Here is a 72,089-nt window from a genome sequence, read left to right as displayed (position 1 = left end):
AGGGCTGGGCTAGGCTTATCTCACCTGGGACTCTGATGCAGTCATGGTCTGGAGGTCAGCCAGGGCGGCAGTCCTCTGGGGGCTCAGCTGGCCGAGATGTCCCAGAGGGTAACTCACGTAGCTGTGCTGGAGACTGGCTGTTGGCTGGGAATGGAGCTGGGGCTCTGTCTCTGGATGCTCCCCAAGATGCCCCTCCAATGTGTGTTGTCTCAGTGTAGCAGGACCTCTTCCATGATCTGACTTCCCTCAAAAAGAGCACCTGGAAAAAGAATGAGGCAGAAGGCGCAACCTTTTATGATGTGGCTCGGGAAATCATAGCACCTCCTCTACTATACTCTATTCGTTAAAGCAGTCGCAAGCTCTTTCCAATGTCAGGAGTGTTAAATAATTTGTGGCCTTTTATTTTTAACCACTACTGTCTCTAAGGTCACTTTTCCCCTCTGATTTCATTAAAGAGAATTTTTTTTTAATTTTTATTGAAATATAGTTGACATACAACCCTCTGATTTAATTTGAGCTAAATATCTCTCACATAAGTTTATGATAAATTTTCTAATAAAAACAAAAAAACCCACTAATCCAATTCATTCCTTTAGAGGTAAGATAAATTCTAGGTGATTTTTATCAACTAATTTTAAGGTAAGAGACCTGCTTAATTTGCTTTTACGTTCAATGTTTTATGTTCTTAATTTTGATTAAGAGGAGGACATTCTAAAATCAGTCAGGTCTACAAAGACTAACTACAGAAGAAAGTGATAATTTCAAAAAGAAGAAGAAAACAGATCACAAAGCTTCTGCTCTTAGTAACTCCTATTGCTCTGTGGTCAGCTCAGGGCTTTTTTGTGAGGGAAACATGACCTCTGCATAAATGACAAAAAGGATAATGGAGTAAACATCTGTGAAGTTTATATAATCGTTATCAGTTTTTTCTTGATGACAGTTCAGTACCTTTTTCTAAAACCGAGTAGAAAGAAAGTAGCTCACCTAGTTGGATTTAAAGCATTCCCTCTAACTAATGGTGCTATGCAGTGAATGATAATATTGCCTATCTCAGGATGCTCTGTAGCTGGTTCAACATCTTTCAGACAATGGTACCCACACACGACAGGCCACTCCATGTATCAATTATTTCTTCAACTCAGTTGAATGCTTAGAAATGATAGGTGGGAAAAGCCATTGCAATTACATTTAAGATAATAATTTTATCCTATGCAACAGTTTACATCTATGTTCTGTGTCAAAGTTTTGAAACGTTTTTGATCAGATTTTGGTAATATGATCCTCACAACAACTTTGGAAGGTAGACAGAATCACCATTTGCAGTCACATTTTAATGCTAACTATATAAGGTTGGTTAATTTGCACACAAACTCCTAAAGGTAGATGGAGAGAGGACTAGAACTGGGGCCTGATTCCCCCAGTACTCTTTCCATCAAATTACTAACAGAGGAGAAGCCACCATGACAATGGGGAAGGGGAGTCTGCTGGGTTTGTTATTTGGCCAGAATAGGTCTGAGCTATTTCAAAAGCCCAGGTTATCTGGAAAACCCAAGGTATTTCAGGAAAGAAAACATGTAGTGGTTTAAAAAAAAGGGGGGGAGGGGAGCATCAGTCTAAGAATTGAAGAACATGCAAATCATATCTTTTCTGTTATTCTCAAGTTTAGAAGATAATTTGCTGCATTAACATTCATGGGCTTTGAGAAAGAAATGGAACCGTCAACAAGATGTGACTGCAAATATGTGAAATCATGCAAGTGAAAGATAATATGAAAATATAGTTATCGTTGTGGTAGTTAGTACCCTTGGGAGATATTCTGTTGCTTTTTAATGTTGTTAATATATGGTATTTTCAACTTAAAAATAAATCTGATTGATTCCTCAAAGTCTAGCTTTTGAGGAAAATGATGATGTGGAAAAGCTGGGAAGGTATAAGACATGCACTGCTTCCTAAATAACTATGTGATTTTTGCTCTACTTGATAATTTTGGTGATCTTTTACAAGCAGGTGGTGGAAAAGCGGATTGTATGTGGTTCTAAAGTTGTTTCTACTCAAATGAGGATATGTCTGAATCCACAAACCCCTGTGTCTTAAGTAGTGTTGTTTACTTGAAGACAAAATTAGTCTCTGAGCCCCACTCTGACAGTCTGGTGGCGAATTCCATTTCAATAACTATGGGTGTCCTTCTGTTCCAAGGTCCTCAAAGTTCCTTGGGTGTGTGGAGACTCACCCAGAACTGACCACACGGGGATGCTCCACCGATTCTGGATGCCTCAAACACGTTCATGTTCCAGCCCCACATGGTCCCCGAGGGTCAGCTTCCATGCTTCGGAGCCATTCAGCGCCTTTGACAAGGTTGCGGACTCTGCGATTACAGTCGGGTATCTCTGCAGCTCTTTCCTTCGTGCTCAGAGGCGCTGGTCTCCTGCCCTGGTATAAATTTCTCCAGGGGCTCAGGATTCTTGAAAACAAAGGCCAGGCTTTAAAATCTTGCTTCTGCCACTTTGTTTGGGAAAGTTATTTAACTTCTACAAGCTTCAGTTTCCTCATCTGGAAAATGGGGATAATAAAATTGGGTTACTGTGAGGATTAAAGGAGTTAACATGTTAAAAATATTTAGAATGGTCCCCGGGACATGGTAAGTGCTAACTATTGATATTAGCATCATCCTAATAAGATAGTTCCTGGAGTTCGAAGGTCGTGAAGCAGATCCGTAAGTTTTGAAATCTCTCTATGTAGAATGTGTTTATACATAATATTTTCAATACCTAAATGTACACTTTGTTCAATTAAGCTTAGAAGAATAAATAGAAAAAAACAGCAGTTTTTAAAGCAGCTCTGCACTCATGCATGAATTGGGGAGAATCAGAATAGAAGTAACATTTGTAATTGTCCTCCTTACTGCTGGTTAAGATGGTAGCAATGGATCTAGGGATATGTTTCCAGCCTATATTTAAATGGACAGGAAATAATAAGACAGCAAGCAGGTGGCTATTAACCCCTCTTGCCCAGTGAGGTAAGTATCTGATACTGAGTAACAGGAAAGTATTTTAGAGAAAAAAATTTTTTTCCTGAGGAAATCCAATCTTTTGTGCAACAAGATAATTCCTCCTCAAGCCAAGGCTCTATCTAAAACACCTCCTCATCCCAGGAGCAGTAGAGTCACAGAGGTCCTTGTTAGAAAGTCAATCACAGCAAATGTTGTGCAAAAAGGAATCAGATCCTGTGTTTTAACATTAGAGGAAAAAAATTAGAAAACTAGGATTCTGTCCTAAACTAATGCAGCAAAGGCAAAATAGAATACTGCTTTTGTTTTTCGTTGAAGTAAAAAAACATTTAATAGAACTAATGAACTAACACTAATGACATTTTGAAATCCCGCTTGTTAAAGTTCATTGTGTTTTGTCTTTAACATACAAATCACAAAAAATTCTACTCAGTTTATAAGTAAATAGGATCACTGATCAAGTTTTACCAGTTAGATCTTGAGTTACAGTATCAAAACAGATCCATGTCTAAAAACTGTTGACCCTTTAATCACATTCAGTTCTCCAGGAGGATCTAGTGTATTTTTTTTCATTTCATTTTTACCCCAACTATAGAATTTATAATGAGAATGAAGGAAAAAAATGTATTAAACAATATATTGGGAACTCTTATTTCCTTAGCATTCTCTTTTCCCAAACTTCTTGGCTCCCCTGCAGACACCAAGTACAGTCGACTTTTTCTCTTGCACTGTGCTTCACATCTCTTTATTTTTATTACCAGAATAGCCACTCTAGCCTAGACCTTTACCATCAACCTCATGACCAAATTATTGCAAATGCTCTCATTCTTTTCCCATCTCACTCTGTACAGTATATTGCTCATAGACTATACTTTATAAAACTCATCTCTACTAAAACTCTTCAGTACCTTTTCTGTAGGGTTAGATCTAGTTCCTTGAATGACTGGGTCTCATCTCACGTCGTTTCATATTCAAGATCTTACGTCAAGCTGCCTTCCACTATATAATTTCTTCCTGTCCTCGAATTACGGCCTCCATCAAATCAAGTGGGCTTCCTTCCAGCCCTCTGAATATGTGCCGTGGAGACCCCATCTCTGTGCCTTTGCTTGAGTGGTTTTCCCATGCCTAGAACAACTACCTTACTAAAGTCACATTTCTTTCTGTCTCACTAGCATCCTAACTGGTGTGTGAAAATTATTTGCAATGTCTTCTTTTTCTGAATTCCTACAGCATTTCTGGTAACGGTCTGTGTTCATATTAAATAATTCTTTACATTGATTTCTAATTGTTTCATTAAAATAAAATATTCTGTATATTGTGAGAGATGAGTAATTACTCCCAGGATGTATCTATACAGTGAAAATGCAAAGATGATTAGTTCAGATATCTGATGAATTTTAATATTCCTCTACATCCAATTCAGACCTTTCAGAACAAATTGTCCAAGTAGATCAGAGGAGTGGCTGGAGAGGAAAGGAGAAACAAACTGAAAAGCACATCCTTAAGCCCACCTACCTGTACTTAAGCAAATTTCTGCAGGCAGCTCCTGTGGGTGTAGTTTCGGTGCACCTTTGTCTCTCAGAGGTCTTCTGCTGCTGCTTCCATCTCTGCTTTCCCCATTTTCAACAATCATGAATGATCATCAAAGGTACTTTTGCTCTGATAGCAGCAAAAATAGTTCAGTTATAAAAATCAAGCTTTATGTTGGTTATGGTCTATGGTCTTAAACTTAGGAATACCTGAATAGTTTTTCATTAGAGTTTTACATATTTATCTCAGAATGACATGATAGGCTTTTTTTATTTTTTTAATCTGAGATTGATTGAGAGAATCGGAAGCGCATGCAATCATCTCTCAGGGTTGCAGGGGAAATAGGATAGTGAGGGTGACCTCCAGATGACAAGGAAGAACACAAGTATTTTTGACGTAGCTTACCTTCTAGTTATTGCTTCAGTGTTAGTTAAGGAAGGGAACTTTGAAATAAAGTTATGTAGTAGAACGAATTGTGGAATCACAAATGATTAAAATTACAATAATTGTAAAATCTGAAGGATGTGATTTCCCTACCAGATACAAATGTATCAGACAACCATAGAGGAGACACAGGGAACAGTAGCCATTTGAATGAAGGAATTTCAGTGGCACAAAGGTGCCCTGCCACTGGAGAGGCTGATGGTCCATTCTGGTTAATAGACTGAAGAATCAAATCCAAGACTTCTGAATGGTATTTCTTAAGACAACATTTAATAAATGCAACCCAAATAAATGCAACCAAAAGTTTTAATGCATGAATGGTAAGCGTATTCAGGAAAAATATGTGCTTGCTGTACTAATTAAGGAAAGATGAACTTTGCCTGAAACAGGGTTCAAATTAGCTTCCGATAAAATCAATTAAATACAGGGAAATAATTCTTGAATTAAAAATTCCAGGGCTTCCCTGGTGGCGCAGTGGTTAAGAATCCGCCTGTCAATGCAGGGGACACGGGTTCGAGCCCTGGTCCGGGAAGATCCCACATGCCGCAGAGCAACTAAGCCTGTGTGCCACAACTACTGAGCCTGCGCTCTAGAGCCCACGAGCCACAACTACTGAAGCCCGTGCGCCTAGAGCCCGTGCTCCGCAACAAGGGAAGCCACTGCAATGAAAAGCCCAAGCACCGCAAGGAAGAGTAGCCCGGCTCACAGCAACTAGAGAAAGCCCACGCACTGCAACAAAGGGACAACACAGCCAAAAATAAATAAATAAATTTTAAAAAAAATTCCAGAAAGCCAACTTTTAAAAAAGATGTGTTCAGCCACTATGGAGAACAGTATGGAGGTTCCTTAAAAAACTACAAATAGAACTACCATATGACCCAGCAATCCCACTACTGGGCATATACCCTGAGAAAACCAAAATTCAAAAAGAGTCATGTACCAAAATGTTCATTGCAGCTCTATTTACAATAGCCCGGAGATGGAAACAACCTAAGTGCCCATCATCGGATGAATGGATAAAGAAGATGTGGCACATATATACAATGGAATATTACTCAGCCATAAAAAGAAACGAAATTGAGCTATTTGTAATGAGGTGGATAGACCTAGAGTCTGTCATACAGAGTGAAGTAAGTCAGAAAGAAAAAGACAAATACCGTATGCTAACACATATATATGGAATTTAAGAAAAAAAATGTCATGAAGAACCTAGGGGTAAAGCAGGAATAAAGACGCAGACCTCCTAGAGAACGGACTTGAGGTTATGGGGAGGGGGAAGGGTGAGCTGTGACAGGGCGAGAGAGAGTCATGGGCATATACACACTAACAAACGTAGTAAGGTAGATAGCTAGAGGGAAGCAGCCGCATGGCACAGGGATATTGGCTCGGTGCTTTGTGACAGCCTGGAGGGATGGGATAGGGAGGGTGGGAGGGAGGGAGACGCAAGAGGGAAGACATATGGGAACATATGTTTATGTGTGACTGATTCACTTTGTTATAAAGCAGAAACTAACACACCATTGTAAAGCAATTATACCCCAATAAAGATGTTAAAAAAAATAATAATAAAATAAATAAATAAATAAAAAAGATGTGAGATGTAAGATTTTTTAGCTTCCAAGGCTCAGTTGAGAGTAATGAAGGAATTTTATAGAGTATTTTATAGAGTATTTAAGGAAAATAGGAAGGACTAAATTGTTTATTACATTGGCCAATTGAACTGTGGGAGGAAATAGAAAAGCCCTACTGGGCTGTGTAAATTCTTCAACACCTGTGTTAAAAGCCCTAATGAAAACACATTAGCAAGTGAAAGGAAAGCCTGCCTAAAATTTGAATGTCAGATGCTTGGAAGATGAAAGAGGATAGAGAGCATGCAGATTACAAAATCACTAGGAAGGCTACCAAGAGACGGAAGGAGGAATAGCATTGCGGGGGTGGGGGGGGGGGGGTGGGGGGGCGGGAGCAGAAGGCATCACGGCATTGAAATCTTACTGTGGAAAGTATGTACTTGGTGTTAGGCCACCTACTATTTTGTTTAAATGGCAGTGGAACATATGACAGAAAGTTGACAAGGATAAATCATTCTAAGCTAGGAGTATGAGTACTAACAGGGAGAAATGCAAATTTTAAAACACAGTGATTGTTTGTAATGTAAGACTACCCTACTACTCTATTGGTGAAATTTCTCCATTGGGCAAGAATAATTTAGGGAAGGATAAATGGCTACAGCCTTGAATCTGAGCAGTAAACAGAAGTCCTCGCTGGCAGTATTTGTGAATTAAGCCACGATATAATAGGAATCAACGTCTTCTTGGAGAGCAAACACTTGAAAAAAATCTATCACTTGGTTACTCAGCTTTTGGAAACAAACCATGATAAAATACAGGTACTATAAGGCAGAATCAATAATGAGCAGGAAATCTGTACACTGTTTAAAAACACTCCGGAGCAAACCCAGGAAAAGTGTAAGCTATGCATCAGAAAGAACCACCTCCCATCTTTCTTCCTCCTACCCCTTTGCCTAACTCTGACTCTTTTTCTCCCACCAGTTACTGCCCCTCTTTCCCAACTTCTTACACATAGAAACTCACAGATAGCAGTTACCTGGCAAATAATAAGCCAGTACTATCAAAAATATATCTTTTCAAAGATGGTTATTTTTCCAAATGAGAACCAAAATCCCATATATTGTGGCAGATTAGGAACAAACTAGAAATCTCGAAGGCCAGAAATAATTCAAGGTGTACTAATATTATCCCAGTCTCTCAGGATGAACATCTTGGAGTTCTTTTTCATTCTTTTTCTCCTTCATTCCCTATATCTCCCTTTTTAACCTAATTGTCCCAAATCAAGATTGTAATAAGTACAACTTCTGGAGTACTTCCTATAAATCTGTATGAATATATTTCCTCTAATGCTCAAAACAATGGGTAAGGTAGACATTACAGCTCTCTTCCTGGAAGTAAAAGAATTAAGGCCCAAAGACCTACAGTGTTTGCCCAAGGCCGTTTAGTGGGCAAATGCCAAGAGCTGTGTCTTAACCAAAATTCCTTTCATTAACTTGAGTTCCTTTTCTTATAACCCATCCCCGTGGCCCCCAGCAAGGCCTCATCACCTCTTAATTACTGCAAGAGCTTTGTGACTTTTAGATGCGTCTCCCTTTTTCAACCCATCCTTCACAGTAGTTCCCAAGCAAAGCTTTCATATCAGAAATAATTTGTGACATCTGTTTGATCTGTACTTTCAGAAGAATACAGCCAATGGGAAAAGGATCCAAAGGAGGGCAATTAGAGACATCAAGAAGAAGTAGAGACAACAGTGTAGTAACAGACTGACTGAATTACGACTCTGAAAAGTCAAAGGTTAGACGAGATATAACAGATGCCAATAATATAAGAAGAAAGGAAGGGAATGAACACAGATAAGGCAGCAATTCAGAAAAATGCCATGAAGCTCAAAGGAGTGATGAGTGGAGAACTTTTAAAGGTCTAAAAGGAAAAGCAGCTTAATTGGATGAATAATAAACTTCTGAAAATTCTACTCTGTGAGATGCTAAGTATAAAAAACATGAATACCTTCAAGATGGCTTTGGATAAATCTACAGATAATAGTCCTGTAAAGAATCATTAAGGGAAGCTTCTGTAATTTGGAATACATTTTAATTCTTTCGAGGTTAACATCATCTATATTAGTTAATAACTTCCTTTTTTAAAGGATACTCTGTGGCTATGGTTAGAGACAGAATCATAGGCAGAGCAGTTAAGAATCTCATTCCACCTAAGACTCCGCCACCTACTATCTTGGTCAATTCACCTGTTCTTTCTAAGCTTGAGGTTGATATCTGCAAACTGGGGGAAATGATAATTCCTACCTCAGAGTATGATTGTGAAAATGAAAAAGATATCTATATCTATGTCTATATCTATATATCTCCATGCCTAGGACATGGTAAATATTGAAAAATAGTTAGAGATCTATGAACCTTCCCAATAATTTTGAAATAACGATGAGAACCAGGGAGCAGGAAAGGAAGGGGAAGGGAGGGGAAAAAGGGATTGTAAAAATGGAAATAAGCCGGGATATTTCAAATAAATACGTAGTGTAAGGAAAGCCAAACAAACTAAACATCAAAATTTCTCAGTTAACAGGAAAAGTGGAGATAAAAAATTAGTAGAAATGATTGAAACAGACAGTAACCAAATAATCTGACAAGTTAATGAATCCATTAGGTAACCCTCTGCAAGGAAGAAAAGACAAGATACAAAATTGTATGCAGATGTAACTTTTTTCCCCCAAGATAGTCCCCAAATGGTACTAGCGCTGTCACAGATAAAAGCGAAGGGAGCTCACATGCACACTGCTTTGAAGTCCCATCTCAGTGGTCCAGCAGGAAAAGAGAGGACCTCAATTCAAGGTAAATGTGGCCCATGAAGGGAGCATCATGATTGGATTTGTTTAATGTTACTTCCCCATTTCATAGAAATTTGATGTACTGATAGTTTAAATAATTTATTTGAAACAATGATAATTTAAAAGAGAGTGAAAATAATGATAATAAAAGAAAATTGAATATTGTTAAGCCAGTGAAACCTCAGGCCTGACCTTTTGCTATTCGTCCACAAGCATACAGAGTTAATTTAGCAAGTTTTAATGGGAACATTAACTGCTTCGCGGTCAATCAGGCTGTGAAGCTCTTCCCTGTGGCAGCTCTGAAATGCGATGGTGGAAGACCAGCAAAGCTTGAGGCGTTTATTTCTAGCCATTTCCTGTGCCTGACTGAAATTCCTCTTCATCAATCTCTTGATAGACTCTTAAAAAAAGCATTATCCTCTTCTTCTGACCTGGAGGAATTCTCTCCTTCTCTTTCAGACTCTGATTATCAGTCACTCTTTAGTGTTATATCAGACAATTTGATAACCGTTCAGAGCTACAGTCCATATGAAGGGAGAAAAATAATTTTTTCCCTCCGATTCCCATCTAATAAAGTGTTCAAATGACATTTTGTAAATAATTTTATCAACCATGCTAGAGGGCTAGTGTCCTGTGGCCCACAAGCTGGATTCATGGATTTTTGCCATTAGCTCCCTTGGTGTCACTGGTCATCTGAGACTCTCTTGGCCTTTTTAATTTTTTTAAGGAAGGAGAAAATAGTGTGCTCAGATGTGGGAGGGTTAGCATAAAAAACGATGTTATCTTTAAAAGGGTTTTATATTTTTGCATAGGAGAAGATGTCATAAGCAGAAAATTTATTTTTATAATCCTGTTAACCTTTGATTTATGACCTAATATTTATCAGGAAATTCTGTCACTTATAGAGAGCTATCATGTAATTTATATCAACAAGCTCAACTCTTCATCCACTGATGCCAGAGTAGGCTATCCAGTGAAATTCAAAATCGAGTAAAGTGTTATGTATATGAAGGAATTTAATAAATTGCAACACGATTTTCTTTATTTGCTTATTAGAAAATACAAAACAAAACAAAACAAAACTGTGGATTCTTTCCCAAGAACAAGTTCATGTAGTAATCAATAATCATCTGAAAACCCAAAGGAAAGAATAGAATACATTCTCACTAAACCAAACGGCTTCAAGATAAAGTGCTGTGATGAACGAAGAAGAAAACATTTAAAAATGTATCCATTGTTAGACGTGTTTTACAATCGTCCTTGTGCTTCTCTGGGTATAGTACAGAGAGGGGAATGTACCCTTCTTTGTGATTCAGAAACTTTTATTCTGAGAGAACAGCCTTTTGACCATCATTCCCTGTCATGGGAGTAATTACAAGAGAATGAGTTAAATCGATACTTACTCTAAACTAGTCCCCTGACTTTTTTTTTAAAGAAAAAAGTGGAGGTAAACTTTTTATTTTGATATTTGTCTTTTAATAAAAAGCAATGAAATACAGTAAAAAAAAATCACCAATTAATTGCACAAGCTAGGTGATGAGTTCATTAATGTTTTATTTTTATCACCTTCTTTACTTAAAGTCTGAAAAGGTTTTTTTAAAGAATATAAGATTTGAATGAGTTGGAAGAGTGATTGGTAAGTGTTCTTGGCACATCAAAGAATGTGGGAAAAGTCAGAATAATAAAGGAGAAAAGAAGAAACATAGACTTGAAAACAGGTTCAAACACCACTGAGACCAGACTGAAGTTTCTCAACTCTGCTGACAGTAGAAACACCTGGGAAGCTTTTAAAACATAGTGATGCCTGAGCCCCACTCTCAATGGTTCTGACTTAATTGGTCTGACTTTGGACCTGGGCATAGGTATTTTTAAAAGCTTTCCCTTCTTTTAATATGCAGCCAGCGTTGGGCATGCCCTGTACTAGGCCAGCACTTCAGGTGTGGTGCATGGGCCCTGAGGGTTCCTGAGACATTCCCACGTGGTCCATGAAGTCATAACACTTTTCATAATAATATTCAGGCATCATTTGCCTTTTCCACTGTGTTGACACTGGCAATGATGGTGTAAAAGCAACGATGGATAAAACGGCTGCCACACTAGTATGAATCAAGACAGTGGCACCAAACTATGCTAGCTGCCAACCTATTTTTCACAATCACAAGCTTGAGGTTAAAAAAAAAAGCCAGTTTCTCTTAAGAATGTCCTTGATGAGGCAGAAAACAGTATTAATTTATATTAAATGTCAACCCTTGAAAACGTTTTTTTAACGTTCTGTGTGACAAAATGGGGATTACACATAAAGTATGCCAGCTCTGTAGTGAAGTATGATGTTGTCATGAGGAAAACATTGTGATTGTTTGAATTGTAAGCTAAAATTAGCCAATGTTTTTGTAAAAGATGTTTTATTTGAACAAATGATTAATAGGTAAGCTATAGTTATACAGATTTGGGTATTTGGCAGACATTATATTGAAAATGAATAAAGCAAGCCTGGTACATCAAAGGAAAACAACCATCAGTAGGTGTCATCAGTGATAAAATTTGAATTTTTACGTGAAAATTACATTTTGGAATACTTACCTTCACAACAGTGAGATTTAACAGCATCTCACAAGTACCTGACTTTTCTTATGAGATCGGTAGTTATAATAATAAATATTACTTTTTGGTATTGTATAATGAAATCATAACTATTTGTAAGAGCTGCATAAATCAGTTACTCAATATTTTCCAGATGACCAATGCATGATGTTGCAATAGCACACATGGGTAAAAGATGCTTTCAAGTACAAGATAAGCCAATAGATTTCAATGTAATAGAGTAAAAGAAGTTCATTGATATGGTATCAATTTCTATGTTGCACATAGCATTTAAGAAATTATCACTTGTCAAGATTTGGTGTTGTATCAAAGAAGAAAATCCCAAGTTAGCTGATGAGACAATTAAAATACTCTTCCCCTCCCTTTTCCAAGGACACAGCTGTGTGAGGCCACAGTTTCTTCTGGAACTTCAATTAAAAGAACACATTGCAACATGGAATTCAGAAAGAGAAACAAGAATCCAGCACTCTTTCTCTAAGCCAGCCATTAAAGAGCTTTGCAAAAATGTAAAGTGATACATCACTCTTCTCACTAAATGTGTGTTTGTTTCGAAAAATCTAGTTATTTTCACAAAATCTTTTATGTTAACATGTAATGGGTTTATTATTTTTTACTTAATAAATAGATGTTTATAATGTCTCCATTTTAAGTTTTAATATGGTGAATATAGATAGATGTAACACGCACCTATATCGTGGTTCTCAGAAATTTTTAACCGTGTGTAAGTGGTCCTGAGAACAAAATATTTGAGAACTGCTGCCCTAAACCAGAGGCAGGTAACAAAGCCCGGTCAGACGACTGCTCTGACCGATACTAAAATCCCAGAGCAGCCAGGAGAGTGTTGAGGAACCATGTGACATTGTCAAGGGAAAGTGACAGACCAGAGAGATGGCTTTCATGGTAGAGAAAATGACAGCGATTCAGGCACGAGAAGACTGAGACCTGAACCCGAGCTTTGATTCGGATCTGTGGAAAGGAAGATGCAAACATTCTGACTGCTCTAGAAGAAATTATTCTGATTTTTAAGGCAAGGAGTCAGAATTCACTCTAAGAGTTTGTCTTGGGGTGACTGCTACTGATACATACACCCCATGGTTGTTTAAGGGGTTGGGAGGCCTGGAGGAAGAGCATTAGAAATTAAGTCCTGCTTTGCTCTGGTGAGGTTCTTCCTGCCCCCAAATTCTTTGTGATAATTTAAGATAGCCTGTCTCATTTTTAGGATTTTACTCTCTGTATGAGGCTCTCTGAATACATCCATTCAGTTCTATTTATTGTGTCGGTCTTGAATGTGTTATATGATGTATGTTCACGGGTTAGACATCTCTGGGAGCGGCAAAGAGAAACTGGCCATGGAGCTCTTGAGCGGAGTTTGAGGCCCCTCAGCCTGGGGTCTCAGAGCACCACACCATGCTCCAGGAAGGGCAAAGACTTCGGGAGGTGAGCTCAAGATTACCGAGAATAAGACAAGTTTCGACCTTTGGGATACGATCGGTTTTGCAGAAAGCTGAGCGTGTTCCTTTACTCTGGGATTCTTCACTGGGTTTGATACAATACATTTTCAAGAGCTGACTGGCTTGCTGCTTGTTTAACCCTGCTTCCTATGAAGTGCTCCTTGAAAATCAAATTGCCATGTTACACTTGCATTATGTGTTAGGCCTGGAGTGTTGTCCTTTGAAATAGATTGGTCAGGGCTGCTATTCACAGCAGAGCAAAAAGCAACCAGCTTGATATTGACACTGAAACTGTGCTCTCCTGGAGAGAATGCCAAAGTAAGTTATCAGAGACTACTCTTGAAAAATAAAAGAGCTGAGTAGGAAACACACACACAGCCCTCTCTCCTTGACTAAACACGTCTTCATTCAGCGGGAGTACTCACATTCTCAGGCACAGCTGAAGAGTTCTCCTTCTCAGAAGGTTCTCTTCTCAGAACGAAGGCAACATATCCCTGACTTCTCATTTATAGCTTTGCTTCCGACCCTTCTGTGCTAGTCATATTCATGCATCCTCGTCACCTGGCATTGGATGTGTGGAGGCTGCCTTTATGGCCTCTAGGAAAAGGACATTCACTCCAGTTCCTGAGGGACAGATATACAAAGTCAGCTTTCAAGAAATTTGCTAACTGACATGGACTTCTTCATTCTGTAACCCCATTTGGGGGAAAATAATTTCAAACTGGCCTCAGATATTGGAAATATATCGAGTTCCAAGAGGTCAATATTGTCCATCAAATATTTTTCTGAGAAAGGCGACGCTGAAGGCACTATCATGGACCCAAAAAGCTACCAACACTTTAACTTTGTAACATAGCAGGACGTTTAATGAATTTATTACCAGTGGTCTTGAATACCTGAATTAATAGCATTATTGTGACATAATAAAATTTTATGAAACGACCTGATCAAAATAAAGGTTTCTTTTCCAACTTATTCCTTATAAGAGATTTTCTGATCATCAATTAAGACTTTGGAGTTGGTCTCGGGACATGAATCCACCACCTTCTCCTCAGGTTGCCGGCTTCTCTGATTAAAGCACCTTTCCTTTCTACTGACACTTGCTTCTCGAATTATTGGCTTTTGAGTGGCCAGTAGCCAAACCTGAGTTCGGTAACATTTTGATGATATTTGTGTGGAGAAGGGAAGGAGAAGAATCTATCCTTCTCAACGATAAGTGCTTTGGTTTTCTTTAGTCTAAAACATCTTCATTCCTTTAAATAATTTACTTGAGATAGTTCAAGGTTTCAGTTAATAGAAATGTCTCAAGCATTGCGCTGTTGTCATAAATCACTTAAACGGCCAGGTTATATTTTACAGCTCCGGTCGCTTGAATATTTATTGTAAAGCACCAAGTGCAATAATTTCCATTTTTATAATTAACGAAAACATCTGGAAAAATAATTCTAGTTGGTAAGGCAAGAGTGAATGCAGCGTATTCTCAAAATGTTGTCAAAGTTCTTAAGTATCATGCCCTGTCGTGAACACATTTTAATTAGAAGAGCAAAGGGAACGTACTTACTAAAAGCGGAGTCACCGACACTTTAACGTTGTGATGAGCCACCAGTAACAAGATGCTGCTTGGCCATCTTACGAATGCCCTTCTTTTCAATGCACAACTCTCTTTTTTGGTGCATTTTTCTATAATTTTTGAAACACTTCCTCAGTCTTAACTTATTAAATACTTCCTTCATGAGGGCAATTAAGCCTGAATTTGGGTCTCCCAGTACAATTCTGATGACAGTATTTAACAATTATACTGGTCTCCCCAAATCTCTCCTAATCTCCAGCTACCCAGTACTCATATCATAACCTTAGATGTAAGAGAGTCATCCAAGTAGTTCTCAGCCATGGCGCTCAAATAACTCACTTTGGAAATGCCCCATTTTCACATTCTTTATATACACATTATTCTTGAACTTGTTTTCTCATCTGTGGAGTGATCATAATAAAATCTATTTGTATATGTATATTATATCAAATACCATATTGTATACCTCAAATATGTAAAATTTTTATTTGTCAATTATACCTCAATAAAGCTCAGGGGAAATCTTAAAAAAAAAAATCACAATTATACTTGTCTCAGACCTAACCTATCTACATCTTTTATTCTTTAGTTTGACTGTTATCTTCCTGAACTTTTATGTCTATTCATTCTTCATTCTTTAAAGAATGCAGTCTACTTTCTTGTTATACTAGACAGCAGTTTGGCTGTGCTCTTTTTCCTCCAAAATTTCTCCTTTTATGTGGCTCCCAAGGCCCCAGGTAGTTAAGTTATCCTTGACCTGAACCTACCATCTTCCCCTCTGCCTTTTCACCTGTCATGCACCCTTGAACATTTCTAATACATGCCCTTACCAGAGCCTTGCCTATGCTGAGATTCTTATTTATATCTTAATCATTTTCTATATCAAATACTACCTCTACCTCATTTACAGCCCTCTTAAATCTTTAATCTGTGAGTTTCAGAAGATCTAGGATTCTGCTGCTACACTGTTAGCTCTGCATTTTTCAAAGCTCTATATTCTTGACCTTTTCCTATAATCATTAAAGATTATACCTCAAGCCTTTTTCATCCTTTTTTTTTTTAAAAAAAAACTCTCAGTTACCAGCTCACTTGGTTTATTCTTGATATCTTTTAAACTTTCTTATACTCTACTCTTGAAATGGTCCCATAAAAAAAAAAATCGCAATACAATGTACGTAATCTCCATTGTGTTTCTGTGAAGTTTACTCTCACAGTATTATTCAACATATAGCAGTTGAATTCCTATAGTCTGTGCTAGAAAGTGGATGGGAACTGAATATAAAACGTTATGCTGCATATAGGCCATCTGCCATTATGTGTTTACCGAATTGATTCCTCAGTGTCATAATTATGAACCTAGATTCCTATTGGAGGCTGTAATAAAGTGTTGACTTTACAACTGAATGAGACAGTAAGGCCCCTTAACATTTTGAATTCTTGATCTCTGCTTTTTGTGGTTTCCTGCATTTCTCTGTGTCTTCTTGCTTTTATCAGTGTGGATACCAAGAAGCAACCTCTCTCCCTAACTCTTATTTCTGCTTTGGTCTCCCGAAGTCTGGAATAATAGACATTTATAATGAAAATAATGCACAGAGTAAATAGGCTGAGAATCTGATCCTCATTTTTAAGATGGTAGGAGTTCATCCCGAAAATAAGTTGTGGAAATTTAGTGCCTAGACTTGGGGAGCTGCACTTTATCTCCTCAAAAGCATGTTTTGCTTATTCCATGGTGCTCTACTTCTGTATGACTTGGACACACAGGTTCAAAATGCAGATGTCATGAAATCTGTTAGTGAGGTAGCTAAGGGTGTGCTAAACATTTATTCACCTCTAAGATGCGTGTGCCGTGGCCACTCCTTCAGGTGAAGAGAGTAATAACTTAGGGGCAGACAGTAGGCAAGGGAGCAAGAGGAGAGTGGTTGGTGGTCTCCACAAGCCACCCCCCGCGCCCCCCCCCAGTTATCTGCCACGTGTGGTTAGTCCAGGGGAGGACAGGAGAGTCCCTCCCCCACCCCACCCCCCTGCCGGGGAGTTTGAGATAAAGTTGTCCTCCAAGAATAAAATCAGGAAGATTCAAAAAGGTAATGGATGAGATTAGTTATCTGTGGAAATGACATACCTTAAGGAATAGTCAGAAAGATTACGTGGAGAAATTTAGAAACACCCTGAGGAATTTGACAATGGCAGAAACTTGATTGTAACCTTATATTTCCAGCAACAATCGAAACAAAGTAAATGGATGAAGCTGTAACACAATCAAGCAGGAAGCTAATCTGTTATAGTGAATAGATTAAGTGCTCTAATCACAATCAATTGTACCGTAACCCACCTGAAGAACGAAGGTACTAGCGGATGCTGGGGGCTGGAGAGCCCAGGAAGCCAGGATTTGTCTGTGACCAGCTCCCTCCACCAGGAGAAGGGCAGCCTCAGCCTCCACTTCCAAAACTGAACCCGGGGCTGTTTCCATAGCAATTTGTATTTCAAAGGCTTAATTCACATGTAGATTTGCCTATGGGGAGAGCGAGCTTATCAGCCAAGCAGACTTCTCTATCAGTTTGGTGGCCAAAGGATTGCATTCTTAGAATTAAAATAACAGCCAAAGAGCAGTCAGTAAAACTAGTAAAGTAAGAGGATAATGTTAATTCAACAGCCGCTACGGAACGCCTACCAAATTGAAGCCGATGGCCTAGGAGCTGGGAATCCCGTGTTGAATAAGAGAAGACCCGTGCCTGCGTGGAGGGTTACGTGGAGGAAGACAGACATTAAACAATTATCCAGTACATTATTTTGTTACAATTGTGATTATTTCCAGGAAGAAAATACACAGGATTTACTTGAACAGAAAAAAACAAAAAACCCACAGAGGGCCCTGAACTGATCTGAGGTTTAGAGAAAGCTTTTATGAGGACCCCTTTGGTTGATTTACGCTTGTCTGTTACAAAGGGGAAAGGGACGGAGCAAGATGAGAATACACACAAGTTGAGGGAATAAAGTTAGATTAATACTGTGCATATAGTGGTGACAGTAAGTAGCTCAAAAATGACCTGTGACAAAACAATTATCCAGAGAGAGACTATCTAGAAGACCATTGCTAATATTCCTCCAAGAGAGGCTTACAGAGTGATCCACATTCCGGAGATGATGTACTCTTCAGAAGTGAACGCCTTCCAATATATTTAGACCAGACAAGAGCTTTGAAGATTTTCCACCCCTGGAGTTGGCCCGGAATCAGAATTGCCTATGCTCGCTCCCGAAACAAAATGAGTTCTGGAGACGTGTTCTGGACGCACGCAGCCGCTTTGTAGAGCGCTGGACAATCGGCTACAGCGGACAAGGTCAATGTGGGGATGCAAGACCGGAAGACATAAAGGTGGAATGACTGCAAAGTGATGCTGAAATAGAGCATTCTCCTGTAATTTCCTATTCGAGGCAGAGAAGGGTTACTGAAAAGTTTTAGATCAACCAAGCACATGCTCTAAGTGGGTCTCAAGGGCGCTCGAGCAGAAGCCGCGTTACCCAGGAACATGTTAGGAGTGGGGTGCCGGCACATAAAACATGGGGCACCAACATGCTGCGCTGTGTAAGAGAGAGGAGAGAGAGCCCGCATGTGTCAGCTCCGCGGTCAGAGATCACAACAGAAAGCGAGCCGCAGCGGATGAAGCAGCAAATACGTGACTCGAAAAACTGTCCCTCGTTGCAAAAACACAGAGAAAATATCTTGGAGAGATGCTCCAAGGATTGTCAAGAGAACCAGTCTTACCGGGGCTAGGATTACAAGGCATTCAGCTCTGATTCCTTAAGTCTGTATCCCTTAAACTTGTATTGAGAAATTATTTGTTTAGAGTGTGATGCAAAATGTTATTTGTTTAGAGTGTGATGCAAAATGATGCAAAATGTTTACCAAACCCCGCCTTTTAGAAGTTTACAGTTTCCCATATGCAAGATTTGGTGCCAAGGCAGCTCAACAGAAAGGAAATCAGTACAAGAGAAGATGGAAGGAAGGAAGGAAGGGAGGGAGGGAGGGAGGGAGGAAGGAAGGGAGGAAGGAAGGAAGGAAGGAAGGGAGGGAGGAAGGAAGGAAGGAAGGAAGGAAGAGAGGAAGGAAGGGAGGAAGGAAGGGAGGAAGGGAGGGGGAAGGGAGGAAGGGAGGAAGGGAGGGAGGGAGGGAGGGAGGGAGGGAGGGAGGGAGGAAGGGAGGAAGGGAGGGAGGGAGGGAGGAAGGGAGGGGGGAAGGGAGGAAGGGAGGAAGGGAGGAAGGGAGGGAGGGAGGAAGGGAGGGGGGAAGGGAGGAAGGGAGGAAGGGAGGGAGGGAGGAAGGGAGGGAGGGAGGGAGGAAGGGAGGAAGGGAGGAAGGGAGGAAGGGAGGGAGGGAGGAAGGAAGGAAGGGAGGAAGGGAGGAAGGGAGGAAGGGAGGAAGGGAGGAAGGGAGGAAGGGAGGAAGGAAGGGAGGAAGGAAGGAAGGGAGGGAGGGAGGGAGGGAGGGAGGGAGGGAGGGAGGGAGGGAGGAAGGAAGGAAGGAAGGGAGGGAGGAAGGAAGGGAGGGAGGAAGGAAGGGAGGAAGGAAGGGAGGAAGGGAGGGAGGGAGGGAGGAAGGGAGGGAGGGAGGAAGGAAGGGAGGGAGGAAGGGAGGAAGGGAGGGAGGAAGGGAGGGAGGGAGGAAGGAAGGAAGGAAGGGAGGAAGGAAGGGAGGGAGGGAGGGAGGGAGCGAGGGAGGGAGGGAGGGAGGGAGGGAGGAAGGGAGGGAGGGAGGAAGGAAGGGAAATTCTAATGGACTGTGTACAAAGGGAAGGGTTCAGTTTTTTTCTCTAGGTCTCTAGCTTCTGAAATCTTAACTTTAGTGAAACATTGTTTTCTTCTTAGTTCCCATCCCCTGTGAACTGTTCACTTGACATTCAAGACAGAATATTTCACACTCCAAGATAAAGACTATTTGTTTTGTTTTCTTCTAAAAGTCTATTGGGGAGTTTTAATCAAGGAGACTTCATGGGAGTTTTAATATGTATCAAAGTGAGGGGATCCCATTTTAAATAACTGTGTAGGGAACCAATCACTGACCCCATAGCGGGAAGGTAGAAAGAAAAGGAGGTTTAAAAATGATGGACGGGAAACACGGCAGAGAGTGAGGGCTGGACTGCTTTCAAAAGACACAAGAGGAGAAAACAACGGAAGATCACCTGCAAAGAGACTGGCATGCATAAATTATTTAATTATGCAAATACTTAATGTTAAAACCCCTTCAGAACCACAGTATTTTAGACTTGGAAAGGGATTTTAGAAATCTTCCAGTATAACCTCTTCGTTTAATGGCTGAAGACCCCGAGGTCCACGAGAAGTTCAGTATCTTGGCGGAGCGAGACATTATTTAGCGGCAATTATTCTTACCATTTAGAGGCAGGGCTGGAGTTAGAAACTAGGCAGCCTGACTCCCAGTGCATTCACTTTTTTTTTCCAACCTCACATCCCCATTTCACTTCAGATTAATTTACCTGTTAGAGCACACTTAAAAAAAATTGTCACGTGTTTATTCTAGTATATTAGATTAAATGTTTTCTAAAACACATGCAGATACTCTGCTCCAGAACAGTGGTTCACAAACTTGAGCCTGTAGAGAGGTTACCTGGAGAGCTTGTTAAGGCGGGCCTGCCTGGGCCTCCAGCCTGGAGCATTTACCAAGCCCTGAGGCGATGCTGACGTTGCGGGTTCACATTTTTATCAGCACGTTTCCTAGCACTGGCCCTAGGGGACAGACAGTAGTTACAGTAACCATTCTTGGAAATCTGGATGAGAACAATCAACAACTTGCAATGAGTGAACAACGCGGGAGAAAGGACCAGCGCCAGAGTTACTTGGTTAGCTCTAGCCATCGATCAGAGGCGTCATCAAGAGCCTCTTTCCAGGCCGAAGCGCCTTCTACAAACCTTTCTCCCTGCCTACAGCCGCCTCCTGCATGCCACCCGGCACACTCCTCATCCCCAGCCTTGCCTCCTGGTGTCTTTCAGGTTGTCATGGGAGTTCTCTCCCCTAGTTTCTCTTCGAATCCCCTATCTCTGTCACACTGAACTGTGACTGCGATTGAACGCTCACTTCAGCCCTGCCCAGCAACAGGCACAGAAATAACATCTGTTGAATGAATGCTTTTATAAAAGGATAACTCGAGAGAAAACAAATATAAAATACATATGATAGAACTAATTCGCTGCGAGTGAAATTCATGGTTCTTAGTTGTACGTTTATTATCTTTTATTTACCTATGTATCCGTCTATCCATCTACCCATCCATTTTATCCTTAGTAGACCTATAAATAAAATGAAAACTTCTGTCAAAAAACAATAAGCATGTGAACATGTGTAAATGTAATTTCACGGGATATCAAATCTTTAATGCAAGTATTCAGAAAGTACCACCCCGAAGTTTAGCACCATTGATGATAATACATCCATTTATTGCTGTACTATCTCCCCTAGAGATGGGATTTGACAATGTACCTTCTCCTCTAGTGTCTGAGATTACAATGGGGAAGAAAACCTTTGATAGAACCTGAGGTCCTTCTAAGCACATCCAGCCTTGCAGGAAGTCAGGCACTGAATTTAGTTGATGACGTTCCTGGCAGGACCTAAGCACCTTACAGTATACTCATTTCCATTGTAAGAACTCTGAGAATTTTTGGAATTTTGTCTTGTTATTAAATGTATAATCTCATATTTCTCTGGACTTGTATGGAACACACATAATTCTTTTTCCTATCAGCCCCTCAGATTTCTAGATTGTTATCATGGTCTATCCAGCATATTGCCTTTAGTTAAAAAGGGATAGAAAAAAATGAAACTGTGTTTTTTGCATTTTTTAATTTAAGAAAATACTTATCAAGTACATATATTAATTCAAATGCAACTATATATTTACTGTATATATCATCATTCAGATACATGTCTGAATATAATCTCATTCAGAAGGGATATATGGGAATAATAAGCACTCATTAAGAGAACTTTACAAATTGATTTCTGTCTTATCCTATTTCAATTTCCAATTTTACAGGAGCCTTTTGGTCATCGGTAGTATCCTTGCTTCCATATTTCTCATTTATAGAATTATATCCACATGAACATTAGGAGTATTATCAGAAGAAAATTGAAAGTGGCCATCTGCCATCCAGCCTTAGAACCGTCCTTGATTTTATTTCATGGTGACACTCCCGCCCAGTTCAAGACATAGCTGATAGACCTCCCTTCCACTTGAGGTCTCCATGTCTGTTAAAAAATGAGATACTTGAGTTTATGCAGCTGTTCACGAGCTAATTATCTGCAATCACTTCTGATTACTTAATAGGCCGTGATAGGATGTGTGTTTGCTGCTGTGCGGACTTTACACATTAGGTTTTAATGCGCTGATATGGTTAATTGTTGTGCTCACTGCCGCCTGCTAATAGACCATTCCTGAAAGCGAGACCATATCTCAATGGAATTTGCTTGGTTATTTAAATAAGTAATAACTACAAACTCAGATCCTAGATCTAGTGTTTACCATTTTAAGAACACACTTTTTTTTTTTTTTTAGTGCTGGTCATTCCTAATGCATTCAAATTATTCAAGTTTGGAGAAAACGAGTTATTAAACTAATGAGTCCATAACCACCTCAGATAGTTAGATTTAACATTTTTCCTGCTCTGTTCAGTTTCCTAAATTGTTTTCTGTCATTGACAGCAAAATAAATTCTTTTTAAATGGAGCTAAACACTCTGAGTATAATAATATAATGAGAAAGATATATGCATATTAAAAGCAGATGAATATTTATTAATATGTAAACCAAGATGCCAAGGTGAGCGATTGGGAGTGATACAGAGATGTGCACACAGACAGTAGGTGGGGAATTGTTGTAATGAGACTGCTCATTTGCTTTGCAGTTTTGCATTTTATGATAGCATTTAGTCCAAAAGCTAGTGCTTAGTTTTAAAAATTTACAAGGCTGTTCTTTTGTTGACTATCCATATATTTGTGTTTCTGATGGCTAAAAATGGAGGCATAGTGTCCGATAGATGCTTTAGGCATTTCTCTGTCTTTCCCTTTCTGTTCATAAGATCTCTTTTTTTCCTACCATCACTTTTTCATTTCTTCATCTCTTTTAATTTCCTGTGTTTTCCACTCCTTCACTATTCTTTTATTGGAGAAGCAAATAGGATTTGAATAATAAATAGAAAGTATTTCAAGCCCAAAACCCTTGGCCTTTGTTCTGCAACTTCCAAGAACAGTAGAGTTCATCCACTCTCCATGTGTTTGGGGGCCTTGCTCTGCCTTGTCAAGCACTGGATTCATCCCTTTAAAAATAGATTTCAGTGAATGGGACTCTATGCACTGCTGGGGCCCATCACTCTGGGTGAAACTGTGCGACCCCATGACCTGCTTTCCCAGAAACACTATATGCAGTGCTTCCATGTGCTCAAAGCCAGAATCTCTTCCGCAGTCAAAGAAATAGGGAGAGAAGGGGATGCAAGTGATTGTAGTTGATGAAGATTTATACTCGCTGTTGGGATATATGATTTCTATCTAGAAGAATGGATGCCTGGATTCCTATGAACCTACGGCTCTCTCAGTTCTTCACGAAGGAAGGCTTTTCATAGTTCCTTCATGTTTTGTGTTCCTAAGTCTCTGATGTGTCACTGGAAACTTAAAACTGAGTCCACCATCTTCTTCCTAATACCTTCCTTATGAAGTTCCAGGCTCTCCGTTCCCCAAACACGACCACACTTCCTCCTGTCCCCACGCTTTCCTCACATTGCTCCCTTCCATCCCGAGTCCTTCTCTGTCTGGTGAAATCCACACCCTTTTTAAGGCCACTACCAGTGCTACTTCCTCCCTGAAACCTCCCACGATAACCGCTGTAAGGGTACAAGGAGGAGTAGGAACAATGAAGATAAAAAAATGAACTCTTGTGTTTTGACGGCCAGGGATTGTGCTCAGCCCTTTAAACAGATACAGCACTTTATCCTCAAAACAGCGTTGCAGATGGTATCATCGCCACGTAACAGGTGAGGTACCTAAGACTCAGCACAGTATCCCAAACCTAATAAAATATCATGTTCAAGGTCACAGGGTCAAGGTCAGGGTCAGGAGTGGGGCAGGCTTTGAACTAGCGGTCTGACTCCAGAACTCAATGGTTTTCTAGAATCTAAGTAATTAAACACTATACATACCATCTTGCACAGCATTGGCAGAATAATTCCTTTTTTCATTTGTTCAGAAGGCCCACGGGTTGCATCATTAACCCAGCACAGGTCCCGGTGGTGTGCACTGGCTTGCTTCTCTGCCATGGGCTCCCTAAGGGGAAAGAGTGACTTTTTACTTTTATATCCTGGGAACAAAGAACTGGCCCATCCTAGGAACTCCATTGGTAGCAGCGAAATGGAATGAATTCTTCCTTTACAGATTTTCCCCCTGTATTTTCCTTCATATTCCCTATGATCTAGCCAAACAGGACTCTTTGCTATTCGCCACACAGTCCCCGTGCTCTGAGCTTCTTTGCTGATGCTGCACCTACAGCCTGAAATGCCCTTGCACATATGCAAATCTTCACCAAGGTGAAATTCCAGCTGCTGTCTCTCCTGAGGTCCCTCCAGCTCCTGAATCAGGTGTGGGCTCTCCTTCCACACTCTGCGTATAGAGCTGCTATCCCTTATTATCTCTCTCTCATTTAGGCATTGGCAAGATCTACTTTAAAAATACGTATCATTGGGCTTCCCTGGTGGCACAGTGGTTGAGAGTCTGCCTGCCGATGCAGGGGACACGGGTTCGTGCCCTGGTCCGGGAAGATCCCACATGCCACAGAGCGGCTGGGCCCGTGAGCCATGGCCGCTTGGCCTGCGCGTCCAGAGCCTGTGCTCCGCAACGGGAGACGCCACAACAGTGAGAGGCCCGCATACCGCAAAAAAACAAAAACAAACAAAAAAAACCGTATCATTGAATTTTTCACATAGTAGGTGCTCAATAGAGATTACTTGAATTAAACACTAAGAAGTGATTTAAACCAGTTGACTTGGTTTCCTACAAAATGAAGAGGTTCAAACTCATGGGCGTTGCAAGGGGTACTCACATTTTTTTTCATCTATATGTTATGAAACACAGGGTAGCACTAAGGCAGCCTTATGCTTTCTTTCCTTTCCAGTGAATGCATACCCTTTGATCTGAGTAGTTTGGGCCTGTCCGTGAACACTTTCATTTAAATTACCAGAAAGGTTTAACAGCTTTTAGACATCAAGGAATTTCTTTCTCTTTTATAATAAACCAGTGACACTCTTTTCAATGACATTTAAGTGACTTCATGTTTGAATAGTGGTAACAAGGTTAACAATGTTCAAAAGACTGACATGATATTAAACCTTCATCTATTAGATTCATCAAATGTTTACCAAGTTTCTACTGTGTACAAGGCACAATCTTGGGTAAGAGTCTGTGAAGAACAAAGAAGGGTTACATACAACCCCTTAGGTGAACATCAGGAAACGCAGACAGGACAAGTAATACAACACAAGGCAAACACTAGCATAAGCTCCGGAAGAGATATAAGTGCTGGAAAGATATACCAAGAAAAAGGAGGTTAAATTTTTTGGAAACTCATTGGAACATTTGTTCCTTCATCCCACACCCCAACTTGCTAATAATGGCGGTCTAGAATATGCGATGGCAGGTACCTTTAGAAAGTACATGAAAATAACGGATTTTTAAAAAGAATTTTAATAGAAATTAAATAAATAAAAGCAATGGAAAGTAATGGAGATTTCAAATAAATTTATAGAAATTTTAACATGACAAATTTTAGAGAAAAAAGAATGACCACGATCTTATTATCATCCGACAATTATTTTCGTTTGTGTATGTTAGATATCTGTACATATCGACAACATACAATTCTGGGTACAGCCAATTTTCTTTAATACATGGAGAGGGGAGAAGCTTATTCAGAGCATGCAAACTTCATTCAAACCACAGCCTGAGTGACACATATCTCTGAGTTAACGTACAGCAAGCCAGCTTTCTTAAAGTGTAAAATGAGAAATAACAGTAACAGATGTCACAGGGCAGTCAAGAGGGTTAAATGAAAGAATCTAGGGAAAGTGACAGCAGCTGTCACCAAATAGGGGCTCAGAAACAGTGGCTCTTAAAATCACCTTCCTCATTTTTACCCCTCTCTCATTGTTTTCCCCCAATCATGAAAAGCCTTTATATTCATATGATATGGTTTGAAGTACCAAGAAATAGGCAGACAAACTCCAGAGAGATGAATACCAGCAGACCACACAGCAGCTTCCAAAGGTTCAGACAATGATGAACAGATGCAGCTCTGAAGGCTGCCAGCCTGGTCCTGGTTCTGCTTCTGTGGGAACCAATGTGGTTGATGAGGAAGATAACAATACCAGTTGCCTCCGCCCGGTGGCATAAGGAGACACAGGCACAGTGGCTTCTGCCCACACCCCTCTGCAGAAGATGTCCTAGAAGCACCAGGCAGCCCAGGGAACCACCTTCTGTGTCTGCAGACAGCACCAGAGGGCTTGATGAGGACCCACAGCAAAACCAGAAAAAAGCAGACCCGAACTGGATTGCAAAGGCTCTGAAAACTAAGCTGTCACTGGAAATAAAGCCCACAATGTAAGTCAGAGCCTACACACTTAGCTAATCTGGATGACTGCATGCTAAAATATAATATTTACATAGGACCTAGAGCCTCCTAACATAATAACAAACATCCAGGATACAATCCAAAAATCACCTGTCCTGCCCCAAGCTGAAAAAAACACATCTGAAGGAGAAAAGACACTCAACTGATGAAGATACTGAGATAAATCAGGTATGAGAATTATCCGATAAGGATTTTAAAGCCGACATCATAAAAGTGCTTCTGGAACCAATTATAAATTATCTTGAAACCCATGGAAAAAAATGGAAAATCTCACTAAAGAAATAGAAATTATTAAAAAAGGACCAGGTGGAAGTTATAGGTATGAAAAATACAATTATTGAAATAAAAAATTAGCTGGATGATCTCAGTAGTAGAGTGACGATGACAAACAACAGAGTCAGTGAACTTGAAGACAGATCAATAAAATGTACTCAGTTTGAATGAGAGTGGGAAAAATAGGGAAAAATAAATAGAGCCCAGAAATCTGTGGGATAATAACGATCTAATGATCTAATATTTGTATCACTGGAATCTCAGAGAGGAGGAAGCGTGTGGAACTAAAAAAGTACTCAAAGAAATAGTGGTTGAAAACTTCCCAAGTCTGGTAATAGATATCACATATAGACACTTAACTTTTTACAATTAGAGTTAATATAGAACCACTTCACACAAAATGTAGAAAACTTGCAATTGTATAGCTCCTTTGACCTCTTTATGCTACAGTTCTCACATCTACATGCATTATAAATCTCACAAGACTATGTTATAACTTTTTTTTGCTTTGAACAGTCCCATGTATTAAAATGAAACTAAGAGGCAAAAATAATATTTTATATTTATTTAGATATTTGCCATTTAAGAGTTTCTGTATTGCTTCCTGAAGATTTGAATTTCCATTTGGTATCATCTCCATTTAGCATTTACTTCCGTGAGCATAGTTATAATGGCTGCTTTAAGATCCTGGGTAGATTCCAACATCGTGGTCATCTTGGAGCTGGTCTTGGGTGTTAGTCTTTTCTCTGGATCTGGGTCACATTACTCGGGATCTTCTTATGTTGCATAATTCCCGACGGAACCCTGAACTTGTGAGTATGATATGGTGGAGACTCTGGATTTGGTATATTCCTCTAGACAGGAATATGATCCTGTCTAGAGGAATGCTGATCCTTTTGTCTAGGGCAAGTGGGTTCAAAGTGCAAATTCTCTTGGTTCAGTTCTTTTATCTATCCAGTTCTTTTAGCTGCTCTGTGTTGTCTGCCCTACGCCAGTGTGTGTGGTCCAGGGGTCATTCAAGGTCATGGGCAGTTTAGACGCAGAACTTGGGCCCCCCATCTTGGAATCTCTTCTGAGATTTCCCTCTTCCTGGTGGCTGTGGTCGGCCAGACTGTCTGCTGGCTCTTCAGCCCGACTTTATGCTGCCCTCAGGATAAAAAACCTGGGAAATTGCCTCCAGGTAATTCTTCCACATTTTACACACCTCCAGAATCTGCCTGCTTTTGTTCACTCTCCATTACTGTTTTTTTGTCCAGAATCTGAAGCTGGGTTCAGTTGGAGCTTACTCCACGATGGAAGCAGAAACCTCCTTAAGATTTTGATGGGAAGTTTCCTTAAAACTCAAAATTATGTTTGGAAGAATGACATTTTTTAAACATCCATTCTTTCCAATCAAGATCCTGCTTTGTCTATCCATCTGATTCTTTGATGTTTGTCAGTAAAATTTTCTTTGTTTCTTAGTAGATAAGTCTCTAAACTTATATTGAAATCTATTGTGTTTCACTTGCCTATATTTCTTTGTAATTAATTTGCTAATTTTTGGAGACTGGAATTTATGGAAGCTTGATTTGCAGTAGGCCTTTTCCCTTGTTGTACAATTAATTTGTAGTTGTCTTCTGAATACACACTATGTGTACTTCACATCATGTCACTAAGACCATCAATGGTCCAGTCTCATTCCTGGTTTGCTCTGTAGTTATTACCCTGTTGAGCAATTTAGGTGAAGATCACTGATCTTAGGTTGGTTCTAATTGTGTCTCTTCAGTGTAGAGTTCAAACACAGGACGATGAAATATGCTCTGTCCCTGCTGGTAATTTCGTATGCTGTTAACTTCTAGAGCTCTGCATGAGTCATTTAGTTTTAGAAGGGGGAAGGGTTCCAGCCATCTTCCATGCTGTCCTTTTTTTTTTTTTTTTTTTTAAATAGATTGAACCAGCTCTGAATGGAATTTTCCACCAATATGCAGAAATGCATTGATTAATGTTTTTCTTTTCTTTGGGGAAATAATAATACCTGAACTAAATTTTTTAAAAAAGGAGAGGAGTTAAAACTAGAAATAAAAAAATAATATCACATTAAGCTTTTGAAATGAACTTACTTTTAAAAATTAATTAATAGGTATTAAAATCAAGATCAAAAACGTTTAAACCAACTTCTCTTTTAAAGATATAGAGATGACTTCTTTTCTTAAATGTTACTTTTATATTCTGAATCCCCACAGCTTTTCACAAAAATGCATTTGAAGTTATACGAGTGTTTGGCATATCTCTAGCATCTACAGGAACTTGATGTTTTTATTTATTTGTTTGTTTATTTATTATTTTTGGCTGCGTTGGGTCTTCGTTGCTGCGCGTGGGCTTTCTCTAGTTGCGGCGAGCGGGGGCTATTCTTCGTTGCGGTGCGCGGGCTTCTCATTGCGGTGGCTTCTCTTGTTGCGGAGCACAGGCTCTAGGTGTGCGGGCTTCGGTAGTTGTGGTGCGTGAGCTCAGTAGTTGTGGCTCGTGGGCTCTAGAGAGCAGGCTCAGTAGTTGTGGCACACGGGCTTAGTTGCTCTGTGGCATGTGAGATCTTCCTGGACCAGGGCTCGAACCTGTGTCCCCTGCATTGGCAGGCAGATTCTTAACCACTGTGCCACCAGGGAAGCCCTAGAGGAACTTGATGTTTGTTGAATAGAAAAAAAGAAGAAAATATGATTTTCTATAACGAAGATCCCATTTCTTACATTTCATTTAAGAAAACAAGAAGTTCCTTTAATCATATGTTATGAATAGTGGTGATACCTAAGAAATTATTCAGTTCAGACAGAATACCTTATTATTTTATTGTACTGCATACTCTACTCCTAAAAAAAAGTCACTGCTTCCCCAAAGAAGATACAAGAGACTAAGAGCATACTAAGAATACTTTATTGTCATAACTGAATGCATTAAATATACATTCTAAACGGAATATATTGTATATTTGATAAAACACGTATAGCATTCATCAAGGCAAAAAAAAACACTGAATGAAAAGATGGCACACAAATAAAAGGAAGAGTTCTCAAATACTGCAATAACTTCAGCATCCTGGAATAATGTTTATTCCTGGCCCATTTTCTGCCCATTGGAAAAAACTGCACTGTTTTTCCTTCCCAAGAGGGCACACAAAAAAATTCTTTCCATTATTAGGTCCAATCTTCAACACTGTTCTCATGATGGAGCGTTTGCCATGGCTGCAGAATGGGAAGGACAAATCTGCCCACTGGGGGGGAAAAACAGATTGTGAAGTTTAGATGGAAGGTAGAATGACAGGCTGAGCCTCGATGCATTTGATTAGTACTGTACTGTCTTCACTGCTGTTCCTATTAATTTGACATTGTAAGATACACGTAAGTCATTAGTCGTTGCCCCTAAAAAACCTTATATCCTATAAGAAGCATCTCTAACAAATTCGCTTGAATCACACAGAAAATTGTCATAATTCTGAGTTTCCCTCTGTCCAAAGGCATATTTACAGAAGTTCCTTCACTTTATTGAAAATCTCTCTGTAAAGCAAATCACCAGTGTTCCTGATACAGCTCTGTTTAAGCTATGAAGGTCAAAGATTTGTTATGATTTTAATATTAACCTTCCTTAGTCTCCTAGGAAAAGAAAGCATCCAATACAGAATTACCAGGACTAATTCACGCAAATTCCATTGTATTATTCTTATCCTTATTAATTTTGGCCTCAAGAGAGCTATCCAGAAGGCTGTGATATTGTTAATATTGCTAATAATATTTTCTCCATTACATCTATACAAGCTTTGAGGGGAGGAGATCAGGAAGTTGAGTAGGACGGAGCCACATCTCGGGCAGGGGTTATGCTCTAAGATCATGATCAAATTTTCCCTGGGGAATTCCTTAGGAAGGTATCACACTGAAGACAGATCATTTCTCTCTCAGCAAGCCCAACCAGAAAACTTTGCTCCAGTGCCGAAACAGATCCATACTTTCTTTTTCTAGTTAGGCACCAGATGAAGCAGCTGGGGAAAATATGTATCTTTAAACCTTAGGATCACAGTCAGAAGTGAGAGGCTCTCGTTCTGTGGAAGGCAGAAAGACTGACCAAAAGCGCCCAGATTCCTGTCTTGTATCTCACACTCATTTGCAGGGACAAACTCATAGATCGAAAGATTGGGGAATCACCTACATCTAAACTGTTATTGTGCCATCACTTGTTTTGGTTAAGCCTGTGTGGTAGAATTTGCTACGTTTACTGTAAATCCAGGGCATGTAAGTTTACTGTAAATCCAGGGCATGTAAATAATTTCCCTGGGTTCTTCTATCCAGTGCATAAAACAAAGGTTTGGATGTCACACTGAAGTCAGGAAGAGCAAATATCTATCTTGGATTATCAGTCACCTGGTGACTCAATACCTCTCTCTTTGTAAGCCAAGGGGGCAACACTTCTACCCTGTGGTTACAAATATGATATACTCTAATAATGGAATAGCTGTCATTTGATTAATTTTTCTTTTGGGGATGAACCTCTTTGAATTCTCAGTTATTCAACATTCAGGTTTTAGACTAAATGTCAGTCAGCATGGCTTTTAAATTTAAAGGTAAAACCAGAAACGGACTGCTATTTGTTACATTTTAATAACTGAAGTATTCAAGGACACTATCATTAAGCTTGATAGGTCGTACACGTACTTCGAAAAATCCACATTGTGCTTCTCTCGGTAGAGGACAAGCATAAAAGTGCCTGCCCTTGTTTTCTCCATCCTTCCTCACCACCTGGAGAATGCAGGGGCGGTCATGTTTACTGCAGCGGGGACTGCAGGCATTTAATGAATGAGGACCACCTGGCGTGTTACTCTGAAGCTCCCTGTAATGACAAGTTACACAATAACTGCAGCATGATCGTGCTAAAAGGGGTCATTCACACCACCTCACCCCGCATCGGAATCCTGCCTGTACAAAGAGACTGTACCAGAAAGCGACCACTGTCAACTTCCCGCAATTACTGGGTTGGCCAAAAAGTTCGTTCGCTTTTAAGTAAAAATAAAAGACATCTTTCATTTTCACCAAGAATTTTATTGAACAATGTATTCACTAACTGAACGATCTTTTTGGCCAACCCAATACATACACTCCTACATCTTTTTTTTAATAGTTTTTTAAAAATTAATTAATTAATTTATTTTTGGCTGTGTTGGGTCTTTGTTTCTGTGCGAGGGCTTTCTCTAGTTGTGGCAAGCGGGGGCCACTCTTCATCGCGGTGCGCAGGCCTCTCACTATCACGGCCTCTCGTTGCGTAGCACAGGCTCCAGATGCGCAGGCTCAGTAGTTGTGGCTCACGGGCCCAGTTGCTCCGCGGCATGTGGGATCTTCCCAGACCAGGGCTCGAACCCGTGTCCCCTGCATTGGCAGGCAGCTTCTCAACCACTGCACCAACAGGGAAGCCCCTACATCTTTTTAATTCTTGGCTTTCCCAGGTAATTTCCTTCCAAAGCTATCTATTTATGTAAATTAAATTTAAATTAGGCATATCATTTAAACTTCTCAAGAATAGAAACAGCTGAATTGCACATCCAATCTTCTTAGTTTTCATTTGTGACATCTGGTTCTTTTCTTACCCAACATGACAGGGTGGCTACTTTTACTTCCCTTAAAATATTCTCAAGTCCAGCTGTCCCCTGACGCCCAAAGGAACTAGAGTCACAATCTTCTCCAATTATTTTCTCATCAGTAGCAAACTCTCATCAATGGTTCTGACAAGGCCAAAGAGATCTGCTGTCCAATTTAAAGACAATTTTCTATGCTCTTCTTTGACCAAGTCTACCTTAATAGTTGCAATCATATTTCAGCAAGTAACAGGCTGCCTGGCAGAGCAGAAATGTGTATTTTGTAAAGCTAGCGAGGAAGCTTTAGTCTCCCCCCATGATTAGATCAAGAGTGTCTGGAGGTTACCCCTGAATACAGTGTATAAAGGCCAGAAGCCAGGCTTCCACTGTAGCTGTCTAGGTAGAATTTTTTCTTTGAAAAGGAGCTTCATGATTATTTTTAATTTTTTTATATTTTGCATATTTTAATAATGCTTTTATAAAAGTCTTCTTAATAAACCAACTGAAGAGAAAAAGAGCTCTTATTAAAACCAGAAGTCCTTCCCCTTAATAGCCCCATTTTTAACTTTTTAATGATAAAGTACTTCCTTTCTTTTTTTGTTAACTTCTAAAGAACAAAATACCATTCTTAAATGATTTTTTAAAAATACTTATAAATCAGAGGTTGGTTCCCTTTTCCTTGCTTCCTAAACCACATTCTTCCCATACTTGTTCCTATAATGATGCCTTGAGGCGTCATACCTAATCAAAATGTTCAGAGTGTGAGATATTTTTTCCAGTTTTATTGAGATAGAATTGACATACAAGGGATCTTTTATTTGTGGTGAAATTGGTTTACACTCGTTTATAAAATAGATGCTTAAATATATTTCTTTAAAGGGATGGACTCAAACATCCTGAAGTTCCTGAAGCTGCTTGGGCATCAGGCGTGTGCAAGATGAAAGCAGCTGTGGGCACTGCTGAGGACACTGTTATCATTAAATATTCCTCCAGCAGCTATTTTGTTGGTAGCATTTTCAGGGTAGGGAATAGTGGCTTATATTTTAGCGTCATGGGGGATGCTAACCAGAAATAGGGAGGGTGAGGGGCAACAGACTTCTCTTTTCCAAACCCCCTTCACTTCAACAGGCCCTCTCCCCAAAAGGGGCAATATTAAAATGTTAACTTCAAGAGAAGCTGAACATCTGGGTGGTTGTAGAGAAGTTGAGTGATTTCAAAATTGAAGCAAGTGGGTCATAAACAGTGCTTAAGAAAAACTTAGAGGAGGAACACAGAAGGTTAAGAATCTTAAAGGAAAGAAAGAAACTGGTGCTTTCGTAAAAAAAAAAAAAGTACACACATGCAAACAGTTTTATATATTGGAAGGCTGTCTGAGGTAACAATTAGTTAAACATTTTCAAACCCACTTGCTTCAACCTAGAAATCTCCAGAGTTTCGCAAATCCAGGGAGATGTTTAGATTTTCCTACTAGTAAAGCTTTCCTGGAGAGGAGCACGGTGGAAGTCAGGATTAAGGTAGAAAGGAAAGATCCCAGTGTTTCCTATAGGTTCCTCATTTCTGTCTTCAATTCTGTTTCTTCCTTGGTATAAAGTTAAAGGAGAAAATAGCCACATGCTATCTTATCCCGGCCCTTAGAGTGGGGTCCATCTGACCAGAAGCATCAGCATCACCTGGCAGCTCCTTACAAGTACAGAATTATCCTCCCCTACTCCAGGTCGCTGGCAGAATCAGAATCTGCATGTTAACAGGACTCCCAGGGGATTCATACACACATTAAGTACTGAAGCACTGAGTTAATGTAACCAAGACACTGATGCTATCTGTGAACACAACAGCGCTAAAGATGTACAGGGAATCTTAATTTTATGATAGCAAACATTACCCAGGGTAATTAAATGTTCTGATTAATTGAGGACATCTTGGTTCCTCTTTGTTTCAATCATTACTTTAAAAACTTTTGAAAATGTAGCAGAGCATTTTCTTGAGTAAACTTAGCATATGGGATAGTTTAACTTATTTTGATAACTAGGACCATCATTTTGAATACTAATACTGGATTATAAACGGTCAATATAATAGATCAGGGTTGGAAAATCTTTTTCAGAAGGGACATACGTTTAGGCTTGTGGGTCTTATGGTCTCTGTTGCAAAATACTCAAATCTGCTGTTTTAGCATGAAAAGCAGCCAGAGGGAATATGTAAACCAATGGGAATGGGATGTGTCCCAATAAACTTTATTTATAAAAACAGGGGGTGGGCTGACTTTGGCCCTTCTGGCTGTAATTTGCTGAGGCAGAGGTCGTCATTAGAACCAAGAGTAGTGCTTAATGTATAATAGGTTCTTAATAAATACTTATTAATAAATAAACACTGAACATGTTCAATAAGCATTGTTCAAGTAACACTGAACAGAGATCAGATAAAAACTATTATCAAGAAGGAAGACATTACCAAGCACAGGTTTGTAATTTTTAAAATGGGTATTTTTTCAGTGATCAATTTATCATGGTTTAACTTGTTTTACAGATAGCATGATTCATTATAATAAAAACATTGAACTGATCAGGCTCACTGAATGTAGATTTTGTAGCTCAGCAGTATTTCAAGGATCGGAACAAACAAACAGAGGTTAAATGACTCATCCTGGATGGTCCCGGGTGGTTCTGACATCCTTGGGGACTGAAAACACCAAAAGGTGAACCAGAAGCATGAACGAGAGGTGAGTGCTTCACTGGTGATTAGAGGTAGAATCTGGCAACCCTGATGGCGGCAGACCCGAGAAAACGTTAGTGATTTTCATTTCACTCATTTCACTCATCTACGTGAGCCTTTGCATCAGCTCAGGAAAAGCTTCAACCCAAAACACGTTATGCTTCTTTGAAGTGGTTATCACTGTGTTTTGTTCTGCGTTTACAATAGTTGGATCAAAGACTTAAAACTGTCTAACAGTCATTCTTAACTGCTTAAAAATTGGTTCAACGATCTAATTTATAATCCAGTAGCTGGATAAAATTCAAGTCTATCTAAAGACCAATCTGAAAATATGCCCCATCAACATGGCATGTATCATGTGGTGATGAGAGCAGTAATTAAGAGAACACAAGGCAAATTAATTACCATACAATTATTAAAGAAACAATGAACTGGCTATAAATTCTCTGAGTGGACCACCTGCTTTAATCCTATTATGCTGTGAGCTTCTGCTCGGCATCTTGTCCACAAGATTAACACTGTAGCTGCCAGACAAGGAGAAAAATGAAATAAATGACAGTAATTTGCAATTTATTCCTTGTAAAGTAGCTGGGTGCAGAAGGGCTGCTGGGTGAATGTATTTCATCACTTGACATTTATTCTGCTAGTTGATGTTGATTGATTTTGGAGTCTCATTCCTGGGGTTCTTATATTCAACACATACGCATGCTGCAGTGTTTCTAAGTAAAGCTGTGTGCTGTGATTAATCATATGACCCTATTACTAACGGCTTATGAAGAAATCTTTAAAACTTAAGGTTACATTAATGTTTTTTTAAATCCATAATTCATTAGTTAAATTGTCTGAGATTTTCTACAAAGCACTAAGGAAATATGCCAAGATACTTCATTTGAGTACAACAAAAGCCACAATATTTTTAAATGATCACATCTGCTTCTTTCCACTTAAGCTACACAACAGAAAAGGCTGTTCAAAAATGATTTTCCTACAGCATAGCCTCCCAACTCAGACACTCTTAACTAGCTCCTTCATGAACTTCCGTCATGACACATTAATTAGTGTTCAGTGAAAAGGTGGCGTACTGGTCAAGTCAGTTAAAAGTTTGCCCGCCATAGCTTAACTCAAATGTCTATATTTTTTGAGTATTATGGACAAAAGTCAAACCAGTTATTATACATGATTATGAACAACAACAAAAAATCAGCCAAGGATAAACGATCAAGATTAACTGATGGTAAAATTAGAGTCAGTACAAGAAACTCGAGATTAAAGCATCTATTGACCAAAAAACATCTCAGAATTCTGTTATTAAAGGATTCCCAGAGGTTGGTCTACGTTTGTGCAATGGTGGTCCTTCATCTCACTGCCCAAAGAATCTTTCCATCAGCAAAGACACAGCTCATCAGATGAAAAGCTGGAGATCAGAACGCCCCTGAGATTATTTTAGATCCCGTCTACAGCAACTCTTCCTCTCTTCATCCCCCGCTGGCAAGAAAAGGCACAGGGGAAGAAAACTCACCTTCACTCCGTTTAAAATACTCTTCCCTGGGCTTCCCTGATGGCGCAGTAGTTGAGAGTCCGCCTGCCGATGCAGGGGACACGGGTTCGTGCCCCGGTCTGGGAAGATACCACATGCCTCGGAGCGGCTGGGCCCGTGAGCCGTGGCCTCTGAGCCTGCGCGTCCGGAGCCTGTGCTCCGCAACGGGAGAGGCCACAACAGTGAGAGGCCCGCGTACCGCAAAAAAAAAAAAAAAAAAAAAACTCTTCCCTTCATTTAAAGGTGCTGGATATACAGTGTCTGCTTTCTGAAGGAAAAGAAAATTGTGGAGAGATCTCTCTCCCTGAGGAGGCATAATATCAGGTGTGAGAGGAGCCCCAGATAAAGAAATTAAACAAGGTTGGGGAAGAACATTTCCAGGATCTGCCAATAATCATTAAGGCACAAGGATGACATTGTTTATTAAAATGTCTCTGTCTCTGGTGACAGCAACTGGGGGGTCTTCTCCTGAACATGTAGCTGGTAGTCTCGTAAAACATATCTGATCTGGTAGGGTTCATTAATTGGAATTACAACTTTTTAATTTCAGGTCCAAAAGTAGTACTCACGCTCTTTGAGCCTTTTTGGTTGAAACAAATACCACACTCCCTGCCCCCTGGCTGTTTGAAATACAGTCACTTTCTTTGGCAGAAATGTCACTAAAAATATCTCAGATCCCTCTCTTTAGAACAGAAGACATTTACTAAATGTTATGAATGATAGTTTCCCTTCTAGACGAACTATCTTTCATCAGAAGAAAAGCTTAAACAAAACTGCTAACAGTGGAGACTGCTAACCGGTAAGATTATGGGGGATTTAATCATTATTCTTTATACTTTCCAATATTTTCCAAACACTCTGTATTAAGCATGTATATGGTTACAGCCAGAAAAAAGCAAAACACAATTTTCTACAGATGGAGGAAATTCTGTTTTTCATTCCCTTCCCTTCTCTAATATTATAAGCTAGAGGAGGCAAGGGAGGCAAGTTACTGTAATAGTCTTTCAGGGTTTGACTGACATTTCCAAGATCAATTCAGCTTCCTCAGCAATGGATGATCTTTCTGCATTCTTAAAACTTACGCAAATACCTTAAAGAGCAAGGTTAGAAGCATCATACCTGTTAGAAAATCCAGGGTTGCCACTTGAGATCCCGTGATGAGCAGTGGGTTGTTTTTAATCTTTTATATGCTGGACTAAATAATTTAGAGGGAGAGCAGACCATAGATGATATGTTTACTTTGTTAGATAGTTGAGTTCTATAGTTTGTTCTCTCCTTGGAGGGGTGCACTGTATCACTAAAGCAAATGTTAGTAGGAGGGTTTGGAAATTCCCCATCTAGTATCTGGTTTTGGCTTTCTTCTCTTTCCAAAGCACTGGATTTATTGCTGAAATCCGTCAAAACAAGGGTTGTAGTTCCAAATGCAGTTTTCCTGTTGATCTTCACTTCCGTCCTTGGTTTTCCAAAGCTATTACAAGGGTATTTCACTAAACTGTTAAAGGCGATAGGATTCTCTTCATTCTTGGGTACCGAATCTGGAAGGAGAGACCAGTAATTCTGCATTATTCCTATAAATACACTGACTGTTTGAAACATCTTTTCATTTGATTAAAACATTTAGTTCATTTATTACAGTGACCTCATGTATAGAACTAATAATACAAAGTTAGCTTGAGCAATTCAGAGTTAACCACCTTCAGATTAGGAAATAAAGCACCATATGAAGTGCAAAATTTCCAGGGACTCAGAGATGGGTTTAATAAAGATTTCTACTTGTTGTGCTTTATGTTATGTTTAAGCATTTAAAGGTTACTGAGCTCTCAATTTTGTTGCTATTAGGTCAAATATTAAAGCAGTGTAAATAAGAGGTGACACCCCACAAAGCTTTCGATCAGCAGTTAGAGCCTATATCTAGATTATCAGGAATGCTTCTGTGAATGACAAGACCAAGTGAAAGGCCTATTAAAATTAAGTAAAGATGAATTACAAAGACTTACATTTATTAAATATGTTTCAAAAAAGCGTCCTAGGATTTTGGAATCTGTAATTTATTCTAAAGTGCAGTTATCTGCCTTTCATACTCAGAAAAAAATAACAAGAAAATAATTAAGATGTGTAAAGGCATTTCAGAATGTCAGAATAAATGTGGAAACCGAAGACTGGGGTTTTCTGAGGGCTCTCTGTTGAACGATACTGCAGAGGGAGGGATAGAAATAGGAGACACAGTCCCTTCTGCTACCAGCAATGCAGGGGTGATGCCTGCATTTCTGGCCCAGCGAACACAACACAACATGACAGCTCACACAATGGGGGGTCCAGAGGAATGAACTTTCTCCCCTAATTGAAGAAAGAAAGAACACTTTGAGAACACAGGAGAAGCTGCATCAGTGAGATGGCTCCTAATCACAGGTTTCCTCTGAGGTTCCACATCCTCTGCACGCACGAAATTGTGAGCTACGAAGAGTTATTCTGAAGGATTTCAATGAAATCAGTACAATTGTCTGGGTAAAGATTTTAATAACAAGGGGTAGGAGGCTAAAGAAGAGAAAAAACTCAGCATTTTCCTATTCCACCTGCAATGATATTCTTACAGAAATCCTCCCTTTCAATTTATGAAACACTTGGACTGAATAACAAACTCAAAAGTTGCTGAAATCTGCATAAAACAAAGCTTTATTGAATAATTCATTAGAAACAGTAGAGAGCAGATGTGATCATCTCAGTTTTTTGAGATACAACGGCACATACTCTTTTAGCACAAGCGTGTTTCCCTCCCGTTTAAAAAAAAAGTGCTCAACAGAATGTCAGCATCGTTTACATGCAAAGGCTGGCAATTCCTTTAAACCTTTCAGAAAGAGAGCATTTTACTTCGTTATGAAATATCAAGACGGAACAAGACATGTACCTGACTTTGTATAATTAACCCTCTTTGAAATGGAAGGCACTCAGAATCAAAATTCAGTCTTACCCGTAGGCCTTGAAGTCAGGCAAGCATCACATGCTTCAGAAGACGGCTTATTTATTAGCGTACAGACCTCACATGTCCACTGCTCTTCAGACTTCCGGGCCACGGAGTCCATAAGATGACCCCCTCTGCTGGATGGCCAACTGACTGTAGTATTTCTAGCTGGCAGCCTGCTATAAGAGAACTTCTAAAGTTAATCATTAACACTTTCATTATTGTCTTGTTCTTATACATTCTGGATATCTTAGAAACAATTACAGAACCATTAATACCCAAATGCTACATGTTTACTATTGCTTAGAAGTTCTCTCTCTCTCGGAATAAAATGTTTTTACTTGGGCCCTGCTGATTGCTTTTAAAGACAGAAATAACAAAAGTTTTAGAGTCAAAGAGTTGTGTGTGTGTGTGTGTGTGTGTGTGTGTTTTAAACTAACTAAAAATATTTGACATAACCACTAGGGAGCATTTCTCAACTAGTTTTTTGTTTTTGTTTTTTTTTGCGGTACACGGGCCTCTCACTATTGTGGCCTCTCCCGTTGCAGAGCACAGGCTCCGGACGCGCAGGCTCAGCAGCCATGGCTCACGGGCCCAGCCGCTCCGTGGCATGTGGGATCTTCCCGGACTGGGGCGTGAACCCGTGTCCCCTGCATTGGCAGGCGGACTCTCAACCACTGCACCACCAGGAAAGCCCTCAACTAGCTTTTTAAGTAAGTGGGACTCTTCCCAAAGCAAAACTAAAATATCTTTATTCAAATTAGGGAGGAAATGAGTCATGTAGAAATTAGAGCACTGAATGTAAGGTGAGAAAAGTTTTACGTTTACTTCGTGTGCCTCTGGAATTTCTCAATATCTGCTGGGCACTAAATCAACTGATCTATAATCTGTAACGATGGAATTCCTAAATGACTCCGTACTGTTACAGGAAATGCCTTTCTAAAGCTCTGATACAGTCCTGCTCTTTAGCACATGGCTCTGGGGCTACAGAGCACATCACGCGGTTCAGCAGCCAATGCAGTGTCATGGATTCCTTTCATGATTCCAAACATTAATACTGAAAAAAAGTTCTTTCAGTAAAGGCTTTGTACCTTACGTTTCAGAACATGAGTTCTTTGACTTTCAAAGGTAGCCTTGTCTTCTGTAACATTTTGCTCCTACGCATAATTATAACAGGTTTAAAATTCAGACTTGTCTGGTAAAATCATAAATAGCATAAGAAAATCTGAAAGTAAGACACATCTCATTATGGTTTTTTTATCTTTACTTACCTTGACTTTTAATGCCATTCAATATTTATCCCTGTAGATCAACTATACTTTAATAAAATAAATTTTTAAAAATATTTTATTCCTATGGAACACCATACCTTCTATAGAATTTACTTCACCTAATCCCTGCCCTCTACTAACTTACTCTGAGGCAGCATCATACATTTATTCATAATTAAGTAAACACAATTTAAATAACCTTCAGATTTTCAATGTACTCCAACTTTTAACCATTTTCATCTTCTATCCTATAAATTTCATTAACCATGAGGGGATATTTATTGTTACATAAAGAAGCTCTGGAAGCATTCTCTCCTTGCTGCTCCGTTTCTTAATCGCCTACTAATGAATTCTTTCCAATCTCCAGTTGGACGTGTAACAGGAATTCCAACCTTAACCCGTCTGTAGTGGGCTGAATGATGGCCTCCTAAAGACAGCAGGTCACAAAACCAGGAACCTGTAACTGTTACTTTGTGAAGAGGATCTTTGCAGATGTAATTAAGGATCTTGACATGGCGAGATGATTCTGGATTATCAGGGTGATCTCTTAATGCAAACACAAGTATCCTTATGAGAGAGAGGCAGAGGGAGATATGATACACACAGAAGGGGAGAAGGTAACGTGAGCACACAGGCAGAGACGTGAGGAGTCGTGTAGCCACAAATGAAGAACACTGGCAGCCACTGGAAGCTTGAAAAGGCACGGAATGGATTCTCCCCTAGAGCCTCCGGGAGCACAGACCGGCCCACAGCTTGACTTTGGCCCGATGAAACCGATGCTGGGCTTCTGGCATCCAGAACCGTGAGAGAAGAAATTTCTGTTGCTTTAAGCTGTCAGGTTAGTGGCAACTTGTTATGGCAGCCATGGGAAACTAGTACAAATAAGTCAGGACCTCCTGCCCCCATCCGCAACTCTGCTAGTTTGTCACATCTCAGCAAATGGCATCACCATCACTCAGTTGATCAGGCCAGAAACCTGTGAGCCGTCCTTAACCCTTCTTACCCTCATAACTGGTCCACCAGCAAGTCCTGCAGGCTCTGCTGCAGAGGCAAATCTACTAGAAGCTCACGAAGCCTCCACGGCTTGCTGTGCTGTCCTCTGTGGATCGGAGTGGCAGGGTGCAGAGTGGGGGCAGTCAGTCCAGCTGCACGGGCGCTGAGGACACTGTCGCTGGTGTCAGTCCTGGGGCTCTCTCTGGGCAAGGCCCACGTGCTGCCAGCACCAGCTCACACCTGCTCGGTGCCCAGGGACGGTGTGCCGGCCTGGCACAGGGAGCAGGTGCACTGTCTATACTTCCAGGACAAGCGATTCTGCTCCATGCCTCTTAGGGGACGTTATGACCTGGGCTGCAAGTGCACTCAACACAGGCGCCACCCACCACTGACCCGCAGACAGCCTGGTAGAGGCGCAGGGCAGAGACAGCTGAGGGAGAGAGACCCAAAGGCTGGTGGTTCTCAGAGAAAGGTCCTTGGGCTCACAGCGCCAGCACCACGTGGGAACTCGGTAGTCATAGAGTCCAGGCCTCTCCCCAGACCTGTGAATCGCACACTCGGGGTAAAGCCCAGCAATCTGTCCAAATTCTACTTCAGCTGAGTCAATTGCCACAGTCTACTCTGATCCCTTAGTCAGGGAGCCACAGTACTTCCTGGAAGCCCCCCAGAATGTGTTTCTCCTGCTGAAACCAGAGAGAATCTGCTATCATGAGACTTGAAATGAGAGGGTGAAGCAGGAAGCAGCTTAGACCTGCCTGTATTCTTTCCACTTGTTCCATCTGTGGGCAGTCCAGGCAAGGTCACCTTTGGGAGTTCCAGTTCCTGAGACGTGGGTTTTTATAGTTTTTGCACTGATGCTATGAAATTACCCCAACATTTATTTTGGCTCCATAATCCATAAATTCCCATTTTAATTTAAGATAATTTGCATTGGGTATCTTTCATTGTAGTCAAAATTTGAGTCCTTTGTAAACTATGTTTTTAAACATGACAACTATGTAGTCAAACTCTCTTCCCCAAACAGGGCTATCCTGTCAAGATTAACCCACCACAGATTTTCTTCACGTCTCCCAAATGCCCTATAATTGCTCCATCCCCCTGAAAAATCTCTGCCAGGTCAGCTCGGCCTTAAGAACTGGTTTGCAAACAACACTAAATTCTCATTAACTAGCAACCAACTCTCAACACATTTCCAAACTAGATGGCTTCTAGAGACGTAAATACGTCTTCGTATAGGAACAAAACACCCTCCTCTCCTGCAGCTTCCTGAGTGCACAGGGCGTTTCCCCATGCACCTTGTCAGGGGCTGTTTTCTCTCTCAGGAAATCCCTTTCCGGCCTCTTGTCTGTGATGAGTTCCTATTTCTTCCCACGCTAAGCTCAAACTTCACCTCCTCAGAGAGATTTCTTTGCTCTTCCCAGGTGGATTTCAAGGTTTCCTCATCCATACTATAGCTCCACTGCCGTTAGCACAAATGTGCCCTTTTGCAGCATTTCCATAACGGGCTTCTAATGATCTATTGACTCCCCACGTTAGACCCTGAGCACTTCGAGTGACTGTATTCTATGTTCTCTTTGTTTTCCCAGTACCTGGCATATAGCAGACCCTAAGAAAGAAAGTAAACAGTACAGAAATGAAAAGGTGAAACAGAAATTATAAAGACTCCAGTAAAAAACAAAGAAAAATGCAGTTTCCCCTTAAGGAAACAATACTCACACATGTAAATTATGCTAGCTAGTAATATAAAGGAGAGCCAACAATAACTGGTATAGGTATTCAAAGTGTGGTGTGATCAATGAAAACTGGAAAATCTGGGGAGGGCTTCGGGAAGGGGTGAAGTAAACTTTTAGTGACTGAAGGAACACAAGAATTTAGATCATTACTACTGGGCTTCTCATATTTCAATTTTATTTGAAATGACTTTAAAGTGAAAAAATTTAGTCAATATAAAAAGTGCTCAAATGCTTATCCAGAAAATGAACTGAATATACTTAATTACAGAAATCTCTAAGACTGGGGCCAATATTACTGGTTTTCAAATGTCTTATTTTGTATACACTTATTTTGCAATGAGTCTTGAGCTGGATGCCTAGACAGAACAGAACTAGGTCAGGAGGGAGGAGGGAATGCAGGGCCCAGGACATTTCCAGTACAGCATGGCCTCCCTAACTCGTAGTAACTCCCAAGTCTCTTTCAGGGAACCCTTGAGGCTTTGAATCCTAGTTTCAAAAACCCTTTGGAATTGACAATGATCTTATTTTTATGATAAATAACATGTTTACTTGATAATCTGGAAGGATTTTTTAAAAATTCAAAAGCTATCAATTCACAGAAAACAAATACATATGGAACATTAATCACTTATTCAGTAGACAAATATATATTGAATGTACTCTATCTTCCAGATCCAGTGTTATACACTTTTGATCAAATAAATGTACACCTATAACATTAAAAATAAGAAACCCATAAATCTGTGTAATATAACATTATTTAAACATATTTCGGATCTCTATGATAGTAAAATGGGATGAGGAAGCTGAGAAAAAGGGGATATGGTGTGGTTTAAAGTAATCAATAACAAAAGGTGATGAACAAAATGAAACACAGGAACAAGGAGAAAAAAAAAAAGATAGCTGCAAATATATTTATGAAGACATAATGGGGGTCTGGACCATGTCATCTCCATCCCGGGGCCCTGAGCTCTCCACAGACGAGATGGCACCTCCCTCCTCCTTTGTTCTTTGCTATATACTTTTTCAGTGAACTGATCTTGCTTTAATACTTCAACTAAGAACACGGGTAGTAACACTCAAGCCATCATCTCCCACCCACTTCCCACCCTATGTGGACTATCTAGTCCACATATCCAAAACTTAATTTATCTCTTCCATTCTACCCGTCTTTCCCACGTCTATAAAGTGAAAATTTCTGGTTTGGGGCCTGGAACTCTTTGCTTTATCCTCCATAGCAAACCTCTCACAATACTTGCTGGCATTAAAATTCTTTAAAAGTACCTATTTTTCTCTCCATTTCCAGTGTCTTGCCCTCAGGACTGGAAACCGTCTCTCGCCCATTACACTACACAAGTTTCACGTCTGTTTCTTCAGTTCCCATCCTAATTATGCTATAATCAATTAAAAAGTCCTTCATCTACTGATTCAGGTAAGACATTAGCCATCTCCAGAACTACTACTGATTCCTACTAGTTGATCCCATCCTACCTGTAAAACTAACTTTTGCTATTTAACAAACTTGGAGACTTTGTTTGGCTCTGCCATTGTTATCATCAATGATTCAAGGTTTGTGGCAATGCTCCTTCTTTCCAAGTAAATAATGTCTATTTGCTCATTTATTTAGCCAATATTCTTTTTTTTTAACATCTTTATTGGAGTATAATTGCTTTACAAACTTGTGTTAGTTTCTGCTGTATAACAAAGTGAATCAGCTATACCCATACATATATCCCCATATCCCCTCCCTCTGGCATCTCCCTCCCACCCTCCCTATCCCACCCTTCTAGGTGGTCACAAAGCACCGAGCTTATCTCCCTGTGCTATGCGGCTGCTTCCGACTAGCCATCCATTTTACATTTGGTGCTGTATATATGCCAATGTTACTCTCTCACTTAGTCCCAGCTTACCCTTCCCCATCCCCATGTCAAGTCCATTCTCTACGTCTACATCTTTATTCCTGTCCTGACCCTAGGTTCATCAGAAGCATTTTTTTTTTTTTAGATTCCATATATATGTGTTAGCATACAGTATTTGTTTTTCTCTTTCTGACTTACTTCACCCTGTATGACAGACTCTAGGTCCATCCACCTCACTACAAATAACTCCATTTTGTTTCTTTTTATGGCCAAGTAATATTCCATTGTATATATGTGCCACATCTTCTTTATCCATTCATCTGTTGATGGACATTTAGGTTACTTCCATGTCCTGGCTATTGTAAATAGAGCTGCAATGAACTTTGTGGTACATGACTCTTTTTTTTTTTTTTTTTTTGTGGTATGCGGGCCTCTCACTGTTGTGGTGTCTCCCGTCGCAGAGCACAGGCTCTGGACGCGCAGGCTCAGCAGCCATGGCTCATGGGCCCAGCCGCTCCGTGGCACGTGGGATCTTCCCGGACTGGGGCACGAACCCGTGTCCCCTGCATCGGCAGGCAGACTCTCAACCACTGCGCCACCAGGGAAGCCCATGACTCTTTTTGATTATGATTTTCTCAGGGTATATGCCCAGTAGTGGGATTGCTGGGTCATATGGTAGTTCTACTTTTAGTTAAGGAACCTCCATACCGTTCTCCATAGTGGCTATATGAATTTACATTCCTACCAACAGTGCAAGAGGGCTTCCTTTTCTCCACACCGTCTCCAGCATCTATGGTTTGTAGATGTTTTGATGACGGCCATTCTGACTGGTGTGAGGTGATACCTCATTGTAGTTTTGATTTGCACTTCTCTAATGATTAGCAATGCTGAGCATCTTTTCATGTATTTGTTGGCAATCTGTATGCCTTCTTTGGAGAAATGTCTATGTAGGTCTTCTGCCCATTATTGGATTGGGTTCTTTGTTTTTTTGATATGGAGCTGCTTGTATATTTTGGAGATTAATCCTTTGTCTGCTATTTCGTTTGCACATATTTTCTCTCATTCTGAGGGTTGCCTTTTCATCTTGTTTATGATTTCCTTTGATGTGCAAAAGCTTTTAAGTTTCCTTGGGTCCCATTTGTTTATTTTTGTTTTTATTTCCATTTCTCTAGGAGGTGAGTCAAAAAGGATCTTGCTGTAGTGTCATAGACTGTTCTACCTATGTTTTCCTCTAAGAGTTTTATAGTGTCTGGCCTTACATTTAGGTCTTTAATCCATTTTGAGTTTATTTTTGGGTATGGTGTTAGGGAGTGTTCTAATTTCATTCTTTTACATGTAGCTGTCCAGTTTTCCCAGCACCACTTATTGAAGAGGCTGTCTTTTCTCCATTGTATATTCTTGCCTCCTTTATCAAACATAAGGTGATGATATGTGCGTGGGTTTATCTCTGGGCTTTCTATCCTGTTCCATTGATCTATATTCCTGTTTTTGTGCCAGTACCATACTGTCTTGATTACTGTAGCTTTGTAGTATAGTCTGAAGTCAGGGAGCCTGATTCCTCCATCTCTATTTTTCTTTCTCAAGATTGCTTTGGCTATTTGGGGTCTTTCGTGTTTCCATGCAAATTGTGAAATTTTTTGTTCTAGTTCTGTGAAAAATGCCACTGGTAGTTTGACAGGGGGTGCATTGAATCAGTAGATTGCTTTCGGTAGTATAGTCATTTTCACAATGCTGATTCTTCCAATCCAAGAACATGGTATATCTCTCCATCTATTTGTATCATCTTTAATTTCTTTCGTCAGTGTCTTATAGATTTCTGCATACAGGTCTTTTGTCTCCTTAGGTAGGTTTATTCCTAGGTATTTTTTTCTTTTTGTTGCAGTGGTAAATGGGAGTGTTTCCTTAATGTCTCTTTCAGATTTTTCATCACTAGCATATAGGAATGCAAGAGATTTCTGTGCATTAATTTTGTATCCTGCTACTCTACCAAATTCATTGATTAGCTCTAATAGTTTGTATGTTATTTGCTGCTTTTCCCTTGCTGCTTTCAATATTTTTTCTTCGTATTTAATTTTTGATAGTTTCATTAATATGTGTCTTGGTGTGTTTCTCTTTGCGTTTATCCTGTATGGTACTCTCTGTGTTTCCTGGACTTGACTGACTATTTCCTTTCCCATGTTAGGGAAGTTTTCGACTGTAATCTCTTCAAATATTTTCTCAGCCCCCTTTTTTTCTCTTCTTCTTCTGGGACCGCTATAATTTGAACGTTGGTGCATTTAGTGTTGTCCCAGAGGTCTCTGAGACTGTCCTGAATTCTTTTCATTATGTTTTCTTTTCTGCTTTCTGGCAGTTATTTCCACCGTTTTATCTTCCAGCTCATTTATCTGTTCTTCTGCCTCAGTTATTCTGCTATTGGTTCCTTCTAGAGTATTTTTCATTTCAGTAAGTGTGTTGTTCATTACTGTTTGTTGGCTCTTTATTTCTTCTAGATCCTCGGTAACTGTTTCTTGTAATTTCTCCAATTTGTTTCCCAGATTTCGGATCATCTTTACTAGCATTACTCTGAACTCTTTTTCAGATAGGTTGCCTATTTCGTCTTCACTTATTTGGTCTTGTAGGTTTTTACCTTGCTCCTTCATCTGTAACATATTTTTCCGTGATTTCACATATTTTTCCGTGGTTTCATCTTTCTTTTTGGTTTGTTTCCTCTTTTTGATAGGTGGTGCTGTATTCCTGTCTTACTGGTTGTTTGGCCTGAGACGTCCAGCATTGGAGTTTGCAGGCAGTTGGACAGATCCAGGTCTTGGTGCTGAGATGAGGACCTCTGGGAGGCTGTACGCCGATTAATATTCCCTGGGGTCTGAGGTTCTCTGTTAGTCCAGTGGTTTGGACTCAGAGCTTCCACCACAGCAGCTTGGTCCCGACCTCTGGCCTGAGAACCAACATCTCACAAGCTTCATGGTGTGGTTAAAAAAAAAAAAGAAAGAAAGAAAAAAAGGAGCAGTACAATATCAAAGAATAAAAAACAAAATAAAATTAGAATGATAAAAAATACATTAAGAGAAATAAAAGTATAATTGAAACAACCGGTTGCTGGGGGTTCCTCCCGTCCCCTTAGGTGTCTGTGGTCTCCCACCAGTGCCTGGTAGGTGCCTTAGTTGTGAGGAGACAGAAATTCCACATCCTCATAGTACGCCGTCTTGACCCCGTCCCCCTATCTCTTTAAAATAAACTTCAAATTACACATTTTCCATGAGATTTTCCCAAACTTTTGTATACCTATAAACTTCTAACATCCCCCAAACTTTTGTAGCACTTTATGTGCTTCATGTCTGTACTGATTATTTTGGCTTGTAATCACATATAGTTCAGCTCCTTTATACTGTTAATATTTCAGCCAGCCTTCCCCAAAGGGACCTATGGCCTCTTACCAGGGTAAGTACACTGTGGAAAAGGAAACTGTCAAAGCTTTGAGGACTACTGGACACTAGTTCTGAACTGACACTAATTCCAGGAGACCCAAAAGCGCCACTGTGCTCTGCCAGTCAGAGTAGGTGCTTGTGGAGGTCAGGTGATCAATGGGATTTTAGTTCAAGTTCATCCCACAGTGGGTCCCTGAGCCCATCCTGTGGTTACTTTCCCAGCTCTGGAATGCAGAATGGGAACAGACTTACTCGGCCACTGGCTGAATCACCACACATGTGCTTAGTAAGTAGTCGGTTATTTCACCAAGAAGACTGCAATTTTGTAAAGAGAGCTTGCTAATGTTTTATAATATTATTTCAAAAGCAAGAACTTTGGAAAATACTTGCATTTTTCCAATTATTGACAAAACTATACCTCCTGGTAATCACTTTACAAATGAGATAAAAGTCAAAGCCTGGATATTAACATCAAAGTTAGAGATTTTCTACTGAATTCAGAAGAGGCTCGTAAGTCATCTTCAGCTCATTCTGGTTTTTGGATGATATTATTTACTATTTCCTTCCAAATGTTCAAATACTTGTGAGTTATGTTCTGTTCTTAATAGCCTGATAGCTATTCAACTATGTTCTCTTATTAATAGTTTTTATTAGAGAATTAGGGCAAACAGTAAGCTTTAAATTAGATTTCTCACCATATGTCGACATGTTGAGCATTTTCCTTCTGACAGTGAGGACAGAAATATGTCATTCTCTTATTCTCCCCTAAGCGACACACAGTTATTTTGCAGTAGCACTGACCACAATTAGGACGCTTGTAAACCTTATAGTGGTTAGAGACAGCAGATCCTGCTTTGTGGCACTAAAAACAAACAAACAAACATTACAATGTTATCTACAAAATAGTATTGAAAGATATATTCTTGAAAGTCATTTCTAAAAATAATTTGTTAAAAATGTACGTATGTTTATACATATGTCCTCATAATCTTTTCTTTCATTTGAGAAAAAGGTATTGACAAGATTCAGCAACATTTGTCAAATAAGATTTGTGTGAAATAATTAAGTCATTATTGTATAACTTATTAGTATTCAAAATTGTTCTTTGCATGGCTTTACCCTCCTATCTAAATGGAATATAAAAGTTCTATAATTTAAAATGTCTTTCATGCCTTTAAGGTTTTTATAATTAAACATAATTATGTGGTTATAAGAAAAAGACTAGATTAGCTTTAAATCTGATTATTTTTAGAACACCAAAGCTGCTCACTTTGTTTCAACAGTCAAAAAATTTATTCCTAGGGAGAAACACTTAACAAGATCATCTTCTTTGTTGACCTGAAAAGGGACAGTTTTTTTGTTTTTAATCTTACAGACTCACTGAAAAAGAAAAATTTAAATGCCATCTTAGCAGCGAACATGTTCTGTTTTGGCATAAGTTCTGATACTCTCTGTCACAGTTTTATTCTACTCACATACAGTTAAAGCTCCTACAAAGAGAATGTTAGGGATTTACATCAGCAGTGTGAAAATTTAAAAGCCCAGAAGTATGGTGGATCATATTAGAAGCTGAAAATTACAGGAACAACTCATATTAATTTAAGCAAAGTACTGAAATGCCCATCTTAATCTGAGCAGAAAATGGGTAGGTATCTGTAATCATCTTTCCCTAGAAGAATAAGTGAGCGTATATAATATTAAAATAGCCATCGATACTCAGGACAGGTATGTAAAGCAAGAGGCTCATTAACACTTCAGGCCAATTAATGAAGAAGCCTACAATACCTGACTTTCTAACAGTAGTAAAAACAAACATTTAGAATACAGGAAATGGACTGTAGAGAAAAAAAGACATATTTATGATACTTCGTTTAAAGGCAAAATGTGTTTACTTAACTCTATATATGCATATATATGTATATATACAACTTTCAAAATTTACAGTTTAGTGAGGACTTATTCTCAAAACAGTCTCTGTGGTAGATAGAGAAGTATTATTATCCCGTTTTACAGATAAAGAAACTAAATCTAAATTAAGTTACCTAAATAACATTAACCACACTGATAGGTAAGTGGCAAAATCTGATTGAACTGAAGTCTATATTTATCCCAAAGTATTGAATCTCTCTCTAGGCTACCTATATGTTACTTTTATATATCCAAAATTAGAACAAGAGTCTAAGTAAGTAAAATGCTAACATAGCTGTCCCCCAACTTAGTGTAAAGATAATTTAATATAATTAGAGTTAGACAAGTTTGGACTGACCTGTGACCTAATTTCAAGGTGTTAATTATGCCCATAACATGTCACTCTCCCCTATTGCACCTCTATGCTCTTACCACTAGATGGCTACATACAGCCTTGACATTTCTGGTGCAAAGGGAAATAACTGACATTTTACATAGTTGAAAATTTTTTGCTCTTACCCTGTAAAAAAGAAGGCTGAAATCACGTATCATTTTCACAAGGTGATGTGTCTGTTCATCTGTTAACTGACAAACCTTAAAATAGAAAAACTCAGGAGAGTTTCATAATTTGTTCATTATTGTAGAAAAACAATACCACTTGCCAGTTCTACCTAAGAGAACTTGAAATAGATTTGAAATATATGCATCTCTTCTAAAACTCATATATCTATTCAGTGTTATTAACAGTGTATATTTTTAAGTGATGGTACTACAGATAAAAAATACCATCCATTCTCGAACTTATTTACAAAACAGAAATAGACCCACAGACATAGAAAACAACTTATGGTTACCAAAGGGGCTAGCCGGGGGTGGGGTGGGAGATAAATTAGGACTTTGGGATTAATGGATACACACGACTACATAGAAAATAGATAAACAACAAGGACCTAACTGTATAGCATGGGGAACTATACTCAGTATCTTTATTTTTTTTTAAGATTTATATTTTTTTGTTGTGGACCATTTTTATAGTCTTCATTGAATTTTTTACAATATTGCTTCTGTTTGATGTTTTGGTTTTTTTGGCCACGAGGCATGTGGGATCTTAGCTCCCTGACCAGGGATCGAACCCGCACCCCCTGCATTGGAAGGCAAAGTCTTAACCACTGGACCGCCAGGGAAGTCCCCTCAGTATCTTTTAATAACCTATAATGGAAAAGATTCGGAAAAAGAATACATATATGTATATAACTGAATCACTCTGCTGTACAGTTGAAACTAACACAACACTGCCAATTAACTATACCTCAATTTTAGAAAAATTCAAAAAAGAAAAATACCATCTTATAAACTTTAATTCTAAATTCAAATATTTATTGAATACCTATTCTGTACTGGACATCTTCAAAGTCCCAGCATTGCCTATCAGCCACCTTGAAAAGTCTTGCAGGAGAAAAAAGGAAGGAAAAAAAAAAAAAGACCAGAAAGAAGGGACAAACAGGTACAGGAGTAGATGTTCTCCAAGGTCACTATCAAGCTTTAAAAAGATATGAATTTATAGACATGCTTTAATATTAAAGTACATGTTAACACATGGAAGAACGCAGAAACAGACCTTGCTGAAGAATTTTTTTGTGACACAGCCTAGCATAAACCTCAGGGTCACCCTTTGCAGAATTCATTATCATTTGGCACATGTAGTTTCAATAGTAATTCCAGAAGAAATTCTAAAGACTCACCTTTGTTGTGTGTATATGAATACATATGTATATCTTTATACAACAGAAACAAATTTATCAGTGCCTATAAAATCTAAAATCATCTAATCAACATAATCCTTCTAAAAGTATTTTTTCATTTATTTAAAGTTTAAAACATATGTACTTCTCAAATTCATTTATTTCTTACCACATCTTACGTACTACGTTCAGTCACATCTTAAAAGGCTAGATTATACTTTTTCAATCATTGTGCGTGTGCTTTTAGGGGGCTAATTGCTAAGCTTCAGAAAGATTAATTTTTAACCCCCTCACGCATTACGGCCGGCTGGACGTACTGATAAAAAGTAAATTGTCAGTTTATCAAAGATAACAACAATGTTCTGGTTAACAACACTCTGGGTACTTTTTTCAAAAACATTTTCCATAGAGTTCTAGATGATTTTAAAAAGCTCATAAGCTCATTAGTGTTAAAATTCTGTTTCATTATTCCCACATTACAGAAATTTGACAAGCAGGTTCCAAGTGTCAAAAAACAGAACCAAATCTACAACAATTATTAACTGGTTTCTTTGAAAACTTATTTCCTACTGATCTGAATTTTATAAAAACTCTCTGGGAAGCAATTACACAAAATAAACAGGTACCTTTGGAATCACGTAAAAGATGGTTTAGTTAATAGAGACTATTTGGGTCTGGATAAAAGCCCTAATGTAGCTTTCTTCCCTGGAAACTAAAATATATGTATCCTTCCACCTGGTTTTGAGTTCTAACCGCTCTGACCTTCTTACAACTTGGTCCTATTAATCACCGTTCCTTTTTTTTTTTTTTTTTTTTTACAATTTTAACCTCTCCCTCTCGGCCAGTTTTTTTTTTTTTCCTAACATATAAATAAGTTCATGTCACTCCAGTTGAAGAACAAGAAAAAAAAAACCCTAAAAATCCAGTTCTCGTCCCAACTTCTCCATCCAGCAGTCTAATATTTTCCCTTTGTTCCAATCTAAGCTATTTTAACAATCACTCTAAGTTTTGTTTCCATTTCCTCACCAATCACTTATTCCTTATTCTCTGCTACCTGACTTCCATTCTTACCATTCCACCAAAACAGCATTTTCTAATGTCATGAACAGGTACAAACAGGAATATATGACTGTGTGTAGAGTGTGAATTTAATATGCCAGATAGTAAAAGAAAGTTGTGAGCTTCGCTCTTTCATACATTCAACAAATATTTCTTTAATGCCTTCCAAATGCCAGGCACTGTATTCTAGATACTTGGATACATCAACGAACCAAACAAACACCTTCCTCCTAAGGGACTGTGTTCTAGCAGAAGTCAGATCCTAAACAATGTATATAACAAGTAAGTATCAGGTGATCAGTGGTGTGGAGAAAAATAAAAAGCAAGCAAGTTATGGAAGCCTGGGAGGAAGAAGTGGGTGGCAGGGATGCACACAGCAATTTTTAAAAGAGAGGCCAGGGTTGGCCTCACGGAGAAGCTGGCGTGAGCGAAGACCCCGGAAGTCTGTCTGGGGAGAATGTGTTACTGCCATGCCGATTTAAGTGTTCCACGTTGGTCCCTTCACAGTATTTAAAAAGACAGAAATCATTTAAAAACTACTTAACACCTACTTTAACAGCGGGATGGAGACCACTGTCAAAGAGAGCTTCATTTTTGATGATGTTTCCCACGCCGGGTAACACTTTCTGATCCATTAACACGTCACATAGCATCCGTCCTCTCTGCTTTTTCACTTCACTTTCTGCTCTTGAGAAACTAAAGTTAGGTGAACATATATCTAATTCTTCCATCATTCTTATTCGCTGTTGGCTTTCTGCTGAGTTTCTATAGAAAGGAATAGAAAACACATTAATCATGTGCCTGGTTACAATTCACAAAGTGTCATTTAAAATGATCTTTGATATAAACACTTTATGTTAACCAGCTTATAAGAGTTACATAGCCAAACAATGACGACCCTAACAAAACATGTTATTTGAAGAATCTTTTAAAATGACGTTTTATCAGTTATAAACTACTTTTAAAATTTTTGTTTATTTATTTATTTTCACATGTGACATTCCCAAACCCAACTGCAGAGCCAACTTTGCAGTTTTGCAGCTGAAGCAATTTTTAATTCAATCTTTTACCTGATTTCTACTGATGAGTCAAAGAAACAAATCAGATCTTTGGTGAGCTGTACTTCAAAAACAGGAGAAAGTCCATTTTTATTTTTAGACTTAACTGGATTAATCACGAGGAAGCCTTTCATTCCAAAATGAATCCTAGAACAAAAGCAAACCCATCTTTGAGCGGCAGTAAGTATATCATGCATGAAATTTTTGTTCCTTCACTTTTTGGAATATAAGCAAACAAATGTTAGTCACAATAGACACTTCAAGGGCACAAAGTGATAGCTAATATCGTATTTTTGTTAATGGCTTTGTATCCTTATAAAACTAGATATGGCAATCATTTTTTCAACTCACAAAGAAAATAAGTTCCTAGAGAAATAATAAGGCCCTGACAGTAAGCCCAAGAAAACACACCCCTGTTCTCTTTTCTTGTCAGATGAGGTACCTTTTATTCACACCACAGTCTACTGTCTCTCAGCTTTTTCTCTGATTCAAAGGCTTGGGGTGAGATAAGGCTAAATTTAAATTGCCTATAGTTGGTGTTTTTATGAATTCTACAAAGCCACCAACATTCACATTCCTTACTTCTAGCTACAGTAGATTGGAAATGTTTACCTATTCCAAAATGAGATCTATGGTTTAAGACACTTACTCTTTTCTACCCCCCTGCTTTGGGATAACACAGTGAAACAAATTTTTGCAAAATCTTTCATATTAAAAGAAAAGAGAACAAGTCAAAATGCTATTGTCGTCAATTCTTTTAGTTTCCTTCTACCTTTGTATGTATTGGGAAGAGGGGATTTGTAAATATTTACGGTTAACTTGAAAGCCACAGTGCAGTGATGAAAAATTCATAGCCTTTCAGTTTTTACAGGATTGATTAGTACGTCCAGTTTTAAAAAAAAGAAAAAAAGAAAGTGGTTTTACAAGACTTCTGATGATGAAGATCAGAAATGACTCTCAAGATGAAATAGTTTTCTGCCTTTCAAACCCTTCTCCTTATAGCTTTGTTGAGTTAATAAATATGGCTCTTTGGGCAGCAAATGTTACTGCTCTGTGCTTCTAATTCCAAAGCACCATGTTACAGTATTGTACAAGGTTAACCAGTCTAACTTTAAAGATGTGGGTTTTAAACGCTGTGCGCCCTACTGTCAATCATAAGTGCATTTTACATGCCCCACAGTTCTTGACAGGAAACATGTGTGCCTGTAAGTACTCCATAACTTGGCCTACGGAGGTTCAACGCCAGTGAAAGGTGTACAACTGTCATGACCAGAAGCCATCATACCTAAAATCTTTTCAGCTGCATGGCTCCTAAAGTGGATTCTAAATCACTTTCTATAATGAAACTGCATCTACATATAAAATCTCAAAGGTTAAGACCCAGTTCAAATGCAGGAGTAGCCCCAGTAAGAACCCCAAATCAAAGAAGTATGCCTTTTTTGGTCTTATAAATCTATTCAGGGGGAAAAGTGCATCAAAATAACTATTTTTATAATAAATTTTATTTTTATGAATTTTTATGAAATAGAAAAATGTTATGATGACTGAGCCCCAATAAACCAATGAATTTTGTGTTTATTATTAAGTACCCTTTATCTTAAACTAAGAAAAACATATCAGTACCATCAAAATTTTCAAGGCACAGTAAATACCTGTACTGTTATATTTCTATCTCTTGATCCTCTCAAGCTCCACCCACTCCCAATCCAACTGGCTACCTGAGACCATTCACTCTGCATAACATGACGGCCTGCCCACCGCGGGCTTTAGGCCCAGCCGGGAGTGGCCTCTGTCCTTTCCTCTGATCCCATGCCTTTTACACAGCTGATTCAGGAATGGAAACCTGGATCAAGCTGGATTCATCAGCATTTTCCTGAGGAATTTATCTGGGACACAGAGAGATCAGCTTCTTGTTAGGATTGGGAGATCTATCATGGGAGCTGTCTAGGGTAATGTGTCCTGACATGGGCACCAGAAAAGCCAAGAGAGGCCTGTCTGCAGAGACACAGACGACAGGAGATTTCAGCGGGGAACAGAATCAGGAAATGCAGAGTCCTCATAGCGTTTAGTCTTCGCTTCCAGTTCTACCTGAAGCCTGACTGCATTATCTTCCGGTATCAAAAGACACCCATATTCTTATAATAAATAATTACTAAGCTTGTTTAAGTTGGGCTTCTGTCGCTTGCAACCAAAACTCTAATATAAAAATTATGTTCAAACTAAAAATTGAAGTGATAGTAAGAAAATTCCTCTAGTTAGAAATAACTGCCTAAAACAAATCAATAAATAAGACCCAATACTATTTTAACCACCAGCCACATTCTTCCTGTTATCACTAGCAGAATAATCTGAACCTCCTTAACCAAACATAAATAGCATCAACGACAGTACTGTCACAGGTTCAGATTAATGACAACTACACATGCAGATGAGGCAACTGCTTATGAAGATTATCAAGTGGTCAAAATCGTCATATGGATACTAGCGTGTAAAACAGTTGAATATAAAGATTGTAAAACTTATGCTGGGAATTCAAAGAAAGAGGTTATAAAAAGAAAGATATGGTCTTAACCATGTTGAAAAGGAAAAAGGGAGTTCTGCTTCTACTTAGGATATAGAAGCTAAAAGTGAATATGGATCCTACCCTAATAAGGAGAGAAAAATCACAGTATTTACAAAATCCTAAATTTTCTTGAGCAGGCAGCCGGGTGAAATAAATTCCGAAGAGTGACAAGCCCCTCTGTGGAAAGACAGACACACAAGTTATTCCATCTGGGAAAGAGTACGGGAGAAAGAGACGGCTACTGTAGAAATGGATAAGAAGAAAACAGCTAATATTTTCAACAAACTTTTAAATAGTGTGGCTAGTGTGACGGTTTAGAATCTCTGGAGCCCCAGACACAAGGAGAGTGTGCCCTCACTTGTAAGCTCTTTCCCACAGGCATCCACAAGTTAGCTGCCCACCAGTAAGATGTGAGTCATGGCAGGGGACCTGAAAGAGCCACCCTTGGTGACGTGGGACCTGCCTGCATGAAACCCTGTATGCTTGCTTCTTGAACATGCCTCTTACATGAAGCAGAGGTCTTAGAAAGTTTTAAGATGCTCTAGCCAATAGAGAGGTACAAACAAAAAGCTGAGTAGTAACAGGAGTAACAGGAAACTACCTGCAGGCAGAGGAAGTCTTGTGCAGGTAACAAGGATAAGCAAGCAGTCTGCCACTGGGGAGGGAAGGAAACCCTTCTGCCTCCAGGCCCAGGCCAAGTGCACTGCTGTTCAGAACGAGCCCAAGCAAAAGCCATCTGCCTCTAGGCATGAGGCAGGGAATCAACCTTGGTGCAGACTCCTGCAGTGATACTCCAGGCACCAGTCCCATGGGAGAGAGTGAGGAAACTCTCTGACCTAAGGCCACCCACACAGCGAAGGAAGCACGGCTGCCTTAGGGAGGAGAGGGGCAGCAGCTCTGAGAAAACTGCAGCCCTGAGGCCCTCATGCTCAGGGCCAGCCCAAAATTAAAGCTGGTCTGGAAGAAACAAGAACCTCTGTTTCCCCATCACGAACCTCTCACTGAGTAACAGGCAACAGCAGTCTGCCACCGGAGGGCTGGGGGACCTGAGTGTGGAGAGACTCCCTTGGGACAGGAATATGCAGGGTAGGTAGTCAGTAGGTAGCTGACTAAAACAATGATGATACATCCATAGAGTAGAACACTTTGTGCACATTAAAAATAATAATGTACATTTTGACGTTGACCAATGCAATACACATGTTATGTAAAAGGGAAAAATATAAATTAAAATTCCTGTTTATATAAAAATCATAACATGCAATATCATATAATTCATGCATATGTAATATAAACTATATATGGTATATATACAATTTATATTTTATCTATGATATTTACAAAAACTGTTGAGTGTTTTCTTTTTAACAGTAGTAATTATGGGTGGTATTTACTTTTTCCTTTAGATATTTTGGAACTATCTTAAGGTTTTACAATTGGCTTATATATTACTTTAAAATATGGGAAAAACTGCAATAAAATGATGTGTACTGTGAAAAGAAGCAAGACAAGGAAAGTGGCAGAACTAGTGACCCTGTAGGCTGTCGGGTGCAGAAGGGAACGTAAATGACTGCGGTAAGGATTTCCATATTTTCTCCAGTTACGCATGAAAGCATTATGGTAATTGAAATACAAGATAAAAGCTACTATTTAAGAAATTAAAAATATGTATTTTTCCACCTGTAGATTACTTTAATGGTCAGTTTTCTTACATTGCAAATGACAGAGACCCAACTCAAAAAGCTTAGGCATTAAGGGATATTTGGTCGCTTATGGAGTCTTAGGAAGGCTGAAGAATCACACTGCAGGAAAGGCAAGAATGTGGCTGGATCTTAGCAACAGAGGGAATTGGGGGCTAAAATGCCTCTGGGATTCTCTCTGCTTTATGGAGGCTGGCTGTATTTTCCATCACCTTGTCTTTCTGGACAAGCCAATGGCCACCTACAAGTCTTAAGGCCTCACAGCCCCAGCTTTCCTCCATCACCGAGAGCCTAATCTGCCTCGGCTCCAGCTGAGAAAGTTCACAGAAGAACTTGGGCTGACCCAACCGACTACGTGGGAGAGAAAGTTAAGTAAGATTATGCTAAATTCAACTTGAATTCTTTGGTTATTGTGACCAGATGATCAGTTTCCAGAGGAAATGCTGTCCCCAAAAGATAAGTGGACATGTTGGACAAACAGTAGGTATTCACTACTCTGAAGTATAAAATTTCATTTGGAGTCCTTATCACACTCCAACTTTTCCTAACATGTTATGTGACAGATTACAAAACTATGTTTAAGCTCTAAAACCCTCTTATAAGTAGCATATGTATCATGGATTCCTTACAAGACCTTTCAGCAAACCAGAAAGAACTGTCACATTATCTCTTGCATTTCTCTTTAGAGGATCATATCACTCAAGCTCCAATAAATTACAAAATTGATTATGTATAATGCTTCACTAAAATGGCAAAGCCTCCAAAATATTTCAGATACAGTTTCTGGTCTCTGAGTATGCATGTAATTGCAAACAATGGGAGTCACATAAACCATAAGTTGGAAACACCAAAGTGTTTTAGAAAAGATATTCATTAAAAAAAAAAAATATATATATATATATATATATATATAAAAGTTCACGATATAAGCTGCGTTCATTTTGACTGAAAATAACAGCTTGTAGGATGGGCATGTCTGGGTGAACAGAGTTACAAATACATGCACACATAGTACCGGCAACACATGCACTCATGGTTAATAGAGATTCTATTTGGTAGTGGGATTGTGAAGGTATAAATTTATTCTTGTTTGTTCATTGTTTCTCAGTTTGCTCTAATGAGTATTTGATACATATTTAACAAAAAATTAAACATGACTCTTTTTTTGTTGACAGATGAAGAGCTTCTGTAAAGTGTTCAGAAAGAGTATAGGTATTAATCACACCTAACACCACATCTGCGCTCCTAAAATAAACGTATACCAAATCATTTTTATTGTTTTCTGGCACTATTCTGAGCACTCTGATACATCTTTTAGCAACAGGAACAGTCACTGTCTAATTTGTATCTTTCTGAAGTGTGGATTTTACATGGCAGATCCTCTTCCAGAGGGCTAGGCCTGTATTCTACTTTCATTAACAAACGAATCCCAGGAAGATTCATGGCCTGGCCTATAAGATGTACTAAATCCATGGGCAATTTGAGTTGTGAGAAGCTGCCTATTGAGGGAAAACTGTGATCATTAAGCATGTTTCCTACTATCGGCTTTCTAAAGAGCAGACCAGCCTGGTGGGGAGGAAACAGAGGTCAGAAATGAAGACTACATTTCTATCTCACGCTCACAGACCTGCAGCCTTACACAGGACCCCATTTCTCTGACACTGTCATCCATCCTCCCAAGAAGCACAGGTTAGGAGAGCATTTTCCTAACTTACGTTAAATTGTGAAAGGGAATACAGGTGATTTTAGGTTGTTAACTTCATATTCAAACAGCTGATCTGCCAATGACCTTCAACTGTTACATCACATAGCAGTCAAGGCCATAGGAATCACACTGGTCTCCATCCATGTACTGAGACACATACTCGCCAGGGATGGTACTAGTTACTTAGTTTGAGGAAACAGCTGCCCTTGTTTAGAACTTCATGGAACACTTGCTGACAGCTCTGCACTGAGAAATGATTCCCCCCTTATCAGTCTGGTGGAGAACACTTGGTAAAAACCTCCCTCTCGTGCTATAGAAATAAATCTGCACCTCACAACAGAGAATCAATGACATATCAATGTTTTCAACTATCTTACATGGATCCCATTGTGTCCTACTCTGTTTGGAGCAAAGAATTTTCAATCACATCAATCAATCTATTACCACAATAATGTAGCCTGCAGTAGATCACTGCTGCCTGAACCGGGAGGCGGGTGCTGATGTTATCAATTCCAGGCTGAGAAAAACCATGAAGGGACAACGCTGTCCAGGGACAGCAGCTGCTGACAATGAAGAGACCACGTCAAAGGAAAAGCAATCACATAAAGTCTGAAGTACTCTAAACATGCAATACATGAGATGCAATAAATAACAATCACAGAGTCATATTATCTCTTTGCAACCATTATTCACCTTCACTTAGAAGCATGGGGTCTGGTAACAGAACTTTTAAGCAGGTGAACACTGTGTAATATCTTAAGGAAACATTAATAAAGATTCAAATTTACAGTTTGCAACAGATTAGGCTAAACTCCGAGAAGACAGATTTGACAGACATATTATTCCACAGGCCTTTTTTTGTATGTTTTGCAAAAATTAGATAGGTGATTACATACATTTCGACATTTTTATCATTAAGTCAACCAATGTGTTAGCAATGAATTTCCATAAGCACTGTGAGACAGCAGAGAACCGGTTACTTCTGTGGAAAGTTTTGAAATCTATAAATAAGTTTCCCTTTCCGTACAAGGCTTCAGAGAAAGAAGGAAGAGAGAAAAATGTAAAAATCTAGAGAGACATTCAAACCAAATGAGGAGCTGTCATAAATATAAAGAGAATAATGTCGCTAAATGCAATAAATATTTGGTGGAAATTAGAGGGAAAAGAGCACCCCGGGGAGTTTGAGGAGGGGCAAAACAGAGCTGTCACGCTCTAATATCCCTTGGGAAGCCCTGCCAGACTGTCATCTTCTTTTAAAAGAAATAAATTGACTAACCCTCCAAGGAACGATGACATCACAATTTATTCTTCTTCTGCTTATTGCTTTCCATGATAGAATCTCAACCTCTTGTATTAGAGCTCTCTTAAAAATGGAGTCCTTTCTATGTATTTAAATGTGACATGCAGCAAACTGCAAGAAAAGCCTTCTACACATCTCTAAGCATAGAGAGAGAAGACGTACTGTACAGATTTACCTTACCGTACAGCTTTTGGCCCAAAGTACATAAAGAGCTCCTTCCCCAAAGTTTCCACGCCACTGTAAATGTGCCCATTAAACAGTCTCAAGAAATGCTGGCTGGAATCTTTATTATTATTCAGTGCAGCAGCCTAGGAGAAAATACATACACATATGTAAACACACACAAACTCGAAACAAAAATCATAATTTAATTCTTAAGGTTTTTATAGTACTTCATGCCCAGGTACATCCAATGAGAAGAATCATCTCCAACAAGTCGAGTAACGTAATCAGCTGTTTACATACATTTTGTCAAATTACTAGGCAGTCATTTAAAAAGAGAGAGGCCAGAGCTTCCCTGGTGGCGCAGGGGTTGAGAGTCCGCCTGCCGATGCAGGGGACGCGGGTTCGAGCCCCGGTCCGAGAAGATCCCACATGCCGCGGAGCGGCTGGGCCCGTGAGCCATGGCCGCTGAGCCTGCGCGTCCAGAGCCTGTGCTCCGCAATGGGAGAGGCCCCAACAGTGAGAGGCCCGCGTACGGCAAAAATAAATAAATAAACAAACAAACAAATAAATAAAAGAGAGAGGCCAAATAAAATTAAGTGGAAAAAAGTCATTCGCACACAATCAAAATGAACTTCTTCCAGGACCATATCGCTCTGTGCATATGAAAAGCACAGAAAAATGATGTGAATGTTTTAAAGCTAAAAACTAGGGCATAGAGTCTTTCATTTCCAACGTGCAGCCAACGTCCTCGGAAGAGCATTCAGATACAAACAGCTAAAAATGGCGGATAAAATATGGAAACAGGACATTTTGACTTGTAAGCCAGTAAGGAAGAATAAGAGGTCAAAAACCAAGTAAAGGTCTTCCCTGGTGGCGCAGTGGTTGAGAGTCCGCCTGCCAATGCGGGGGACACGGGTTCGTACCCCGGTCCGGGGGGATCCCACATGCCGCGGAGCGGCTGGACCCGTGAGCCATGGCCGCTGAGCCTGCGCTCTGCAACGGGAAAGGCCACAACAGTGAGAAGCCCGCGTACCGCAAAAAAATAAAAAAAATTAAAAACAAACAAACAAAAAAAACAAGTAAAAGTGAGAGAGAACCCCAAAGGTAAGAAGCCAGCTTCTATCAGAAAGGCATTTTACCAGACATAAGGAATGAGCGCTTCAATTTCATGGTCTTGTGGGATACGGGGTATCAGAGATAAAGCCTGGGGTCCCCCCGAGGAGGGGGATCTGATTTGAGGTCTGCTCCTCTCTCCCTCCCCAACTGCAATGTTCAGAATAAAGGAAAAAGAAACCCACTACTCCTTCCCCCATCAGCAAGCAAAACCAAACAACATAGCGTCAGAATTACAACGTATGAACTGAACATTATCAAGAAGATCAAGGAAATTATAAACATAAAATCTCAGTTCTTCTGTGGGTGAAGGAAAGGAATGGGCTGAGTTTAGATATCCCTTGAGAAGCCCTGCCAACGTATCATTTTTTTTAAAAGAAATCAATTGACTAGCCTTCCAAGTAACAATGACATAGAAAATGATGACATAGATAATGCTCTTTTTCTTAAGCTGGGCAGTATATATACTGGTATGATAAACCGATAAAACAGTTTTAGATACTGTCTGTGAGCAAATCACAACTTTCCCTCCACTTATGTTAGGATGTTACCATTCAGTGATTCTCAGACTTTTGGTTTACAGACATGTCATCCTATATATTTAAGATGATATGTTCATTCTATTCTTTATTTGACTAAATTGGTCCTTGTTAAAAAAAAAAAGACACAACTGTAGTATTTAGCTCAAAGGGATAAAGGGATAAGAGATGTTAAAAAGAAGAAAAAAAGATTGCAAATTGCTAGGGACTAAATTGTGTCCCCTCCAACACTCTTTACGTTGAAATTCTTACCCCCATTGTGACGGTATTTGAAAATAGGGCCTTTAAGAGGTAATTAAGGTTTAATCGGGTCATAAGGGTGGGACGCTGATCCAATAGGATTAGTATCTTTATAAGAAGAGACACCAGAGGACACACTGTCTTCCTCCTGTATACTCAGAGGAAAGGCCATGTGAAAAGAAAGTGGTATCAGCAAACCAGGAAGAGAGCTTCACCAGAAACAACTGGCTGGAACCCTGGTCTTAAACTTCTAGCCTCCAGAACTGTAAGGAAATTAATTTCTGTTGTCTAAGCCACCCAGTCTGTGGTATTTTGTTATAGCAGCCCAAGCAGATGAACAGACACTATTCTTCCACTAAATCCATTCACAGTTGTAATGGCTACAGCCAATGCCAAACTTTCCCAAACTGCCTGAAGTTCAGAGAACTGGCTTTACATCTCTCCTTTGCAAAATAAGAACTGCGGAATCAATCACAGACTTAGAGCGACCAATGATGAACGAATGCACAGGAGTAATTAATAGTGACAGCCTTGCAGTTCTGTACAAACCAAAAAACAAACAAACAAAAACCCCCAAAAACCCATGGGAGATTCTAGCATCAGGAACTATGGACACATGTCACCATGTCCTCAGAACATCTGCCTCTGATTCTTCTTCTCTTTCTTGGATGAACTCTAGTGCCAATTCACTGGACCACCAGGGAAGTCCCAGAATTCGTTATTTAATACTCGATGAGGTGCTTGGGTTTAAAATGACATGTTAGTATAACCTCTTCCTTGCTCACATGTATTGTGTGTCCCTCTCTCTGGTACTGGAATTTCCCCACTGGAAAGAGGAATCATCTTGAGGTGTTCAAAGTGCCAAACGCAGCACAGTGTTTTCACCAACCACTATGATGGGACTTAACAAACTAAATGATGATCTGTCTGTGACTTGTGTTTCTCCCTTATTTGTCCACAAGCTCCTGGGGAAAAGTAACTCTGGTGTTTAATATCCCTGGGAGCCTCACACAATGCCTGGAATTCAGGAAACATCTGTGGGATTAATCAGATCCCTCCTTCTTCCCCTCTTAAAACTGAGTGTGGCTTTAAAACACAGGGTTGCTGTCTTCCCCACCCATCATCCCCATCTTGCTTTACCTTTCCCAAGGTTTCTTGGCAAAAACTTCTACTCTACCACCTGTTTTATCTCCTTTGAAAATTATTAACACCCCAGTCTCTTATTTTCTAATTATCTTCAATGGAGTGAGGCTTAAATATAGGAGGACCAAATTCTCATGACTACCAAAAGCTAGATGGATGTAAAATACTATATTTACCAGAGTTTCCCATAAAGTAAAAAGAACTTTATGGGAAGGTTTAGGAAGAGATTAATGTATTTTCAGCGGCCAGTCCCAGCCTGTCCCGGTTTTTATTTAAGATGCTTGCTTAGCATTTAAATGGCTGCTTTGAAAACATCTATTCCAATACCTTATTTGGGTTTTGAGGTGATACAAAAAGATCTTTTTATCCAGTTGTCTATCACGTGAGCACCTGACCAAATCCTCTGATTCCCAGTACACTATCATTTCTAAAATAATCAGCTTTAGATAATATACTCAGGGCAAAATAAAAAATTCAACTTATAATCGCCCATCTCAAGCACCTGCATATATTTTTAACTGTTTTTTAAAAACTCCATTTAGGGGAAATTCTGGTGTACCAGTGATGGTTTGTTCTATTTATTTTGAGAGCGCCTGTGTACAAACTGGGAAAGGCTTCTGCAATAAACCAAAGATTTACAAGATATTCACTTGCCCTACTGTGGAATCTGGGGTTATCACCTCTTTGTATAAGCTTCAGCTGTCCAGACAAATTCAAAAATTAATTTCCACAAGCCTATTATTTTTGCTGTAACTATACACAATGGCCCAATATATACGTGGCTTTCTCATCTGGGCCCTTATAATCCTATTACAGTATTATTTGAACATTTCATTCTTTTTTTTTTTCCCCTGAAATAGAGAGGAAAATCTCCTTTGCCACAATTTTAAGTATGATTGAGAAGGGTTCACGTTCCCATTTTCAAGTAGCTTAATAATATGAAATCGTCAAAACAACATATATCTTTGGAGACAGCACATGATTTATTGTGCTGATTACCATTTATCCTGCCTATCCATGGGTGAACAAGGAAGATGAACTTTTCAGAACAGAATAAGACTTTTCCATAGATAAATGTTTCAGCTCTAGTGCGGTTACATATTTTCCCCAGAGAGGAAGAAAATAATACCATATTTACATTCATAGTCTGTCCTCCTTTTTGTCTCCCACATGCTTTACTTTCCTAATACAAGGACACTTTCAGTAATCAGAAGTCACTTCTCTACCAATTTAGACCACCAAAGAACCTACTTTTAAAATGGTCTCTAAGCCCCCAAATAGAGGTCTTTAGGTCCTTTCATCAAAATATATTCTACAATTTTGTAAGAGGAGAGGCTATAAGCGCTTACTCAGAGGCTAAATGCTTTATACACAATATGAGGGCACCAAAAGATTACACCCCTTCATAAGGCAATAGGTCATGCCTCTGATAAATGGGTCTGGTGAGAAAGCGCTGATGTGGGAGAAAAAGGAACAAACAATTACCAGGACGTTTACTTTACACCGCTAGGCACTAAGCTAAGAGTTTTATATGTCCTCTAATCTAATCCTGACCAAATAAGCAAAGATGTAAGTTATAAGCACCTCCAGCTGAGGAAGTAACAAAGGAGCTGGAATTCAAAATCAAGATAATCATATGTCCTTTTCTCTACATCACCCCCAATACTTCGTTGTTTGGTGAAAGCTCCAGTGGCCATGGAAAGTCATCTCCCTGAGTTTCCTCATCCGTATGTTATCTGTTCTCTGTTGACCCTTGTTCCACGGCTCTATATAATGCTGAGTGCTGGTAATAACGATCCTGAGTCATTAAGGTGAAACCATTATCGGTATCCACTGAAGAAGGTGAGCAAGTACTATGATGCAATGTTAAAACCCCTTTTTGGATGTAAACAAGTAAGCTTCATTTGGCTGGAAAACGAATCTCTGTGGATTAGCTCCTTCCTTTACATACTGGCAATAAAAATGAGCTATGATTCTCTCCCCCCACTATGAAGAAGGGAAAGGAGGGAGGAAAACGTTTACTATGTGGCTTCATGATTTTCTTGTAATAGGAATTTCCATTTAACATACATAACAAAACACATACTCATAAAGAAAGATTCTGAACTGCTTTTAGTTTTAAATCCTTCATCAAAACTACTTTGGCACTATTCAGAACTTTGCTCTCTCCATCCAGTCAAATGTTTATGAGACGCCTACTCTGCTCCCGGCACAGTGAAGGGCAGATCAAGAAGGGTAGGAAGAGGGCTTCCCTGGTGGCGCAGTGGTTGAGAGTCCGCCACGGGTTCGTGCCCCGGTCCGGGAAGATCCCACATGCCCCGGAGCGGCTGGGCCCGTGAGCCATAGGCGCTGAGCCTGCGCGTCCGGAGCCTGTGCTCCGCAACGGGAGAGGCCACAACAGTGAGAGGCCCGCGTACCACAAAAAAAAAAAAAGAAGGGTAGGAAGAGCTAGCTACAGGTATCGAACCTTAAGGAGTGACGGAGTAGCCAGAGGATCATGTTTCAAATGAAATGAATACAAGTAAACTGTTTCCTATCCTGTTTTGTGAAAGGAGATCGAAAACTTATGCAGATTACATACCAATTTCACTACAATACTGTATCCACCCAACAATTAAAATCGGAGGATTGACTCTTCACAGCTCATTAACCAGACATGTTCATTTATATTCCAATGTTGCTTTGTACCATAAGGTTCCAAAGCTCCAACAGAGTTTTATGCAATGTGCTTACAGAGTTGCATAATTTTATGCTGACAAGACAGTGGATCAAAACTCAGAGAAATGATACAGCGCGTGCAGGACTAGCGAATGCCGGGACCTTCTATGGCTGTAGCCTTTCTTCTTCTCAATGAGGATCGCTTGTCACTGGGAGACGTGCCTTAAAACGTGTTCTCTATGGACTTGTCAAACTGCAGCAAAGAGGAAGGCTATATGCCACAGTAACTGGTTCATTATGGCGGTAGCTACGGAGGTGTTTTTTTGGTACAATGATTATCTGGAGTTTAAATCATTTATTTTAAATAGATAATTAATATTTCTTTAACTCTCCTTTGTATTTTTCCTGTTTACTGCAATATAAAGAAGATTGTATGCTGTTATTTTTCAACTGCTGCCTTGTGAAAACTAATGACTTCAAGCCAGTAGCAGACACCTTTAAATAGCTTTAACTCTGGCATAAAGGCCTAGAAAACACGGGATCATTACCTGTTACAGTAATGATCACGCCAGAGATCTGTAACAACCTACCATGTTCTGATGCAATTTACTATGGATCGAACAACCCTCTAAAATGCAAAGAACCCTTCATGTTGATAAAGATTATTATTTTTTTAGATCAAAGGCCCAGAAAGTGAAGCCATGGCAAAATATTTAGAATATTCCCAATAACCACAAAGGGATTATTCATTCCATATTGATTTTCAAAGCCAGTTCCCACAGAACCAGGTTCCTGAGATCCCAATCATAAAGACCTTTTCTAACTTTCAATACCTCTTTATGTCAAGGTATTAAGCATAACAGCTTTATGTTCAAGGCTTTTTACTTAAGGGGTATATAGCTCAGTTAGTAACGCTGCCAAGTGGTATTAATTGCCCAAACATTGACTAAGCATGTGTATTATATTATCAGGCTGCACTGTGAACATGGGAATGGTAGCCGTTAGGATTATCAAATTAGGTAAGAGAGTCAACCAAACTGAACAAGACTAAAAATGGTGGCAGACACAGACAAAAACCTAAGGTCTCACTTCGCTGGTTAATAAGTAATCACCACTATATGCTGAGCAATATGGTGTTCCTGACAATGAATCAGCCATTTTCCTACTGAACCGTTTATATCTGAGGGGATCTATGGTTAGGAGTGTAGGCTTTGGAGTCTGAAAGCAGGGAGGTCAAACCCTGGTTCACCCCTTCCTAGTCATGTGATCTGGGGCAACTTAATTATTTAAACTCACTCTGAGCTTCACATTCCTCCTCTGTAGAAGCAGGTTAATCCTTTATCACTGGTTTATTATTTCTTGTAACAAAATGAAATGCAACAGTTCTTCAAAAGCACTTTATGCCTTGCTACTAAAGAGAATCACAAACTAAAGGGAATGTTCATGCTGTTTGGGCCTAAATACCAATGAGGTGATGTCTAGTTAAAACATTAAGTGGGATTCTCACAGAAGGAAGTTTATCTAACTCATCTTTGTATCCTCGGGAGCAAGCTTAAGACCTAATACAAAATATATTATCGTTGAATGACGTCAGTGATGGTATCTGTAACATGTCATGCCATAGTTACCAAGCCCTACTGCCTTTACTTCCGAAATAGCGACTCTGTTCCCTTCTCTTCATCTCTGCCCCCAGCACCCTCCTCCAAGGTCCAGGCAGGCCTCCCGGGATTCCTACAGTCCTCGTGTAACTGAGGAAGCTGCATCTACCCTGCCTTTCCTCCACTCTTCTTACCTTTGCAAGGTAGAGTGATCTTTTCAAAGTGTCAATGGATCTTATCACCTTTCAAAGACCCCCATTACTCCCTACCCAGGTCTACAAAAATCCCCAGCGTCTGACTCCGACTCACCAATCCCAATCCTGTCTTATTTCAAACCACCTTCCTTCTGTCTCATCCTCTCTTTTCCAGCCACACCAGGTTTCTTTCGATCCCTCATGTATGCGCAGCTCTCTTCCTTTGCTCTTCTTCTGCCTGAAGCGTTCCGCCTGCCAACCTTCAGTTCAGGTCTCCTCACCCTTCATACCTCAGCTTAACTGTTACTTTCTCAGCAAAGCTTTCCGTGAACTTCCTGTAAGTTCTTATGGAACCGTGTATCTCTTCTTTAGAGAAGTTATCAATTTATATTTCTTTCTGTTCTTACTTCATGAATGTCTGTGTATCTACCCAACTAAAGAACAGACTCCACAAGATGGTGTTCATTTTTGTTCCCCCCTGGTTCCTTGAGTATTCAAAATTTTGTTGAATGGGTGATTTTTCTAAACATTAATATTCTTAAGAGACCACTCAAGATCCATCTCTGTGGTACTCTGAAATGATTTTGAGAGAAACGCTACAATAAAAGAATAGGTGCAGAGTACTAAGTGACATATAAAGTCAAAAATAAATAAAATACACTGGCAACTGGAAGGAGATGCAAAACTAACTCTTTTTCCAAGTTTGAAAATTTATTTTCTCAGACTTAGAACCTCATTTCTTTCAAGTTGTAAGCAGATGCTAATTTCATAGCAGGCAACTTTTTCTTCCAGGACCAAAGGCTATGCTGAAGCTTTGCAGGAGAAGTTGAAGTACGGCACAATACTGCATGCATCCATGAAATACAATCATCCATACATCTAAAAGGCTTTTAAGGCACGATGGCTTAATCAGAATAATTTTAGTTCTAAATTCTAAATTCTAATTTAGTTCTAAGTTCTAAATTCTTACCAAATGAATACCACACCATCTGGAATGCATGCCTGAGTGGCAAGAAGCTGTGCTACAATTTCCTCTAAAAAGCAATAAATCCACTTAAGGGAACCAAAATGGGTTTCACTGCCCCTTCACTAGACGGCAATATTAAGTTGAGTGGGAAGGTTGGTGCTAAATCTTCTATGCGAAATTTCAGAATTATATGTTAGTTGTGATACATTTTCAATTGCAGAATATTAGGCAAGCGAGAAGCTAGAATTTTATCCTACAAAGCTTATTGTCTTAAAAATGTGAAGAAAAAACACGTCAGGGGGTGCGGAGATCTGATAACATTAACAGCAGAAAATGCAGCTCTACACAGAAGGAACCACCTTTCGCTGGGCTGTAAAGAAGTTAAGCGACCTGGAATAAAACACCTTCCATCACTCCCCGCCCGGGCCTCTCCACGGCAGCCTTAGCCCAGCAGCCCAGCGGCCCAGCGGCTCTCAACTGGGTGCAATAGCACGGCCTTCTCCCTCCGGTGAAGTCAAGGTCAGCTTTCGGGAACGCGGGGCCCCAGGGAGCCTGAGCCAAAGCAAAGAGATGACTCTTTGGACCCTGGAAACCCGATGGGGTTTTTATTCCACTTCGCCTTGTTGGTCCCCTCGCAAGATATAGGAGCGGCTTACCTGTGAGGAGCCCGCAGCCCCAGAGGCCGAGGGCGGCGAGCCGGGCCCCCCCGGGCTCTGCAGCGCTCGGCCCCGCATGTCCGTCACTGCCTGGCCCGGGCGCACTCGCGCCCGAATCTTCTCTCCATTGAGAGTACAGCCCGGTCCTTCCACCATCTCCCGGGCCGCCCTGTGCCCCACTATGCTGCACGGCCCTGCTGAGAAAACTGCCGCGCAACCTCACGTCTGCGCGAGCGCGTACCGCGGCCCCGAGGAGATTCAAATCTCCCGCGCGCCCGGCCCCGCCCCGGAAGCCCCGCCCCCGTCCGCGGGCAGGGCTCCCGGGCGCAGGCGCAGTGGCTCAGCGCTCCGGGCCCGGACGCGGGATTGCAGGGAACGAAACGTGAGCGCTGGCGCAGCCCATCTGCCACCCACCGGGGCTGAGTCGTAAAAGCGGAGGCAGTTGGAACCTCAGAAGCTCCAACTTGTTCTTTGCTTTGAGGTTTTGCCTTTCTCTCTGAGCTGCTCTGTACACCCACATTTTGTACCTTATCCTCTTATTCTGTCCTAAAATCCAAGGTTGCCTGGCAGGCCTTTGCTTGCCCTCTTTGGACGTGGGTGGACGCAGAGGGAGTCAGGGGAGGGTTTTAGAGCAAGCAACTTTTGCTTTTTCTCTTATAGGTTTAGCATGTCTTAGAAAACGTGGCCTTATATGCCAAATATATTTTAGTGTGTATATTAAAATATAGCGAGACCCTACCCAAATT

General features: G+C 39.8%; 1 protein-coding gene across 1 annotated transcript; it reads right to left on the bottom strand.

Moving 5' to 3' along the window:
- Nucleotides 1-29,936: 29,936 nt before the first annotated feature.
- NEIL3 (nei like DNA glycosylase 3) lies at nucleotides 29,937-71,499 on the bottom strand. The gene is given in 11 exon segments (XM_060136444.1): nucleotides 29,937-30,203; nucleotides 31,636-31,810; nucleotides 37,918-37,941; nucleotides 37,943-38,333; nucleotides 39,767-39,936; nucleotides 49,731-49,897; nucleotides 51,463-51,537; nucleotides 54,296-54,509; nucleotides 54,815-54,949; nucleotides 62,251-62,378; nucleotides 71,344-71,499. Coding segments are annotated over 11 exon segments (1,818 nt in total). The 3' UTR covers nucleotides 29,937-30,020.
- Nucleotides 71,500-72,089: the final 590 nt, after the last annotated feature.

The sequence above is a fragment of the Lagenorhynchus albirostris genome, chromosome 21 (assembly GCF_949774975.1).
Source record: "Lagenorhynchus albirostris chromosome 21, mLagAlb1.1, whole genome shotgun sequence".
Lineage (NCBI taxonomy): Eukaryota > Metazoa > Chordata > Mammalia > Artiodactyla > Delphinidae > Lagenorhynchus > Lagenorhynchus albirostris.
Note: the sequence above shows the minus strand (reverse complement) of the source record. Positions and strands in the feature narration are given on the sequence as shown.